This window comes from Callithrix jacchus, chromosome 14, assembly GCF_049354715.1.
Source record: "Callithrix jacchus isolate 240 chromosome 14, calJac240_pri, whole genome shotgun sequence".
Lineage (NCBI taxonomy): Eukaryota > Metazoa > Chordata > Mammalia > Primates > Cebidae > Callithrix > Callithrix jacchus.
Genome location: NC_133515.1, coordinates 10,008,946 through 10,080,371, shown reverse-complemented (window position 1 = coordinate 10,080,371; position 71,426 = coordinate 10,008,946). Strand labels below are relative to the sequence as shown.

General features: G+C 43.3%; 2 protein-coding genes across 4 annotated transcripts; both read left to right on the top strand.

Moving 5' to 3' along the window:
* The first annotated feature begins 23,756 nt into the window (after positions 1 to 23,756).
* Positions 23,757 to 31,323, top strand: LOC144579137 (uncharacterized). 2 transcript variants are annotated; one of them, XM_078348392.1, is made up of 5 exons: positions 23,757 to 24,505; positions 25,605 to 25,669; positions 25,844 to 25,889; positions 28,283 to 28,317; positions 31,295 to 31,323. In XM_078348392.1, exons 1-3 carry the CDS (start codon positions 24,184 to 24,186, stop codon positions 25,883 to 25,885), a joined length of 429 nt encoding a protein of 142 aa, XP_078204518.1. In that variant the 5' UTR covers positions 23,757 to 24,183; the 3' UTR covers positions 25,886 to 25,889; positions 28,283 to 28,317; positions 31,295 to 31,323. The 2 variants fall into 2 exon arrangements, with proteins under 2 accessions (XP_078204518.1, XP_078204519.1); XM_078348393.1 differs by lacking the exons at positions 25,605 to 25,669; positions 28,283 to 28,317; positions 31,295 to 31,323 and having other exon boundaries at positions 25,844 to 28,120.
* A 126-nt stretch (positions 31,324 to 31,449) lies between these two features.
* Positions 31,450 to 53,532, top strand: LOC103791320 (cyclin-Y-like protein 1B). 2 transcript variants are annotated; one of them, XM_054244589.2, is made up of 8 exons: positions 31,450 to 32,052; positions 35,861 to 35,961; positions 38,944 to 38,979; positions 41,037 to 41,088; positions 41,646 to 41,765; positions 45,763 to 45,929; positions 50,224 to 50,386; positions 51,904 to 53,532. In XM_054244589.2, the coding sequence occupies exons 1-8, from the start codon at positions 31,684 to 31,686 to the stop codon at positions 52,015 to 52,017; spliced, it is 1,122 nt and encodes a 373-aa protein (XP_054100564.2). In that variant the 5' UTR covers positions 31,450 to 31,683; the 3' UTR covers positions 52,018 to 53,532. The 2 variants fall into 2 exon arrangements, with proteins under 2 accessions (XP_054100564.2, XP_078204517.1); XM_078348391.1 differs by lacking the exon at positions 38,944 to 38,979.
* Positions 53,533 to 71,426: the final 17,894 nt, after the last annotated feature.

The following is a 71,426-nucleotide window of genomic DNA, read 5'->3' as shown; positions in this document are numbered from 1 at the left end:
TGTGTGCAGTGTGTGTGTGTGCGTGTGTGTGTGTGTGTGTTGAGACTGCGTCTTGCTCTGTCACCCAAGCTGGAGTGCAGTGGCAGAATCTTGGCTCACTGCAACCTCCACCTCCCGGGCTCAAGTGATTCTCCTGCCTCAGCCTCCCAAGTAGCTGGGATTTCAGAGGTGCATCACTATGCCTGGCTAATTTTTGTATTTTTAGTAGAGATGGGGTTTCACCATGTTGGCCAGGCAGTCCTCAAACTCCTGACCTCAAATGATCCACCCTCCTGGGCCTCCCAAAGTGCTGGGATTACAAGCGCGAGCCACTGCACCTGGCCTTCATGTGGAGTTCTTTCAGGTGGGCCTATGTGGTGAAACCTTTTATGTACATTTCACATATGGCTTGTCTGCTGTGTGGCATTTTTCAGCTTCCTCCACTGTCTTCATGGGAAACGTCTCCCCAAAGGCCTGGCCAACATCACTCCCTAGGTGACCATGCATCAAACGCTCATACCTCACGACACTGGAGGCTGCTGTCCAGCCTGGTGTCTGCTCATTCCGCACTCATCCCGTAGTTATGTGTAGGCTAGAGGGGTCTGGAACCACTAATCTTTGATCCTGGAGTCTCCATGGTTTCCACTTTCTGGCTGTAGCAATGGACTTTCTGAACTTGCTCTTTCAGAATTGCATTTTTAATCCAAGTGTGGTCGTGGGTGACTCGCCATCCTCCTGCCCCGGGGTGGGGTGCCTTTGCTCTGCCTCACCACAAGTGCCATCATCCTGATCCCGGCTTCTTCCAGATCATCCTCCTGAGGCTCAGCAGCATCTCCGCCAGGGCACATGAGGGCGTCTCCCTCATTTCCCTGGTCCCTGGAGGTGGGGGAGTGCACAAGGTGGTTTGCCTCTCTCCCCAGACAGAAGCTCCACATCCCAGAACCAGGGACAAAAGGGACATGTTTCCTTCTGTAATCAGGCCTCCTGTGTAGGCTGGGGAGGCTCTGAGCACAGGGGGGACCCAGCCCTGCCCATGTCCCTGGCCACTCTGGCTCAGCCCTCCCCACTGTTTATATTTAAGGTGATGAGAAAATAAATCACATTCTGTGAAGTTACATAATGCATCTGAAGAAATGTATCTGTTCTTGTTCTGACTTAAATTCTAAATAAAAATCCAACTTCAAAATCAATTAAGAATTATTTTAATCTGGGAAACCTTGGAATTGTTACACATGTAAAACCTTGTCCCTGAGAACCTTTTCTCCTCTTGTTACCAGTGCACCACTCCACAAATCTTAGCTGGTGTGGCATGGCATTGCCTCAATCACAGGAACCTAACCTCTCAACCCCAAGACCACCACCATCGTGGGTTTGCTCAGCCTTCAGTTTGTGAGACTTCAGCTTCTTGGGTAACAGGGCAACCAAAATGAATGAAGAAACACTTCAAGAAAGTAACTGATTTGTCCACAAAACGGTGAATATATTGATGTAAAATTAACAAATCGAACACCATTCTGCATTTCCAGAACTTGGTTTTATATTTTCCACCTCTTGTATTCTGCCTTTGTTTTCTTTTTATTGCAATATGATTTATACATCATAAAATTCAATCTTTAAAGTGTACAATTCAGTGGTTTTTAATAAATTCTCAAAGTCGTACCACTATCAGTGTGTTATAACCCCAGAACATGTCCCTCACCTCCAAAAGAAATCTGTACCCTTGAGGGATGATCCAAGGTGGCTGAATAGGAACAGCTCTAGAGTGCAGTTCCCAGCAAGAACACAGAGGGTGAGTGATCACTGCATTTCCAAATGATTTTTTACTGCCCACAGACCAAGGAGTTCCCAGTGGAAAGCACCACGAGTCTCCAGCACAGCAGTTTCAGCTGGCAGAGTGGGTCTCTGCACAAAAACTTACACAAATCTGGGAGTCATTTCAACTGGCACCTGGAATGCCTGGGAGACAGAGTCACCCATTCAACTGGAAAAAAAAAGGGGCTGAAACAGGGAGCCAGATGATCTAGTTCAGTCCCACCCCCACAAAGACCAGCAACCTGAAACACTTTGGATTGTGAGTTTCACAGCAAGCACAGCTGGACCTGGGACAGTCCAGCTCTGTAGGGGGAAGGGCATCTGCCATTACCAAGGCAGTCCACCACTACTGAGGCAGTCCGCCATTACAGAGGCAGTCTACCATTACTGAGGCAGTTCTAACTATACCTCTATAAACAAAACCACAAGGAAGTTCACACAGTAGGTAGGCAGAGCCAACAGCAGCTCAGCAATGCCTCTGCTGGCAGACTATGACTAGGCTACCTGCTTGCTGGGCAGGACAACTCTGAAAAAAGGCAGCACTACATCAGGAACTTATAAATAAAGCCCCACCTTCCCAGGACAGAGCACCTTGGAAAAAAAAGCAGGTATGTGTTCTGCTGCAGCAGAATTAAACATACCTGCCCAGCAGCTCTGAAGAGAACAATAAAGCTCACAACTCAGCACTTGAGCTCCTATAAGAAACATACTGTCTCCTCACGCAGCTCCCGGACCCCTGTATATCCAAAGAGACACCTCATAAAGGAGAGCTCAGGCTGACATCTGGCGGGTATCCTTCTGGGACAAAGATAACAGAAGAAGAAACTGGCAGCAACCCTTACTGTTCTGCAGCCACTGCAGGTGATCCCCAGGCAAGCAGTGCCTGGAGTGTACCGCCAGCAGCCCTACAGCAGAGGGGCCAGACTGCTAGAAGGAAAACTAAAAAACAGAAAGAAATAACTTCATCATCAACAAAAAGGACATCCGCTCAGAGACCCCATCCGAAAGTCACCAACTACAAAGACCACAGGTAGATAAATCCACAAAGATGGGAAGAAACGAGCCCAAAAAGGAGGAAAACACCCAAAACCAGAATGCCTCTCCCCATCCAAGGGATTGCAACTCCTCACCAGCAAGGGAACAAGGCTGGATAAAGAATGAGTCTCATGAATTGACAGTAACAGGCTTCAGAAAGTGGGTAATAACAAACTTCTCTGAGCTAAAAAAAAAAAAAAAAAAAGTTCTAATCCAAAGCAAAGAAAATAAGAACCTTGAAAAATGGTTTGATGAAATGCTAATAAGAATAAACAGCTTAGAGAAGAATATAAATGAATTGATGGAGCTGAAAAACACAACATGAGAACTTTGCAAAGTATATACAAGTTTCAATAGCCAAATTGACAAAGCAGAAGAAAGGATATTAGAGATTGAAGATGAACTCAATGAAATAAAATGAGAAGACAAGATTAGAGAAAAAAGAGTAAAAAGAAACAAACAAAGCCTCCAAGAAATATGGGATTATGTGAAAATACCTAATCTACATTTGATAGGTATACCTGAATGTGACGGACAGAATGAATCCAGGCTGGAAGACACTCTTCAGGATATTATCCAGGAGAACCTCCCCAATCTAGCCGGGCAAGCCAACATTCAAGTCCAGGAAATACAGAAAACACCACAAAGGTACTCCTCAAGAAGAGCAACCCCAAGGCACATAATCGTCAGATTCACCAGGGTTGAAATGAAGGAAAAAATGCTAAGGGCAGCCAGAGAGAAAGGTTGGGTTACCCACAAAGGGAAACCCATCAGACTCACAGCTGATCTCTCAGCAGAAACCCTACAAACCAGAAGAGAGTGGGGGCCAATATTCAACATCCTTAAAGAAAAGAACTTTCAACCTAGAATTTCATATCCAGCAAAAGTAAGCTTCATAAGCAAAGGAGAAATAAAATCTTTACAAACAAGCAATTACTCAGAGATTTCATCACCATCAGGCCTGCTTTACAAGAGCTCCTGAAAGAAGCACTAAACATAGAAAGGAACAACCAGTACCAGCCACTCAAAAACATAACAAGGCTATCCAGGGCTTGAACTCAGAACTGGAACAAGCAAACCTACTAGACATTTACAGAACTCTCCACCCCAAATCAACAGAATATACATTCTTCTCAGCACCACATCACACCTACTCTAAAATTGACCACATAGTTGGAAGCAAACCATTCCTCAGCCAATACAAAAGAGTGGAAATCATAACAGTCTGTCAGACCACAGTGCAATCAAGTTAGAACTCAGAATTCAGAAACTAACTGAGAACCACACAGCTTCATGGAAATTGAAAAACTGGCTCTTCAATGTTAAGTAGATAAACAATGAAATGAAGACAGAAATAAAGATGTTCTTCAAAACCAAGGAGAATGAAGACACAGTGTATCAGAATCTCTGGGACACATTTAAAGCAGTGTCTAGAGGAAAATTTATAGCAATAAATACCCACATGAGAAGCAAGGAAATATCTAAAATCGGCACACAACCATCAAAATTGAAAGAGATAGAGGAGCAAGATCAAAAAAAACTCAAAAGCTACCAGAAGGCAAGAAATAACTAATAACAGAGCAGATCTGAAGGAGACTGAGGCACAAAAAAAAACTTTCAAAAAATTAACAAATCCAGGAGCTGGTTTTTTGAAAAGATCAACAAAATAGACAGACCACTAGCCAGATTAATAAAAAAGAAAAGAGAGAAGAATCAAATAGATGCAACAAAAAATGATAAAGGGGATATCACCACTGACTTCACAGAAATACAAACTACCATCAGAGATTACTACAAACAACTCTATGCACATAAACCAGTAAACCTGGAAGAAATGGATAAATTCCTGCACACTTGCACCCTTCCAAGCCTGAACCAGGAAGAAGTGGACACCCTGAATAGACCAATCACAAGGGCTGAAGTTGAGGCAGTGATTTAAAGCCTACCAACCAAAAACAGCCCAGGTCCAGATGGGTTCACAGCCAAATTCTACCAGATGTTCAAAGAGGAGATGGTATCATTCCTTCTGAAACTGTTCCAAACAATCCAAAAAGAGGAAATCTTTCCCAAATTACTTTATGAGACCAGCATCATCCTGATACCAAAACCCAGTAGAGACTCAACAAGAAGAGAAAACTTCAGACCAATGTCCATGATGAATACAGATGCAAAAATCTTCAAAAAAATACTGGCAAATCGATTGCAACAGCACATCAAATAGCTTATCTGTCATAATCAAGTAGACTTTATCCTGGGGATGCAAGACTGGTTCAACATATGCAAGTCTATAAATGTAAGTTACCACATAAACAGAACCAAAGACAAAAACCACATGATTATTCAATAGATGCAGAGATGGCCTTTGGCAAAATTTGACAGCCCTTTATGCTAAAAACTCTCAATAAACTAGGTATTGATGGAATGTATCTCAAAATAATTAAAGCTATTTACGACAAACCCACAGCCAATACCATACTGAAAGGGCAAAAACTGGAAGCATTCCGTTTGAAATCTGGCACTAGACAAGGATGCCCTCTCTCACCACTCCTATTCAATATAGTGTTGGAAGTTCTAGCCAGAGCAATCAGGCAAGAAAAAGAAATAAAGCATATTCAATCAGGAAAAGAGAAAGTCAAATTTTCTCCATTTGCAGACGTCATGATTGTTTATATAGAAGACCCCATCATCTCAGCCCAAAATCTCCTGAAACTGATACGCAACTTCAGTAAAGTCTCAGGATACAAAATCAATGTGCAGAAATCACAAGCACTCCTATATTCCAATATCAGACAAACAAAGAGCCAAATCAAGAGCAAACTCCCATTCACAATTGCTACACAGAGAATAGAATACCTAGGAATACAACTAACAAAGGATGTAAAGGACCTCTTCAAGGAGAACTAGAAACCATCGCTCAACGAAATAAGAGAGGACACAAAGAGATGGAAAAACATTCCATACTCACGGTTAGGAAGAATTAATATCTTGAAAATGGCCATACTGCCCAAAGTAATCCATAGATTAACGCTATCCCCAGCAAGCTACCTAAGATCCTCTTCACAGAACTGGAAAAAACACTTTAAACTTCATATGGAACCAAAAGAGAGCCTGCATAGCCAAGTCAATTCTAAGCAAAAAGAACAAAGCTGGAGCATCATGCTACCTGACTTCACACTATAGTACAAGGCTACAGTAATCAAAACAGCATGGTACTGGAACCAAAACAAAGATATAGACCAATGGAATAGAACAGAGGCCTTGGAGGCAACACCACACATCTACAATCATCTGATCTTTGACAAACCTGACAAAAACAAGCAATGGGGAAAGGACTCCATGTTTAATAAATGGGGTTAGGAAAACTGGGTAGTCATGTGCAGAAAGCGAAAACAGCATCCCTTCCTAACTCCTTACACTAAAATTAACTCCAGATGGATTAAAGACTTAAACATAAGACCTAACACCATAAAAGCCCTAGAAGAAAACCCAGGCAAAACCATTCAGGACATAGGCATAGGCAAGGACTTCATAACTAAAACACCAAAAGCATTGGCAACAAAAGCCAAAATAGACAAATGAGATCCAATTAAACTCCAAAGCTTCTGCACAGCAAAAGAAGCAATCATTAGAGTGAATCAGCAACCAACAGAATGGGAAAAAACTTTTGCATCTGACCTTTGTCAGAATCTCCAAAGAACTAAAACAGATTTACAAGAAAAATACAAACCCATTCAAAAGTAGGCAAAAGATATGAACAGACATTTTTCAAAAGAAGACATATATGAGGCCAAGAAACATATGAAAAAATGCTCATCATCACTGGTCATTAAATGCAAATCAAAACCACATTGAGATACCATCTCATGCCAGTTAGAATGGCAATCATTAAAAAATCTGGAGACAACAGATGCTGGAGAGGATGTGGAGAAATAGGAACACTTTTACACTGCTGGTGGGAGTGTAAATTAGTTCAACCATTGTGGAAGACAGTGTGGTGATTCCTCAAGGATCTAGAAATAGAAATTCCATCTGACCCAGCAATCACATTACTGGGTATATATCCAAAGGATTATAAATCGTTTCATTATAAAGACACATGCACATGTATGCTCATTAAGGCACTGTTTACAATAGCAAAGACTTGGATCCAACCCAAATGTCCATCGATTGTAGACTGGACAGGGAAAATGTGGCACATATACACCATGGAATACTATGCAGCTGTGAAAAATGATGAGTTCATGTCCTTTGTAGGGACATGGATGAACTTGGAAACCATCATTCTCAGCAAACCGACACAAGAACAGAAAATCAAACACTGAGTGTTCTCACTCATAGGCAGGTGCTGAACAATGAGAACACATGGATACAGGGAGGGGAACATCACACACTGGGGTGTGTTGGGAGGAAGTAGGGGAGGGACTGCAGGGGGTAGGGAGTTGGGGAGGGAAAACATCAGGAGTAATGCTAGATATAGGTGATGGGGATGGAGGCAGCAAGCCACATTTCCATGAATGTACCTATGCAACAATCCTGCATGTTCGTCACATATACTCCAGAACCTAAAGTGCAATAATATAGATATTATATAATTATATATATTTTATTGTGTATTATATGTTGTATATTATTGTATATTATATATTGTATAATATATATTCATACATAATATATAATATATACATACATATATATACATGAAATCTGTACCCTGGCTGTTACTCTCTCTCCATCCCTCCTTCCGCTAGCCCTGGCAATGGCTAATATACTTTCTGTGTTTATGGATTTGCCTCTTCTGGACATGTCATAGAAATGGTATCATACAATACATAGTCTTTTGTGTCTTGTTTGCTCTTAGCATAATATTTTCAAAGCTTGTTCATGCTGCAGCATGCAGCAGTGCTTCATTGCTTTTTATATTTGAATATTGCATTGTATGCATTGACCACTTTGTTTATTCATTCATCTGTTGATGGACATTTAGATTATTTTCCCTTTTTGGTTATTGTGAATACAGCTGTTATGGTAATTATCATACAGTAATTCCATTTAGCTTTTTGAGGAACTAGGCCTTCCAATTCCAAAATCACAATAATTTTGCAATAATTTCGTCATTTATATATGACCATGACTTAGAAAAATGTTCACCAATTAAAAGAAGTATAGACAACAATTTCTAATACACATTTCCTAGATTCTGTAATAGCTCAAGTCTCAGTCTGAGTGATGCGCCATTGACACTTCTCTGACTGCCTTCAGAAAAGTGATACATAAAGTCTTACTTCCAAAGCTAGGTAAAAAGTAACCTCCTGAATTAAATCTGCCTTTCGGTGAAGGTAGGTTAGGTAACAAAGGCAATGACACTGAAGAAGTTACTGAAATTTGGAAGATAGCACAGGAAATCTGAGTGGAACACCACTGTAGAATCCCATACACATAACAAGACAGTTAGCTTTTGTACAAATCCAAGAATTTTAAAAAGTTTTCAGCAAAAATGCAACTACACTTATTACCTAATAAGTATTCTCTCTCCCATGTGCATTTCACATACTAATGGCCGTTTTGTGGTGGTGGGGTGCGTTTTCCTAGGGTTTTCTAAAACCCTTTCTAGGGACATTTCCTGCCCCACACTGCAGGTTTTCCAGGATGCAAAGCCAGCTCACTCACTCTTCTCAAAGTGAGGTGCCAGGCCACCGAGCATGGGGTCCTTCAGCAGCTCTCAGGGCATGGGCTCTGGCTTCTTCAAGTACCAGGGACAGCTGCCCTTGGGTCAACAACATCTGAGGCTGGCTTGCATGGTTTGCTCCCCGAGTCTCCTCACTCCATTGTTTCCATTTTCATGGGGGTCCAAGGCTGGGATCTGGTGGCTGATACCTTGAAAGAGCTCTTCAATATTAATAGGATTTTTTTGCCCTTGCCTCAACCACTGATGGCACCTATGAATTCAGCATATTCCTCAGCATCCTTCAGGAAAATCTCCCTAATATCTGAGAGGTGGCACTTGTTTCGGCAATAACCATTTGGATGTTTTCCGGACCATGTTCTTTCAGCTCTTCATCCCACTTCTTCAAGGTATGAAATGAATCCTGTTTGGGTAACATCATGCACTGTTATCGGCTGCAGCTGATAACAGTGCATGATGTTACCCAATCAGGATTGGGGTCTGTTGGGGGGAATAGGGGAGTTGGGGAGAGATAGCATGGGGAGAAATGCCAGATATAGGTGATGGGGAGGAAGGCAGAAAATCACACTGCCACGTGTGTACCTATACAACTATCTTGCATGTTCTTCACATGTACACCAAAACCTAAAATGGAATAAAAAAATAAAAAATAAAAAAGATGCCTCAGGCCAGGGGTGCGGTCGCTCACGCCTGTAATCCCAGCACTTTGGGAGGCAAAGGCGGGCCGATCATGAGGTCAAGAGATCGAGACCATCCTGGTCAACAAGGTGAAACCCTGTCTCTACTAAAAATACAAAAATTAGCTGGGCATGGTGGTGTGCACCTGTAGTCCCAGCTACTCGGGAGGCTGAGGCAGGAGAATTGCTTGAACCCAGAAGGCGGAGGTTGCAGTGAGCAGAGATCATGCCATTGCACTCCAGCCTGGGTAACAACAGCGAAACTCCGTCTCAAAAGTAAGTAAATAAATAAATAAAAATAAAAATACAAAATACAAAAATTAGTTGGGTGTGGTGGCTCACAGCTGCAGTCCCAGCTACTCAGGAGGCTGAGGCAGGAGAATCACTTGATACAGGGAGCCGGAGGTTGCAGTGAGCCGAGATCGCGCCATTGCACTCCAGCCTGGCGACAGAATGAGACTCTGTCTCAAAAAAAAAAAAAAAAAAAAAAGCCTCAATGGTAGGGCTGATGTTGTGGTAAAAGTGATCCTGAGCAAATCGACACACAATGCTCGATTTCCCAATGCCGGTGTCCCTGAGAAGGCACATTTTGAGCTCCCCTATTGCCATCATGTGCTGGTGGTCAGGCCAGCAGAGGCTCAGCAACGTCCTTCTGGGCCCATCAGCATCTCCTGCCTTGGCCCCTCTCTGGTGCCACCCAACTTTTCATCTTAAAAGCCCTTTTCTACTGCAGTTGTTTTTCCCAACTGCTGCCTATTTATACCAGGAAACGACTCTGATAGGGACTAGTTGAAGCATAGGTCCATCCCTGGGCCAATCCCTCTGCCCCAGGTAATAAGATGCAATGATTGGTTAGGTCTTCATCAGATGCTTATTCACCAAAAGGAGAGGTGCTGGGCAGTCCCAAACAATGGGTATTATAATCCACTACAGCCCGGACTGGGAGATCGTGGGAACTTTCCACTTTCATAGTTCCATAGAGAGGACATTTGGTTGGTATCAGGAGACTAAAAAGGAGGTAGGGTTTTCTGTGTTTCTCCTTGTTAATTTAGGACTTGGATTTCTTTGGGAGTTGAAAGTCAGCTTAGGTTCTAGGTAGAGATAGCTGATTCAATGTATGCATCACCTGGCATGTTAGTGAAGCTTTGAGAATAAACAAAAAGTAAGAAGATTAAGAGAATATGTTAAAAAAAAAAAAAAACTAGAAAAAAGAAAGAGAAAGGAAATAAAAACGTGTGAAATTTGGAAGTTGAAAAGCAATGGACAAGTGGGAACTGACTTGGTTCTCCCTACCACCGGCTTAGGAGTCAGTTTTCTCTGTCTGCTGGAAAATGCCTACTTTACACTGAAGAACCCCTAAATGGACAGGAATTGGCACTTTCAGGCACTTCTGGAAGTAGTGGTAAAGGTAAGATTTGAAAAAGCAGAAAATCAGTTGGGTATGGTGGCTCAGACCTGTGTAATTCCAACACTTTGGTAGGCCAAGGTGGGTGGATCACCTGAGGTCAGGAGTTTGAGACCAGTCTGGCCAAGATGATGTAACCCTGTCACTACTAAAAATACAAAAAATTAGCCGGGTGTGTGGTAGACGCCTATAATCCCAGCTGAGGCAGAAGAATCCATTGAATCTGGGAGGCGAAGGTTGCAGTGAGCTGAGATAGCACCATTGCACTCAAGCCAGGGCAACAAAAAGGGAAAATCCGTAAAAAAAAAAAAAAAAAAAAAGTCTCTGGCTTGGTAGACACCATGGATAGTAGGCCACAGGAGTGGCTCCTAGTTTGTCTCTCTCCCTTTTCTTTCTTTTTTCATTTTCTTTCTCTCTCTCTCTTTTTTTTTTTTTTTTTTTTTTGAGACAGGGTCTCGCTCTGTCTCCCAGGCTGGAGTGCAGTGGTGCAACCCTCCGCCTCCCGGGTTCAAACTATTCTCGTGTCTCAGCCTCCTGAGTAGTAGCAGGGACTACAGGTGCCCTCCACCACATCTGGCTAATTTTTGTAGACAGCGTTTTCTCCGTGTTAGCCAGGCTGGTCTCAAACTTCTGAGCTCAGATGATCCACCTGCCTCGGTCTCCCGCAGTGCTGGGAGTACAGGCGTGAGCCACCGTGCCCGGCCCTTAGTTTTCTTCTCATGCTCAGCTTCCAGGATACCGACTGCCAGGGCTGTACTCTATGGGCAGAGGGTTATAGAAAACTTTTTTAGTCTCCCTTCATGGTCGGTTTCCCCAAAGAAAATGTACAAATACTGGATGTTCTTTAAGGGAATGGCCCATGATTGCCGTCCTGTGAAGCTCACAGTTGCTAAGCATCAGGGGATTGTGCCTCCAATCAGTGTGTTAGTGTCTTGCCCTTTTAAATAGAGCAGATGGCGCAGGATCCCCAGACAGCTGAGGAAAGCCTCTAATATGACTTGAGATTAATGCAACCCCTGTCTCCTCAGACCGTCTTTCCTCCAGCCACACGGACCCGGGGTCAGTCTCCGCCGAGGCGGCCAGGCCTGGTTGCGGCGACGGTGGCTGAGTAGTGGTGGAACCGGCAGCTGGGCCCTAAGCAGATGGCGGGACGCTAGGGCCGGCCGGCTCCGCTCTGAGCACAAGCCAGGGGCGCGGGCGCGGGTAGCCGTGCTGGAAGGGCCAGCTGGCCGCGCAGCGGGTGGCGAGTTGCCCAGTCTGAGGTCCTCGGGTCTGAGCTCAGCAGCCCTCGCTCGCGCCCGAGCTGCAGCCGCGATTTGCACGGAGCTCCGCCAGCCGGAGAGTGTCCTCATGGGTGTTTCTCCGGGCAAGGCTTTCAGCATCCCAAGGTTCTCTAGCTGCTCTAGCCTCAGTCCTGTGTTCCCACGTGGGAACGCAGTCTTCACACATGACTGGCGCTAGAGTAGCTGGGACTTCAGGATGCCTTCCTCTCTCAGGGAATGTCCTGAAAATTCTGCCAACTCCCACTGACGTGGGACGGGAACGCAGAACTGGTGACAAGCTGTCATCGATGTTTCTGACACTTGGGCCTTGCACACGCACGCTGAGAACCGCTGGCCACCTGTCGGCTGTGCGCACACGCAGTGACGGAGCTGTCAGAGGTGCGCATGCACGGTTGGGCTTACCTGCTTTGCCTGGCGCGCCTTGGCTGCTTGGCTTCGCTTGTTATTGGCTCTGAGTTTGGAAATATCGGAGTTTCCTGGTTGGAGGTGGTGGCTGCCCAGAGTGGCTTGGTCTTATTGGGCCCCTGAGGCTTTGATAGGTGGAATGGTGCTGAGGTGTCTCTAATAACCTCCGCCATGAAAAGGATCTCTGGTTCCCAGGACCAGAAGGGCCAGGGGCCTAGTGGCTTCTTCACCTGCTGGTGGAGGAGCAGCAGGGGTGATGTTGCTGAGCGCGATGACAGCACCTTCGCCCAGCGTGGATACAACATCCGAGGGAAACATCTCGGCAAGCTCCACAGAGCCGCTAGCCGGGGTGACGTCTTCAGGGTGCAGCTCATCCTTATGCGCGGGAACGTTGACTTGGATGAGAGAGACAAGAAGAAGAGGTGAGAGCAGCTGGACTGGGGGCAGGGGCTAGGTTGAGGTGGGGCGTGGGAGAAGCGCCCGCTTTCCAGAGTGGGGATGCGGCGTGGGGGAGCGAGCCTTCTTGTCCCTGAGGCCCTTGCTTTTCTGCCTCGGCAGGCTCCACAGCACCTGGCATAGGGAAACCTTGGAGAGGTAAATTAAGTCTATATAGCACTTTATCTTGAATGGACACATTTCAAAACATATATTATATATACTTATTTATTTTACTTTAGTTATATACTACATTCAGTATTTCTCCCTGTTATCCTTCCCCACCCTCCCCCATCCCCCCCATATCCCCTAATCCCCCCAACTGCCCCCAGTGTGTGATGCTCTTCTCCCTAAGTCTACGTGTTCTCCTTGTTCAACACCCACTTATGAGTGACAACATGTGGTGTTTGGATTTCTGTTCTTGTGTCAGTTTTCTGAGAATGATGGCTTCCAGATTCATCCAAGTCCCTACAAAGGACATGAACTCATCGTTTTTTATGGCTGCATAGTATTCCATGGTGTATATGTACCACATTGTCTTTGTCCAGTCTATCATTGATGGGCATTTGGGTTGGTTCCAGGTCTTTGCTATTGTACACAGGGCTGCAATGAACATACATGTGCATGTGTATTTATAGTAGAACAATTTGGGTATATAACCAGTAATGGGATTGCTGGGTCAAATGGAATTTCTATTTCTAGATCCTTGAGAAATTGCCACACTGTCTTCCACAATGGTTGAACTAATTTACACTCCCACCAACTACGTAAAAGTGTTCCTATTTCTCCACATCCTCTCCAGCATCTGTTGTCTCCAGATTTTTTAATGATTGCCATTCTAACTGGCATGAGATGGTATCTCAATGTGGTTTTGATTTGCATTTAATGACCAGTGATGATGAGCATTTTTTCATATGTTTCTTAACCTCACATATGTCTTCTTTTGAAAAATGTCTGTTTACATCTTTTGCCTACTTTTGAATGGGTTTGTATTTTTCTTGTAAATCTGTTTTAATTCTTTGGAGATTCTGGATATAAGTCCTTTGTCAGATGCAAAAGTTTTTTCCCATTCTGTTGGTTGCTGATTCACTCTAATGATTGCTTCTTTTGCTGTGCAGAAGCTTTGGAGTTTAGTTGGATCCCATTTGTCTATTTTGGCTTTTGTTGCCAATGCTTTTGGTGTTTTATCATAAAGTCCTTGCCTATGCCTATGTCCTGAATGGTTTTGCCTGGGTTTTCTTCTAGGACTTTTATAGTGTTAGGTCTTATGTTTAAGTCTTTAATCCATCTGGAGTTAATTTTAGTGTAAGGTTTCAGGAAGGGGTGCTGTTTCTGCTTTCTGCACATGACTACCCAGTTTTCCTAACCCCATTTATTAAACATGGAGTCCTTTCCCCATTGCTTGTTTTTGTCAGGTTTGTCAAAGATCAGATGGTTGTAGATGTATGGTGTTGCCTCCAAGGCCTCTGTTCTATTCCATTGGTCTATATCTCTGTTTTGGTTCCAGTACCATGCTGTTTTGATTACTGTAGCCTTGTACTATAGTGTGAAGTCAGGTAGCATGATGCTCCAGCTTTGTTCTTTTTGCTTAGAATTGACTTGGCTAGGCAGGCTCTCTTTTGGTTCCATATGAAGTTTAAAGTGTTTTTTCCAGTTCTGTGAAGAGGATCATAGGTAGCTTGCTGGGGATAGCATTAATCTATGGATTACTTTGGGCAGTATGGCCATTTTCAAGATATTAATTCTTCCTAACCGTGAGCATGGAATGTTTTTCCATCTGTTTGTGTCCTCTCTTATTTCGTTGAGCAATGGTTTCTAGTTCTCCTTGAAGAGGTCCTTTACATCCTTTGTTAGTTGTATTCCTAGGTATTCTATTCTCTTTGTAGCAATTGTAAATGGGAGTTTGTTCTTGATTTGGCTCTCTGTTTGATATTGGAATATAGGAGTGCTTGTGATTTCTGCACATTGATTTTTGTATCCTGAGACTTTACTGAAGTTACTTATCAGTTTGAGAAGATTTTGGGCTGAGACAATGGGGTCGTCTAGATATACAATCATGTCGTCTGCAAATAGAGACAGTTTGACTTCCTCCTTTCCTGATTGAATACGCTTTATTTCTTTTTCTTGCCTGATTGCTCTGGCTAGAACTTCCAACACTATATTGAATAGGAGTGGTGAGAGAGGGCATCCTTGTCTAGTGCCTGATTTCAAAGGGAATTCTTCAAGCTTTTGCCCATTCAGTATGATATTGGCTGTAGGTTTGCCATAAATGGCTTTTTATCCTTTTATATATGTTCCACTGATACCTAGTTTATTGAGAGTTTTTAGTGCTGTTGAATTTTGTCAAAGGCCTTCTCTGCATCTATTGAGATGATCATGTGGTTTTTGTCTTTTGCTCAGTTTATGTGATGGATTACGTTTATGGATTTGCATATGTTGAACTAGCCTTGCATCCCCGGAATGAAGCCTACTTGATTGTGATGGATAAGCTTTTTGATGTTCTGTTGCAATCGGTTTGCCAGTATTTTATTGATGATTTTTGTGTTGATTTTCATCATGGATATTTTCCTGCAGTTTTCTTTTTTAGTTGAGTGTCTGCCTGGTTTTGGTATCAGGATGATGTTGGTCTCATAAAATGAGTTAGGGAGGATTCCCTCCTTTTGTATTGTTTGATACAGTTTTAGAAGGGATTTACAGTTGTACAGCTCCTCTTTGTACATCTGGTAGAATTTGGCTGTGAACCTGTATGGTCCTGGACATTTTTGGCTGGCAGGCTATTGATTGCTGCCTCTACTTCAGCCCTTGTTATTGGTCCACTCAGGGTTTCAACTTCCTCCTGGTTTAGTCTTGATAGAGTACAAGTGTCCAGGAATTTAAGCATTTTTTCCTCGTGTACTTGTTTATGTGCATAGAGTTGTTTGTAGTAATCTCTGATGGTAGTTGTATTTCTGTGGGATCAGTGGTGATGTCCCCTTTACCTTTTTTTATTGCATCTATTTGAGTCTTCTCTCTTTTCTTTTTCATTAGTCTGGCTAGTGGTCTGTCTATTTTGTTGATCTTTTCAAAAGATCAACAATAAATCCTCCTGGATTTATTGATTTTTTGAGGGGGTTTTTAGTGTCTCTATCTCCTTCAGTTCGGCTCTGATCTTAGTTCTTTCTTGTATTCTGCTAGCTTTTGAGTTTTTTTATCTTCCTCCTCCAGCTCATTCAATTTTGATGACAGGGTGTCAATTTTAGCTCTTTCCTTGTTTCTCATGTGGGCATTTACTGCTATAAATTTTCCTCTTGACATTGCTTTAAAGGTGTCCCAGAGATTCTGGTAAGTTGTGTCTTCATACTGATTGGTTTTGAAGAACATCTTTATTTCTGCCTTCACTTCATTGTTTATCCAGTTGACACTCAGAAGCAAGTTGTTCAGTTTTCAAGTGTTGGTGTGGGTTTGAGTGTGTTTCTTAATCCTAAGTTCTAGTCTGATTGCTCTGTGGTCTGATAGACTGTTTGTTATGATTTCCATTCTTCTCCATTTGCTGAGGAGTGATTTGCTTCCAATGATGTGGTCAATTTTAGAGGAAGTGCAATGTGCTGAGAAAAACGTACTTTCTTTGGATTTCGGGTGGAGCGTTTTGTATATGTCTATTAAGTCTACTTGGTCCAGCTCTGCATTCAAGTCTTGGATGTACCTGTTAATTTTCTGTCTCATTGATCTGTCTAATATTGATAATGAAGTGTTAAAGTCTCCCACTATTATTGTGTGGGAGTCTAAATCTTGTTTTAGGTTGTTAAGAACTTGCTTTATGTATCTGGGTGCTCCTGTATTGGGGGCATATATATTTAGGATAGTTAGCTTTTCTTGTTGGATTAATTCTTTTACCATTATGTAGTGTCCTTCTTTGTCTCTTTTGACCTTTGTTGATTTGAAGTCCATTTTATCAGAGATTAAGATTGCAACTCCTGCTTTTTTTTGCTCTCCATTTGCTTGGTAAATCTTTTTCCATCCCTTTATTTTTTAGTCTATATGTGTCTTTGTATGTGAGATGGGTTTCCTGAATACAGCACACCAATGGATCTTCAATTTTTGTCCGGTTTGCCAGTCTGTGTGTTTTGATTGGGGCGTTTAGGCCATTTACATTCAATGTTACTATTGTTATATGTGAATTTGATCCTGCCATTTTGTTACTGGCTGGTTTTCTTTTCCATTAGTTGACTCATTTTCTTCATTGCATTTTTGGTCTTTCCCAACTCGTTTGCTTTTGCAGTGACTGGTACTTGCTCCTTTCCATGCTTAGTGTTTCAGGAGCTCTTGTAGGGCAGGTCTGGTGGTGTCAAAATCTCTCAGTGATTGCTTCTCCATAAAGGATTTTATTTCTCCTTCATTTATGAAGCTTAGTTTGGCTGGATAAGAAATTCTGGGTTGAAAGTTCTTTTCTTTAAGGATGTTGAATATTGGCCCCCACTCTCTTCTGGCTGTGAGTCTGATGGGCTTCCCTTTGTGGGTGACCTGAGCTTTCCCTCTGGCTGCCCTTAGCATTTCTTCCTTCATTTCAACCCTGGTGAATCTGACGATTATGTGCCTTGGAGTTGCCCTTCTTGAGGAATATCTTTGTGGAGTTCTCTGTATTTCTTGAATTTGGATGTTGGACTGCCTTGCGAGGCTTGGGAAGTTCTCCTGGAGAATATCCTGGAGGGTGTTTTCCAGCTTGGACTCATTCTTCCCATCATATTCAGGTACACCAATCAAGTGTAGATTAGATCTTTTCACATAATTGTTGCACTGGAGTAAGCAGAAAATCAACACCAAGACAAAAGTATGCCAAATTGCAGGGTCTTTATTGACCGTGGCCACAGAGGACTCATGTCTCTCCAACCCATGGCCCCGAGCTCAGGGGCAGTAAGGCACTTAAGCTGCAAAACCACATCCTTGTTTAGGGGGGCCCAGGTGTGTGCAAGGCAAGCTGTCTGTACAGAAGCTAAAGTTAGCAGTTTATTGCAAGGGGAGTGGGGTAGCAGTGGAAATTTTTACCCTTAACACTTCTGAGAATTGCAGTACAGTAACAGTTCCGAGAATTACACCTCTGCCCAGGGCCCACGAGGCTTCTCTACAAGATGGCAGTGCTTAGGCTTCTGTTTTTGCCCCTATCTCATTCCCTCCTGTTGTTTGTACATGAATCAAATCATTAATTCCCTGATTAAGACTGGTTGGTCAGTCTGGCTCAACAGTTCATATTGGGATCTTAGGACCATTAATTTTTACAGAATTTCTTGTTGAAAAGCACAGGTCATGTTACACATTATTATACCAATAAGGTCTCACTTATTGACCTCGTTCTTCCTAATTTGAAATTGAATGAGATATATTTACTTCATTAAAACAAGATCCACTAGTTAATTGTCACAATAGCAGTAATTTTGTTAGAACGAAATAGTCTGTTACCAGTAGCCCAAAGGTTATTGTAATGAATACCCAATAGCCAAACTCTAGGCTCAACAAATTATAACAAAAGTGCTTCACAATAACAAAAATGCTACTATGCTACCTAGATGTGACACCTAATACATTGTACAGTCTGAACTGTATGAGGACACTTTTAATTTAGTCCATATTAATCAAATAACTTTTATAAGTTAGATTTTGCAACCCACGGGTGACAAACACATACTCTTGGTCTCTTTTTTTTTTTTCTTTTTGAGATAAAGGCTTACTCTGTCGCCCAGGCTGGAGTGCAGTGGTGCAATCTCGGCTCATCCCAACCTCCACCTCCTGGGTCCAGGTGATTCTCCTGCCTCAGCCTCCCAAGTAGCTGGGACCACAGGCATGTGCCACTACCCCTGGCTACTTTTTTTGTATTTTTAGTAGAGGCAGGGTTTCACAGTGTTAGCCAGGATGGTCTCGATCTCCTGACCTGGTGATCTGCCCACCTTGGCCTCCCAAAGTGCTGGGATTACAGGCATGAGCCACTGCACCTGGCCAGTCTTGGTCTTTATGGTGCTCATAATAGACTACAGCAGTCCTTATTTCATATCTGTGTTTTTTTCAAGATTATTATTTTTATGTTTTTGAGATGGAATCTCACTCTATTATCCAGGCTGGAGTGCAGTGGTGTGATCTTGGCTCACTGCCACCTCCACCTTCCAGATTCAAGCAATTCTCCCTGCATCAGCCTCCCGAGTAGTTGGGCTGTTGGCCAGGCTTGTCTTGAGCTCCTGAGCTCAGGTAATCCACCTGCTTTGGCCTCTTACAGTGCTGAGATTACAGGCATGAGCCCCTGTACCTGGCTGACAATTTTCAAAGAAAATATTTTTATTCATTTATATACTTGGTCCATTTAACAAACTATCAAGTGTCTTTTAGATAGTAAGCTTCTTTTTTTCCATGTTACAGAATACAAACACTTAAAAATACAATTGGACTATGTGTGGTGGCTCAGGCCTGTAATCCCAGCATTTTGGGAGCCCGAGGCAGGTGAATCACCTGAGGTCAGGGGTTTGAGACCATCCTTGCCAACATGGCGAAACCCTGTCTCTACTAAAAATATAAAAATTAGTCAGAAATGGTGGTACATGCCTGTAATGCCAGCTACTTGGGAAGCCGAGGCAGGAGAATTGCATGAATACTGGAGATGGAGATTGCAGTGAGCTGAGATTGCACCACCGCATTCCAGCTTGGGCAACAGAGAGAGACTTCATCTCAAAAAAAATAGTCAGGGCTGGGCATAGTCTCTACAATCCCAGCACTTTGGGAGGCTGAAGCAAAAGGATTGCTTGAGCCTAGGAGTTTGAGACCAGCCTGGGTAACACAGTGAGACCTCAACTCTACTAAAAATAAAAATAAATGAAAAACTTAGCTGGGCATAGTAGCATGCAACTGTAGTCCCAGGGACTTGGAGGCTGCACTCCAGCCTGGGCAATGGAGTAAGACCATCTCAACAAACAAACAAACAAAAAACAGTCAGGAGCTTGTTATGATCATTTTCATTTATGGTAATTGCTACTTCATTCAGTGCCTTCTACTGTGTGCTAGATGCCATCTGGAAGCGTCTAATGATCATTTATTATGTTAAATATGTGCCAGACACTTTAAGTATGTGGTGAGGAATGAAAGCTATTAAAAAGTGGGGTAGGATTTCAGGTAAGCATGCAGAAGGGGTAGACCTTTTCTTGGTAAAGAGGCAGAAGGATGATGTGGGCAGAAGGAACATCTAACAAGTTTGTGTTTTTGGCAGAAGGAGCATCAAACAAAATGGCATGCTTGGGAGGAGAAGCAGCAGGTGCAAAAGGTAAGAAGCTTGACTGAACTTTGCAGCGTTTATGAGCAGCCCTATATTACTGTTGCAGAAACTGAGATAAGAGTGGTTGGGAATGAGGGAAAACTTAGGTAAGGCAAGCTCATGACGGGCTTTTTAATACTATAAAACTCAGTGGATCTTATCCTGCAGGCAATGGGAAATTTACCAGGTGGAGTGCTTTGGGCTGCAAATACCAAAGGACCTGACTAACAGTGACTAAAAGAGTAGGAAGCAGAGTTGCTTTGGTGGCCGGTTCAGTGACAACACTGGGTCCCATTTGGTCTTCCTATTTCAGCTGTGTGTTTGGCAGTGTTTTGTTCATGTCTCCTTTCATGGCTGGCTAATTAGCAGTAGCTCCAAACATCATGTTCTCACAATACAAGTTCTGAAGGCTGGAAGGGCTGCTTTTCTTTCCATGTTTCTTTGAAATAGAGAGAAAAGTCAGAAGCTTGCAGTGGGCTTTCTTTCACATTTTATTGGCTTGGTTACACCACATACTCATTCCTTAACCAGGCACTGGGAAAACATATGTAATGACTGTGATTAGATTAGGATAGTCATTTCTCTTGTTGAGGATGGGGAGTGATATTAGGATGATAAATACTCAAATAGACTTGTGGTTCCCCAGCAAGAAAAAAATAAGAAATGGTCATTAGGTAGGGAGACAGCAAATGTTTTCTATAGGAATTCATTATAGAATTGTGAGAACAAAAGTCACAAGATTAGATTTGGGTATTAGGACATTCTGATTATGGTATTCACAAGCTTTTTATTTAAAGGACCAGGTGGGAATTATTTTAGGCCATGTGGTCTCTGCCATATCTACTCAACCCTGCCATTGCAGTGTAAAAGCAGTCACAAAACTTTATTTACAAAACCATTAGGCAGGCCGGGCCTGGTCTGTGGCCTGTAGTGGATGACTCCTCATATGGAGGCTAGATGGAAGGTACCACATAAAGAGACTGGAAGATAAAGGAAGCTTTTGCAGTAGCCATAGCTATAACTTCCTTGTCGCCAACCCTTAGACTGGTATCAATCCATTATGAGGTTTTCACCCATCCATGGTGGACTAAATGATGTCAGAAAGCTACTTAGTGACTTTTAAATGTTGGTCTTTCTCTTGATTTTTGCATTTTTCATTTGTTTTGCTTGTTTTTTAATTTAAGAAATAGTATTAATAGTTGGTAGCCTATAAAAGCCAGTAGTTAAGAACCAGTGGCAGTGGAAAAATATAAAGCAGAGGCAGAAAAGAGATAGAGATAATAGGAGTTAGTGATTATTAGATGTACAAATTTAGGGCACAGAGAGAAATCTCAGATGATTCATGGGTTTCCAGGTTGTGAACTAGCGTTTAACCTGGACATGAGGAAGAAGTGGGAGATTTGCAGGTGAATGGAGAAGAACAACAGATCAGCAGGAATGACTAACCTCTTTCTGTGCACGTTGAGTTGAATGGAATATTCATGTAGGGCATTTTCAGTACGTAATTGAATTTTAGGCATTTCTAGCTGGAGGTAGAACTGAGGTTGGAGATGCATACTTGGAATAATGTAGGCAAAAATCATATATCTAAATGAGCTTGTCTCTGGTGGGAAAGACATGGAATAAACAGAAGGCAGTGACAAGACCTTGGGAATATCAACATTTCCCAGAGGAAAAGAAGTTAGTAAAGAAGCCTGAACAGTGGCTAGAGAAAAGTAGGAGAGTTTATCAGAGGAATGGATGCTGTAAAACTTTCAAAAATGTGAGAATTTCAAGGAGGGAGAATATAAATTCTTACAAGTAAGATTACTAAAAAGTAAGTTAAATTAATATTTTCAGAGCTCTTTGATGGTCCCTCTTCAAAAGAACACTTTTAGAGTTGTAAGTTCTACTATTTAGGTACATGGTACTTCTAGTGTTCAAGTATGAGAGGAAGAATACACCTATCAAAATCCTACCTAATATTTTTATAACTGCGGCAGTTACCTACACAGAGTCAGGCCTAGACTGGTGAGTTCCTGTGCCAACATTTTCCAAGAATTGCCAGAACCTAAGGGTCCACATGAGGAAAAGTGTAGTCTTTCTTACTGGTTTTTGTGGAAATGCTTGTTTTGTACTCAAACCCTTGATAAGCAGTTCTGGATATATTCCCAAACAAAAATCTGACAGCAAAACTGGAAGTCACTATCAGATACTCATTTCCTTTCTCTGACATGGAATCAAAATGCAGCCATGGCTGGGTGCAGTGGCTCACGCCTGTAATCCCAGCATGTAGGGAAGCTGAAGCAGGTGGATCACAAGGTCAGGAGATCGAGACCATCCTGGCTAACATGGTGAAACCCCATTTCTACTAAAAATACAAAAATTATCTTGGTGTGGTTGCACATGGCTGTAGTGTCAGCCACTCAGGAGGGTGAGGCAGGAGACTCACTTGAACCGGTAAGTGGAGGTTGCAGTGAGCCGAGATTGCACCACTGTACTCCAGCCTGGGCAACAGAGTGAGAATCCATCTAAAAAAAAAAAAAAAGCCAAGTTTGACAAAATTTTAAGTTTTGAACAGAAATAGTTTACAGATCAGCAGTTTGGAAAAACTGATATCTTTAAAATATTTTCTTGCAGAACATTAATATAATATCACAGAAAAATATGACATGATATGCTGTACATAGTAGTTCTTCTGTGAAGAAGGTTACTGGTAGCTTGATGGGGATAGTGTTGAATCTATACATTACTTTGGGCAGTATGGCCATTTTCAAGATATTGATTGTTCCTAGCCATGAGCATGGAATGTTTCTCCATCTGTTTCTGTCCTCTCTTATTTCGTTGAGCAGTGGTTTGTAGTTCTTGAAGAGGTCCTTTACATCCTTTGATAGTTGTATTCCTAGGTATTTTATTCTCTTTGTAGCAATTGTGAATGGGAGTTTGTTCTTGATTTGGCTCTCTGTAAGTCTGTTATTGGTGTATAGGAATGCTTGCGATTTCTGCACATTGATTTTGTATTTTGAGACTTTGCTGAAGTTGCTTATCAGTTTCAGGAGATTTTGGGTGGAGACGATAGGGTCTTATAAATATGCAATCATAACATCTGCAAATAGAGACAATTCGCAAGAATCAGTATCATCAAAACTGTTATACTGCCCAAGGAAATCTACAGATTCAACACTATTCCTATCAAGCTACCAACATCTTTTTTTCACAGTGTTAGGAAAAATGACTCATTAGTCGGTAATTAGAAATATGTGATGTACTTATTGTATAAATGTTAGGAAATTTCCCTCACTACTCTTGTTAGTTTGATTGAATATGTGTGTAATTTTAAAAAATGTAAACTGAATAAATATGTATTGAATCTATGTATGTATTGAAAATGTAAGTTGACATCACAGAGTACACTTAGTTCATGGGAATGGTTTCTCTGAAAGCAATTGCAGAAATTTGCTCTCTCTTCTTTCTAGTTTGTAAGAACTCAGAGGCCACAGGGGAAATGGAGTTCTTTGGATACCAGATAAGGCATGAAGCAGATGTGGTTACAGTAATTTTAGTATTATTCTTTGTAAGGTGATGATCTCTAGGAACGTCATCACAGCGGAGAAACCTGAAAGCTCCCAGCAGCCAGCAATGAATGAAAGGTGGGGGCGGGGCTGCCAACAGGGTGGGGCCTGGTGGGCCACCTGCCTGGGCTCCCGCATCACAATGGGGGTGGGGCCGCCTCTGTGTCTGATTGGTTCCTGGGCACCAGGTTGGAACTCTGGTGGTTGGTAGGGCAACCTTCTTCAGTTTGTAGAAAGCAGTGGAAGGAGGAACTCCCTCTGTGCTGTCTTCTCCACAATCTCAGCTCTCAGGCTTGTTGTATCTAGACCCATTTTAAATCAAGCAGGTTCCCTTCAGACCAGTCATCTCAGGGGAGGCAGCTGAGGCGGGGAGTGAGCTGTTAGTGGGGTGCAGCCCCATAGGGGCTGGCCCTGCCAGCGTGTCTGTGTTTGAAAGAGGTGAAGTGCTGAACTCTGAAGACTGGGAGGCAAGGGAAGGTCCAAGTTGCTGGAGAGGAGCTAAGGCGTCCCATGGGGAACACGCTGAGTTGTTGTTTTTGCCCCAAAGTCAGCCGCAGGTGAGGTCTGCGTAGGCTGTCTGAGGATCTGTCCTTCAGCTCTGACATTAATGAGGCGGTGGCAAGCAAAGGTGTGGGCCAAGACAGAAGGAACATGTCCAACACCAGTGCCAGACCCATTTGGGGCCCGAGCTGGCTGTGTGGGGTGGTGTCTGGCAGCTGCGATGACATCTATGAGGCAGTGTCAAGCGTAAGTGCAGACCAAGGCAGAGAGGAGCAGAGGCCGGGCAGCGGGATCATTGTGCTCCCCAATGTGAGATCCAAGCAGAGCCAGCACAGGGTGCATGGGGCAGAACCGATCGAGGGGGAGGTGGTGGAAGCCCCATACCCTACTGCCGTGGAGCCTGCCTGGTGGGATGTGGGAGCTGGTGACAGCCAGGACCTGCAGCACATGAGCGACCAGGAGATGCCCAAAGGTAAGGCAATGAATGATACTGTTTGCCCTCAGGCACAACTCTTGCTGACACTGATACCAGTTCCCACCCCACCCCCCACCCCAGAGGCATCCACAGCCTCTGGCTTCTCCCTCCTGCCCCTAGCCAGCTTTCCCAGGTCCATGCACCAGGCAGGAGGACTGGCCCTGCCTCCTGCCTGCCCTCACCCTTCGTTCTTTTTCCCTGCTGCATCTGGTGGTTTCTTTCCTCCTCCCTACCCCAATGCCCAGTTCTGGCCCCTTTCTCAACCCCAGGCTGGCTGAAAGCTAAGTTTTCCAAATAAAAAATATATGCTACAGATTTCATTGCTGTAGAGGAAGTGTCTTACAGCTCTTCTGTTTACTTTGGTTGGCCTCTCAATTTATTTAAATGTTAGGATAATTAAGCTTGATGATGAATGTGACTTTATAGCTGAAAGGTGTTGTTCTCTTAGAATATTCAAAAATGGGGAAAGAATGAACAAAGATAGTATGTGAATGAATTGTGCCTTAATACACAAAAACATGCAAATACTTGTGAAAGCTTTTCCTTTTTTTTTTTTTTTTTTTTTGTTTGGGGTGTAAAGTAAGCTTCTGAGTGCTTTCACACACCAGGTAGCAGATGGGTAGAGTTGGATGATGGCCCAAAATAGACTCTTCATATCATTTTTGGGGATTTATAACACATTTACAGGATGTCTCATTTGACCCTGTCTCTACAAAAAAATGGTAAAAAATTAGCCAGGTATGGTGGCTTGCACCCACAGTCCCAGCTGCAAGAGAATCTCTTAAGCCCAGGAGTTTGAGCCTTCAATTAGTTATGCTGGCTCCGTCTCATCATTGCACCACTCCAGCCTGGGCAACAGAGTGAGACTTTGTCTGTCTAAAAAGTTGTTTTTGCCCAAAACAGCTCTTTGTTTTAAGACATTTGAAATATTGAGCCAGTGTCTGACCACAGTAATTGACCACAGCATCTCTTACTGCTTAAGACTTTCCCTGAAATGTGCTGGTAAGAGCAGCCTAGATGAAGGTGGTTATATTTGATAAGTAGAGGGAGGAGGGCATATATGTGATTCATCTAAAAGTTGCATCCGTTTATTTAGGTGCAACTTTGAAAAAGAAGTTACAGCCCCAGCCTGGTTTTATTCCACATGCGTGGAGAGATTCTGTGAGTTTTGCATTCTCCAGTAGAATTGGGATATTGGTGCCTTTATTTTCTTGACATTTATTACTAAAAGCTTTTCTCAAGACTGTTAAAAGTGATTCAAATGGTTATGTAGCTTTAAACAGAATCTTTTTTACTGCCTTACTTATGACATTGTTTCCTCTTCTTCCTCTACAGATATTGCTTCTGACAGTCCAAGGGCAAGCACACTCTTCCTGAGAAGGTATCAAATGAGCGATGAGACAATATTGTTTCTGCCTTCAAGGAAAACCTAAAAATTTTCTGTCTTGTATATTACAGAAAGTATTTAGAGAAACTCAGATATTAGTTAAAAAGTTCAACTTTTCGTAGCTTTCCTTGTCTTATTTTCATATGTGATATAATTTCCTTTAGTTGTCACTGTTTATGGAAACATACAGACTTTGTGTTCACACATTTGGTGATGTTTTTACCCACACAATTAATTGGCCACATGATTTAGTGTCATAGTCACGGATTTATGCCTTTTTCTTCATATGTCTTTGCCATTTTTCCCGTGCTCTAAAGAGTACATTTTAATAACGAGTGATAGGATTTAGGCCACAGCTTGAATTTCACTCAAGCAAATCAAAAGAATCCATTGTTCTAGATTGGATCTGTGATGTTGGCTCCTTGTTCACAGTGCTCTAACTTCTGTCACATCCAAGTCGATGCTAGAACTTTTTCATTGGAATGTAATAGAAATGTAACATGCCCTGTGCTGTTTTCCATATTAGCCTTAGTGTGTGAAACTAGTGTAACATTTCCATATCCTGCCTGTTTTAGGATGAGAATTAGAATTGTAGGATTTTTCTGTACTGTTGCTTGTGTTTCATAATGTTCTGTTATCTTACTTTATTAAAAAAAAGCCATACACCATGTTTTTCAGTTAATTTTAACAACAAGAATACACGAACTGGGGGTTCTAGAATAACATCTGAAGTAATGCAGCACAATAAAAAAGGGGTTGTTCACCTGCATTTTCATAGTTTTGTGTGGAATTTGTCTGACTTGAGCTAGTAATTTCTGGTTAGGATTGTTATATTTCTCAGTTTCTTCCAAGAGCCATGGGCTTCTCACACATAGAGTATATGGAAGTAGAAGAAAACTGATCCTCTGCCCCTGTTATTTCAGTGGTGAGAAATGTGTGTCAATGAGACCAGTTCAACTTCAAAGGAGGAGGCATTGTAGGGAACAAAGCATGGCCCAAATCCCTCTTTGGAGCTTTTATTCTTTGGACCTTTGTTAGAACAAAATGATTGTGTGTGCTGAGGATACCCTGTTCAGTTAGGTTGGCACACTCATTTTGACATTTAAGTTTAAGATAGGCTACCTTTCAGTTAAGACCCATTTATTTTTTCAGTAATGTAGGAATAGATGACCGAGAAATCATTTGGGATGCTTCCAGATATTCTAGTGCATCTCGAGATTGACTCCTGGCCAGAAACTGGTTCTGAGAGCTGTCAGCTATTAGATCCTGGTAATGAAAGTAAGCTACGTGTAAATGTAGAATCAGGAAACAAAACACTGCTGCATAGGGGTTCAGAAATACAATAGGTAAACGTTTTTATTAGCTAAATTTCTCATCTGTCCCACATTTTGGCATTTTTATGAAGGAACACTTGAGATGGAATAATTTATAAAGAAAAGAGGCTTTATTGGCTCACAGTTTCTACAGGCTGTACAGGAGGTGTGGTGCTAGTATGTGCTTCTGGCAAGGGCCTCAAGAAGCTAAGGATCAGGGTGGAAGGTGAAGAAGTCATCTTTCACATGGTGAGAGAAGGAGCAAGAGAGAGTGGGAGGTGCTGCAGGATTTTAAATAAGCAGATCAGGCCACGTGCAGTGGCTCACACTTGCAATTACAGCACTTTGGGATGCTGAGATGGACAGATCACTTGAGCCTGGAGTTTGAGATCACCTTGGGCCAACATAGTGAGACCCTGTCTCTACAAAATATTTAAAAATTAGCCAGATGTGGTGGTGCATGCCTGCAGCCCCAGCTACTCTAGAGGGGAAGGTGGGAGGATCATCTGAGCCCAGGAGGTCAAGGCTGCGGTGAACCATAATCAGTCCGCTGTACTCCAGCTTGAGCATCAGAGTGAGACCCTGTCTCAGAACAACAGCAGTAACAACAAAACCCCAAGAAGATCTTGTATGAACTCAGAGCAGGAACTCGCTCATCACCAAGGGGATGGCGCTAAGGCATTCATGAGGGATCTGCCCCTGTGATCCAAAGACTTCCCCACCTCCAACGCTGGGGATTACATTTCAACATGAGATTGGGAGGGCACACACATTTCCTAATTTGTTTTGCCTTTCCTTAGGTACATGGGGATTCTATCATTTGTACATAATAGAATATGTGTTAGGTCAAAAAGTAAAACTGCGTTTTTTAATTTTAAATTTTGACATTCATCATGCCCGATTATATAAATGGTAAATTTTGTTTACATTAAAAAAAATTTTTAGTGGAATTTTTTATATAGTGATAATCAGATTTATCTTGTTTTATATAGTGATGATCAGATAATTAGCAACTACTTTTATTCTATGGTATTTTATTATACCAGAATTGATTAGTTGTATTTTTATTTTTAGTGCAAGGAAAGAGGAGAAGCTTTCACCTATATTCTGTAAGTAAGCTTTTGAAAAGTTAAGAAATTAATTGTTTAAATTAGAAGTCTATCTGTCATGATTCCTTGGAATTCCTTAGTGCTGTTAGCATGATCCTTTTTTGGTGAGTTTTCTAACTCTTTTCTATTTTCCTAAGTGTCAGATTTATGCAGGAAAGTCTTGAACTTACCGTGCCCATTTTTAAGGCTGTCTAACATTTAAGTTAAATTTAAATAATTTGGTTGTGATATAAAGATCTACCTTAATATTTAATCTTTTAAAATCAAATAAAATTGAAAATAGCTAAGTCCATTTTCTTCAACACTTTCTGCTGACTCCCTGTCATAGCAGCTGAAAGCGCAGCATCCTCACTCCACTGCAACCTTATTTCCCTTCCAGTTTCTTCCACCTGTAACACATTTTTAATTAAATCATGAATTGATATTTACATGATTATGACTATGCACATATTATTCACTGCTGAGTCACATAATGTTCTGAGTGTGCCTCCTCCTTGTACATCCTTCATTCTTTCTCTTAAATATTTCTGAAACCTGAACACTTCTGCACTTCTCCCAGATAACCTCCCTTTTCCTAGCCCATGATAGCTCATAAAGCCAACTGTGACCATTAGCCTCCGGCTGGTCTCTTTGTTTTCACATCCTTCATTTGTGTGTGTGTGTGGAATTGATTTTCTGACTATATTCCTTTGGTTCTCTAACAACTATTCTTCCCCAAGACTTGTAACATTTGTCACATGCCTGTCAAAAATATGTTTTATCTACTAAAAAATTCATTCCAAGTTTTTCTCTTGAAGCAAGTTTCCTTGGCCTTTCGTTATCCTCCTCAGGATAGACTGTGTTTTCCTAGGCTGCCCTGCACCTGTTGGCCTGGGAGCTATCTCTGAAATCTTCTGGGACCACTCATGTTGGGTCCCTGAGTCCTAGACTGTGCATTGCCCTCTGCCTTGTGTTACTCCCCGGTGGTGCTGGAGCGCAGTTTCTGAGGAAAGGTTCATGTACACACATGTTTAGAGATCTGGGCTTTCTTAAAACCCCTCCTTTGCTATAGAGTATAAAATTTTAGAGTGAAAACTAAATGTCATGGCTTGAAGACATTTTTCTATTGCATTTTTATTATACTGTTTTTGAAAGTATTGCCATTGTGCGATACGTCATATATAATCAATGTTTGTATCTATCAAGTTTTTAGGACCTTCTCTATCCCTGAGATTCTGAAATTGTATCACAGAGCTCGGTAGGGACCTTTTATTTTATTGTGGCCCTTAAGTCTACAATAAAATTTAGAGAATTTTTCTGTGTGCTCTGTTTTATTATTATTATTTTCGTCTAATGATTCAGATGTTGGACATCTTAGACCAGTATTTCTGCATTGATCTGTACGTCCTTCACCTCTGATTTTCCAGTTTGTCTTTTGTTCTGTTTCTTAGAGGTTCTTTGACTGTCCATGCTAACTGTTCTATTAAATTTTTAAAAATCTCCTTAGGTATGATTTAAGATTTGTAAACAAGTTTTGCTCCTGAATTTTTACTGGTCCCAGGAATTCCTTTTTCCTGTTGTTTTGATCTCCCATTGGAGGCTTTGCTCAAATGTGTGGTGGTCTTTGGCTTTCTCTCATTGAAAGCAGGACCTTGTTTTCACTGAGGGGTCTCACTGTAGGGATTTGGATGTCGAGGCAGCTTTTCCTTTGAGGGACATCAGTGTATTATATGAGGGAATGAGGGTATTTTCTTTGCCATGGTTCAGTTTTCTTCATTATCCTCCTCAGGATAGACTGTGTTTTCCTAGGCTGCCCTGCACCTGTTGGCCTGGGAGCTATCTCTGAAATCTTCTGGGACCTTCTTCCAAGAAGGGTCTCCCAATTTTCTGCCTGGGCAGTGCAAGCATGGCTGCTGGCTTTCCAGAAGCAGGGTCGGGAAGCAAGGTGGAGTTTCACTTTGTGCGTGCCATTTACTCCCATTTCCCAGGTTTCAGCCCTGGTAGGTCTGAACTCAGAAACCTTAAGGTATAATATATCCAGAGAACACACATCCACATTCCTTATAAGATGGGAGGAGAGAGGGACCTGGGGTTCTAACCACAGATTTACTATTGACCTTGCTGGCCCTGTTGTATGTTTCACCCTACCTTCCCAGGTACCATGTGCTCTGATTTTGGAGACTGTGTTGGGTTCTTCAAAATACACAGGATTACTTGTTTCTGTTCAGGTCACTCCCTGTGGGCACCAGGGTTGTGCTTTCATGTCAGTTACCACTCCTCTATCTGCTTGTCACCTTGCAACATTGATTCAGAATCTGCTGTCAATCCTGTCTCCTGGTCCTGTGTATAATGTTTATTTTATGACTAATTCTCATGAGGTTTCAGAAAAAAGAGAAAATAAATTTGTGGTCAGTCCATCATATTTAACCCAAATTTAGAACCTATATGTAAGTGTAAATCTAAGTTTAAATTGAACATAATTCTGACATTAATTCAGACAATTTTCTAGGTATACCTGTAATAAGCATATTACACTTTTCCACTCAGGCCTTGTGTAATAATTCTATTCAAACTCCATACCTGCCATGTGGTCCCATTGCTGTGCAACATAGATGGAGCTGATTTTGTTAGCACACAAAGTATTGGAAATTTTCAAGTTAGCTAAAACTCATTAATTATTTTAAAAACCTTTTTTAAAATTCTTAGTTTCTTTACATTGGGTTAGAACAAGTTCTTTTAATTCCCAGAAGTTTCTTATCATCCACCTTCTGAAGCCTACTTCAGATAATGGAACACAGTCCTTTTCCATCAGGGCTTGTTCTGTTGCTGATGAGGAACTGCAATCCCCTGTAGAGGGAGAGGGGTTCTGATTTTGGATATGCTCGGCCTTCTTAGCCTGGTTTTCTCCCTTTATTATAAATTTATCCATCTGTTGTCTTTACAATTACCGCCTTTCTAATTAGGTTTCTGAGTTGATGTCCAATTTATTGGTTCACAGTGCTGGGATTCAAGCAACCCACTGCGCCAGCCAAAATAGCAGCGATAAGACTGATGGTGCTCTTCTGCCTGGGAATCTCTGGTCTGGCTTCCTTCTTGAGTCTGCAACAAGTGGCTCTGCCTTCCCGGAGCTCCAAATACCGGTCAGTAGGGGAATCAGTCCCGTTTACTCTGCATGAAGAGCTGCCGTGCCAAGGCACCAGCAAAACTGCTGCGCTGGCCACAAGAGTCACGCTGGCAACCCGTGGGGCTCCTCCACTAGAAATCTGCTGGTCTGTGAGCAACGAAAATTCATCTGAAAGTGTGGCATTTTCTCGTTCTCTGAGCTTTCACTGGGAGCTACAATCCTGAGCTGTTAGTGATCAGCCATCTTGGATCTCTCACGACGAAATGCTGAAAAGAATAGACAATATAGAGAGGAATATAAATGAACTAACAGAGTTTAAAAATACAACAGGAGAACTTAGTGAAATATGTACAAGTTTAAATGGCAGAATGGATCAAGCAGAAGAAAGGATATCAGAGGTCAAAGACCAACTTAATGAAATAAAACGACAAGACAAGAATAGAGAAAAAAGGATGAAAAGGAATGAGCAAAGTCTCCAAGAAATATGGGACTATGTGAAAAGACCCAATCTACGTTTGATTGGTGTACCTGAATGTGATGGAGAGAATGAATCCAAGCTGGAAAATACTTTTCAGGATATTATCCAGGAAAATTTTCCCAATCTAGCAAAGCAGGACACTATTCAACCCCAGGTAATACAGAGAACACCACAAAGATATTCCTCAAGAAGAGCAACCCCAAGGCACATAATCATTAGATTCACCAGGATTGAAACGAAGGAGAAAATACTAAGGGCAGCCAGAGAGAAAGGCCAGGTTACCCATAAAGGGAAGCCTATTAGACTTACAGCAGATCTCTCAGCGGAAACCCTACAAGCCAGAAGAGAGTGGGGGCCAATATTCAACATATTTAAAGAACAGAACTTTCAGCCTAGAATCTCATATCCTGCCAAATTAAGCTTCACAATTGAAGGAAAAATAAAATCTTTTATGAACAAGCAAGTACTCAGAGATTTTATTACCACCAGGCTTGCTTTACAAGAACTTCTGAAAGAAGCATTATACATAGAAAGGAACAACCAGTATAAGCCCTTCTAAAAATATACCAAAAAGTAACGAGCATCAACATAAAGAATAATTTACATCAATGAATGGATAAAATAGCCAGTTAACATCAAATGGCAGTAACCCTAAATTTAAATCGACTAAATCCCCCAATCAAAAATACAGCCAAAACCTAACGATATATCCAAAGATACACAAAGACTCAAAACAAAGGGTTGGAGAAAAATTTACCAACCAAATGGAGAGCAAAAATAAATAAATAAACAAAAAGCAGGAGTTGCAATTCTCACATTTGATAAAATAGATTTCAAAGCAACAAAGATACAGTGGTAAAAGGATCAATGCAACAATAAGAGATCTTAATACCCAGATACATAAGACCCATAACGAGATTTAGACTCAATGAGACAGAAAATTAATAAGGATATCCAGGACTTCAACTCAGATCCAGAACAAGTAAACTCAATAAATATTTATAGAGTTCTCCATTTTAAATACACAAAATATTGATCGGCCATTATTAATACCCATTTTTAGAATGAAGCAATATTCCTGTTCTCTCTCCCTCTTTTTCTTCCTCTTTCTTCCTCTCCTTCTCTCCTTTTTTTACTTTTTAACATCCTAGTTCCTCACCTCTACTCAATACATTCCTCTGAACACCTGATTCCTTGTGATTCTCCCGTCCCACTGAAACCTCCAAAAAAAAAAAATTATTTTAAAAACATCTAAAACATGTCTTATAAAAAAGTGGGGAGAAAAAAATTATCTTGAGGGCCATGTATGGTGGCTTATGCCTGTAATCCCAGCACTTTGGGAGGCTGAGGCAGATGGATCTCTTGAGGCCAGGAGTTTGAGACCAGCCTGGCCAACATGGTGAAACCTCGTCTCTACTAAAAATACAAAAACTTGCTAGGCATGGTGGCACACGCCTGTAGTCCCAGCTACATGGGAGGCTGAGCCAGGAGACTTGCTTGAACTTGGAGGTGGAGGTCACAGTGAGTAATAGGAAATTTTAAATTAAAAAAATGGGGACAGATATCACCTAAAGCTGTACCAACTAGTCTGTGTTTTGGTGCATTTTTCCTGTTATTTTTATTCTTGTATATGGAATTTTCCTCAGAATTGACTTTAGTTATGTTAAAGTATCACGCTGCATTACCCCTTATAGTAGTGACCTTAAGGGATAGCTTCTTTCCCTTTGAATGAAAGTATCTGAATGAGTCCATTTTTATTTTTTATGCCATATTTGTTTTAGAGACGATTGACACACACACATTGTTAATGTAAACTATAACAGAATAGCTTAAGAAGCATAAGAGTTTAGCTAGAGTTAAAACATTTCTATCTTAAAGGGTAATTCGGTTCTTCAAATAGTAATATTGTTCAAAAACATCTTGGATTTTGGTTAAGAAATAAGTGAATTTGCAGTAAAAAGCATCTGAAGCAGCAAAATGCTGTTGGACTCTATGGATATTTCTGATTAGTGGCTACTGGCAATGTTTAAATGCAGTGTAGTTTTATGAACAACCCTACCCGGCCTTTTTTATTTTATATTAGCTCATTATTAGTAGATCCAAACCTGTTCTGTCTTTAATGTGTTTGTGAAAGACCCTGATGGAAGAGTGTGATAACATGATGCAAACAAGCATATTAAGAGGAGGAAGGAAGGCTCATCTGAGTTAGTTTTTTTTTCCAGTTACAATAATGGGTATTTTGTGGTTTTAAATAATACTGTTGATCTTTTCAACTATTTGGTGACTGGCATTTGGCTACTGGGATTATTTTTAAGGAAGAGCACTTCCTTTCTCTCTCTCTGTCTCTCTCTCTCTCTCCCTTTTTTTAAAATTTGAGCTGGAGTCCTGCTCTGTCACCCAGGCTGGAGTGCAGTGGCACCGTCTCAGCTCACTGCAACCTCTGCCTCCAGGATTCAAGCAGTTCTCTGCCTTAGCCTCCTGAGTAGCTGGGATTACAGCCATCCAACACCACGCCTGGCTAATTTTTGTATTTTTAGTAGAGATGGGGTTTCATCATCTTGTCCAGACTGGTCTTGAACTCCTGACCATGTGATCCATTCACCTCGGCCTCCCAAAGTGCTGGGATTACAGGAGTAAACCACCTCGCCTGGCCAGGAGGAACATTTACTTAACATAGTTGAGGCAGCTTCCATATTGACTATTGCACTTTCAACAAATGAATAGATACTTTGAAAGTGTTTAAGAGATAGTTTATTTTCTACAGGCTCAAAAGGTTCACTGTCATATCTCTGATAGCACTGTGGATGAATATTCACTGATTGGTATCTGTAGGAAGATTTACTTTCCAAATTGTAACTGATTTAAATATTTGTCAAGCTCTTATTGAACTCCTTAATTTCTCCCACAGTCTGTGCTCAGCAGCTGCAGGTAGGAGAGAAGGGGTCCTCCGTCCCCTGGAGAGGCTCATTTTCTCATGAGGGGGATGCTCTGCAGGCAGTTGTATCATGTAACACGCAGTGAATTAGAATGATGAGTACACAAAACAAGAAATGTTTTGTGGTGTGGCTGCAAGCAAAGGGATCCCAGAAAGTGGATGAGGTCAAGCTTGCTGGGACAAGGGGGAAAGGAATAAATATTCCAAACAGAGAGCAGCATGAGTGAGGCAGGAATGTGCCATAATGTGCATCAAATAACTTAAAGAATGAAATCAATTAACTTTTGAAATGAATGCAGAGTATTCTCAGAAGTTCTCATTTGAGTAGTGTAATAGCAGTCTTATGGAAACATGAAGTGAAAGTTAAATTCCCAAAGTTGTTTTCATCATCTGATTTTTGGATGTGAGAGAGTCTTAAAGCAGTACTTTTTCCATCCTCCCACAAGGAAACAGGCCCAGGGAGACCGATGGCCCCTCACTTGTTTGGTGACTGAGCAGCTCTGGCACACACAGCCTCTGACTCTAACACACTGGTTCCATCGCACTCTCTCTTGAATGCACACACTTAGGATTAGTAACTTAGTAAAAGTTGTATTAGGTCTTCATTTACTGCAATCAAATGCTCTTGTGTCAATATTATTTATGTATGACATTTTGTTGTAGTTAATGAATAACAGAAATAGAAAATCTCAGTGCTTTTTACTGCATAAGAAAAAACATGAAATCCCATTTTAAATGTTTCCCATTATTTATAAAGGGAATTTATAATAGAGGCTTGCTAGGTTTGATGATCGGTGTCATATCAAGGGCAGCATTTTATAACCCATTTTTCAAACATCATCTGTGAAAGTTAAGAGCCTCCAATGAGTTTCCCATAGAGCTGCACATGATACCACACTCAGGCAGGTCATGGGTATAAAAAATACCTTGATGCTTTATTGTTTGACATTTTGACAAAAGGAAAAAACCCACACTTTTGTAAGTTCAGCCTACTGTGATATTTTTCTCTGTCTTCCTTCCTCTTTAGTTACCTCCGAGGCATCTTGATGAAAAATACAGCTCGTGTTCCGCCATATTGCTAGATAACAGCACAGTCAGCAAGCCTGATCTCAGCCACATATTAGAAAGGTGAGTACAACGGGGCTGCCAAGGGCTGAGTGACAGACCCCCATATGCTAAAAGCATCCTGGCCATCTGCTGTTATTTCAGCCATTTGGTTGCCCTTTTCAGCAAGCAGCTGAAGAAGTTGATGTCAATGATATATGGATTTTTCAGGAACTAAGTATGGATTTTCTGTTTCTCTTTTAATCTTAGACACTGCGTGGTAAAAGGGAAAGCCAGTTAGCAAATAAGCAATACCAGAAAAAGCATGGCTATTTATTTGATGCATTTATGTTATGACAGTATTGAACCTAATGGACAGGAGAGGTGCTTTTTATTGGATGTTTCTAGGAAAAATTATTAGTTCTTTATGGGCCATAGGTCTAAGACGATGGGCACTACTTTGGAAACTATTATTGGAAGAAGGAACAGCTTGTCCTCCAGTGGCACCATAGTGTATCTGCATTTAAATTTTCCCATCATGCACCAGCACTTCTTAGGCCACAATCAGAGATGCCCTTTCAAAACACCCTTGAAAGATGGGTTCAAGTTGGTAAACCAAGCCGGCTCCAATGGAGATGTCCAGGAAACATTATTAACATCTCCTTCGATTATGAGTGTTGATTTTCAGAAAATAGTTTGACAAGTGGTACCTCAGAATGTTAATCTCCTTATCCCTAACTTGGCTTTCCAGTCTATAAACATGACTAAGTTACAAGCTTAATTTTGTCTCTAATGTACTCATTTTTAAACTATTTTGTCAGTAACTTCTACTTTAATCAAAACTGACGGTTTATACTCATAATAATGTGACTTTCCTCTCTCATGTGTAACAATAGTTGAGATCCAATTGTGTTTCAGCAAGAACTGGGCTCCACCTGTGTCTAAAACCCTGCGCTTTGACCTCTGTGCTGTCATCACTCAATGTTTGTATTCAGTCCTAAGTAAAAAGCCACCCTTTTTCGGCTAGAGTCCCTGGCTTCTGATTTCAAAAGATTCTAATGTTTCAATGTGCAATTCAAAAGTGGTTTTTAAGCTTCCCTTGTTCAAACAAGTAAAAGTCCCACTTTTTCTTCCAGTGTAGTCTAAATTTTACAAGTTTTTTAAAAAAATGGAATACATATATTTTCTTTTTTGGAGAAGGGGTTTTGCTGTGTTGGCCAGGCTGGATTCAAACTCCTGGGCTCAAGCAATACACCCAAGTCGGCCTCCCAAAATGCTGTGATTACAGGCATAAGCTACCATGCCTGGACTAAAAGTCTATTTTTGAAGCAGAGTAAGTTTAATTTACTCTCCAGTTTTAGAAGGGATTATTTGGTATATTTGCTTTTGATGAAATAAAGGTTTACAACATAACATAGCAACATAACATAGCAAATTGGCTTTTAGGAAAGATTTTGAGAAATGTATTTCACGGTTAGTAGAGCGTTGTTCTCAATGGAAGAAGTGAGCCATAGTAGAATCATTTATACTATTTCTTCAAAATATATGTCTGCAAACACATGCACCTTCCCAGCTCCACCTTCCCTCCATCTCTGGGCACTCACAAGCCTATTAGGAAAATGGGGAAGTATGTGAGACATCATTATATGGGTAAAAGCATCCCAGATGATTCTGATCTTAGCCCTAATTCAGTCATTCCCAAACTTTGCTGCACATTGGAATCACCTGGGGAACTTTACCAACAACCCTGATGCCTAAAGCACACCCAACACCAATTAAATCAGAATGTTTCCAGTTGACATTGAGGCCCTGTTTAAAGCTCCCCGGGTGATCCAGTGTGCAGCAAATGTGGAAGCTGCTGCTTCCTTTTTGTGAAAAAGTGATGGTTCTAATATAAAAATTACGTGTTTTCCCTGTTATTTGCTCTTCTTTCTACCCATAAAGCCTTTCATCTGTGCTAGTCATTTCTATCTATGTGTGCATATGCTTCAATTTATACCACACCATAGTGTTTTATGAACACCTGCAGTTCACAGGAACACTGATCAGGGACCTTGGGCAAATCAGTTTTAAGCCTTGGTTCTCTTAATTGTAAAATGGGTGGTGCATGGAGTGTCACGTGAGGTTCCGTTGTCCTTTTCAGCATGTAACTTCAAATTCTGTGATCTTAAAATTTGGAGATGAAACTGTTGGAAGCACTATAGAAATATCTATCTTAGATGCTAATAATGTTGTAAGGCCTACTTTTTCCAACTCCAATTTGCCTTCTCAAATTTTTCTGAGCCTCATTTTAAATGTTGAGGGTGAATGGAAGGACAGAACTTATCAAAGAGAAGCCGCTGTTTCCTGACACACAACATCTGTGGATGACTTTGGAACACAGTAACATACATCTGAAGAGTTGTATTTGTTCATTCATATTTTGTTTAAACTAATGTGGAAGTACATGTCATTAATATTGTATGATGTGGTGTTACACTGTGTGTTTAGTACTGTTTATTTTAGGAGAGCTACAAGTGTCATCGATTTGGGGATGCATTATAATGTTTACTAATAAATTTTCTGCTAATCATGCATAGGTGATTTTAAATTAGTTTATTTGGTATAAAGCACATTTAGCCTGTGCTTTTAGGGAAATAATGACAAATGGGTGAGTAGGTGATGGTAAACTAAATCAGCCGAAATGCAGGGCCTAGCAACTTAAAAGGCAAAACACTACTGTCTGGCCTAAATGTAAGCATATGTACACATAGATATAAGTAACTTGCACAGAATGAAAGGTTCTATGGGCAGAAGAGCAAATGACAGGGAAAATATGTCATTATTTACACATAATAACCATCTGCAGACACAAGTCTTCTAACAGCATATTGCCTAGCATTTTGGATCTCCTATTTTTGCTGTAAGGCCAGAGGACTAAACAAGAGGAAAGTGCTCATATGGTGCTATTTTGAATAGAGGATTTCAGGGCCACTGAGAGGATACCCTCCCACCGCCTGTAGAAATATATCTTCACCCCTAACAAATGATAAAATCAGTTCTTACAATTTTTTTTTCCCTCCACAGTGTGACTTTGGCAATATATTACAACATAAAGCACAGGTGAGCTCTTTGAAACCTGTCTTGTTATTCCAGCTCATCACTTTGTGTCATACGAAACATGCTGTCAGGTCATAACTCTAGACATTATAAGCTGTAGAGTGCTTATTTTGCAGTGTTACAGTGAATCATTTGTGGGTTTTTTGGTCCATAAGACTCTTTTAAATTATTAAGGGTTCCAAAGTATATTTGTTTATGTCTTTGTTTGCAATTTATTTCTAAAGAAGCAGTAAAAAGATGCCCTAGCCTCACACAAATATATAGTAGGAAAAAGGCATATTTTTAAAGCTTTCAGGTAACTGTGGGTATTCTTTAACCCCACCAAAACTCCAGAAGTGCTAACTGATTAAAATAGTTATAGCGGGATTGTACATATCAATGAATTCATTCACTAATAGTCACTGATCTTTCTTGTACAATAAATAGATCTTTCCCCTTACTGGCTTTTACAATATTATGCATTGGCTGCTTGGTTTATTTATAGTGTCAAAAACTCACTTTCATTAGCATCACCACCATTATAAAAATGTCTTCAAATATGGAGATGCTGTCAAGCTCATAGTAGTAGGCATGAGTTTTCAAAGTCCTGATTTTTAGCTTGAAAGTTTCAGCTTTATTACAGACAAATACTTGTTATTTTCCTTGAAATGACAGACTCACTTGACTTAATTTTATGGATAATAGTCAGTCATACTTTCAGATAAAAATGGTGTTCGGTGAAAAATTGGCTTGTTCAGCTCACAATTGAATCATAAGTGCGTTTCTTTAACATGACCATACTTCAGTATGCAGAAGCGCTTTATGTGAGCTTTCTACTTAGAATACTAAGATGAGAGGTTAAGGTTTAATACCACCATTAATTTTTACTGTTTCATCAAGGACATTCTTCTGTGAAACATGCTACTTTAATAAAAACTGCAAGGGGCAGTGACGAGTGGAATGAATACTCGTATAATTTGGTACCACTGCCCTTATTCATACTGAGAAGCCATCAGTTTTACCCACTTTTGCTTTTAAACAGTCATTACAAGTGTTGAACAGGGAGAAAGCAATCAATGTCTTAATACTTTAAAAAAGTAATAAATTATTTGTGTGTTTTATTTCCAATCAGCTTCTCAGGTTGAATTAGTATTTTTGTGAGAACAGTTTGGGCCATACATGGTGGTTGACACCTGTAATCCCAGCACTTTGGGAGGCCAAGTTGGGAGAATTACTTTGAATCAGGTGTTTGAGACCAGCCTGGGCAATGTAGCAAGACCCCATCTATCAAAAAAAAAAGGTCATCTGGGCATGGTGGTGTGGACATTTTGTCCCAGCTACTTGGGAGGCTGAGGCAGGAGGATTGCTTGAGCCCACAGAGTCAACCCTGCAGTGAGTCAGGTTGGTACCACTGTGCCCCATCCTGGGTGAAAGAGCAATACCCTATAACAACAACAACAACAACAACAACAACCAGTTTTGACATCATGGGTCTCCTAGAGAATCTCAGGGGTCCACAAACCACATTGGGAGAACCACTGGTTTCCTAAATGATCACATAATGTGTTAGTTTTTAAAGTTCATTAAAGACTGGCCTCTTTTAAAATAAAAAGGCAATTAAGTCTGTAACTCAAACTACTTCAGCAAACATGAAGTATAATAAAGAAAGATTTGGGAAATCTTAATTGATTCTAAAAAGTTCTAAAATCTTTATTGCCAACAACTACTGCTTTCTCAAATGTTCTTGTGTTCCACCATGAGGTTAGAGGAGTAAAACTAGATATAGCTTATTACCATTGCCTGTCAGCGGGGGTCAGTATATAAAGGCAAGTCTGACTCATCAATGTAGAAAAGACTTCCCAGTTCAGAACGTGATGTGCTGACGAAAAAGAGGTCAAGAAACCCTCTGAAGGCCAGGATCCAGGAGAAAAATTGGCAACAACTGTTTTGGTGAACAAATTTCACCAAAGCAAACAAGAAGTATTTCCCTCCACCCTCCATGCCCTACTCCCAGCAGATACTTTACTAAGATATTAACAATTTCTGAATTAATTTCTTAAATGTACATTCTTCTTTTATAGATATGCAAATAGATCCCTGGCTATTTTTGATGAGCCAATACATCCACTTTCAGTAAGTGTCACTTTCTCTGAGGTTCTGTTTATGTCTTACAGAGTTGTGTTTATTTCACGATGAAGTCAAAATCATCCACCATTAAGTCTTCGCTAAGTTGTGTCTAATCATCTTATGTAAGGAGTGTTGTAAATTGGACACACTGTAGTAAGAGCTGACTTACAGCTTTGTTTAATTTGTGCACTAAGGAGAATAAACATACCATCCAAATAACAAAATGTGTCATTTTAAAAGATAATTTTTATAGCAGCAAACAATATAAATATTTGTAAGTAGTCCTAACACAACTCTGTGAATAGAATTAGAAAACAATTTAAATTTAAATCAATACTTAAAAACTTCCTTCTTCATAGCCACAGGGCTACCTTAGCACCTATGTTTACAGAAAACAAAAAATATTTTAAGATCCTACTGTTTATATTTTTAGAACTAAAAGACATTTTATCCCAGCAAAATTATTGCAAGGGACACGTGGGCACAAATTTGAACATTCCCATCTTGAGTACTTAGGAAGTTTTCTTGAATGAATATTTATATTGCCTTTTTTCTTCTTTCAGCAAGAAAAGATTCCAGGGAAATCCTTTGAGGACGATCCCACACACAACTGCATTTTCAGTTATTTCTGGAATATTTTTGCAGTCGCAGAACTAACAGCTCCATGTGCGATCGTAGCATTGGTAAGCTATTTCTTATCTATAAAGCATCTTTAATAACTGGTCTCCTACACAGCGTATGGCCATGTTTCTAAATAAAAGTCAGTTCCTAAATTTATCATCAGATCTTTTAAGAGAAACCTATGCAAGCAAAGTAAATACACATATTAGAGTTTAATCATTGTCGTGTTTTAAAATGATGCCATTGCTTTTCTTATCACAGAATAATTGCTACTAAAAGCAGCGGGAGAGACTTCTGCTTTCTCCCTCAACAGATTCCCATGTAGGTCTAAGCTGAGTTCCAGGCTGTATTTCCCCACAGTTCTGACCTGGAGCTGCTCCTCTGAATGCTTTGTTGTTCCTGGTGACCTCTTGTGCCTGCTCAGGAAATTGCCCAGGAATGTGGAACCAGTAAGACTTGGACATGGGCTTTGCTAGTTAGCCTGCCAAGCCACAGCTGTGTCCTTACTGCTACATGGTTCTCACAGAATTCCTGTGGTGAGACTCATTCTGAATATAAAGTCCTGTTCAGATGGCTGGGATTGTTTGAGCCCTCCCCACACTAACCTGTAGAGGAATGTCAACCACACGGCCTGGAGAGAAAGGACACTTAGAGCAGTACCCTCTCCTTTAGCATCCAGCTAGAGCTTAGAGGCGAAGGCTTCTGCTGGGTACCTGCATAGATACCTCTCCGTGAGCACTGGATTAGATGCAGGCCATTTCCTGGAGCTGCAGCTATTGGGAATGCTCAGCACATGCTGGAGGGAAGCAGGAGTGGTACTTCCCGATGTAGAGAGAGAGAGCTGATGCAGGAGGGAAAGCTGGATTGGAAGAAGGGGGAGTTCACTGTATACAGGCTAAATTTGGTGTGCCTGTGAGATAGCAGAATGACGTGTGCAGTCATTATTTGAATCTATGGAACTGGAGCATGAATCTGAACAGCACAGTCATCATTTTGATCTATGGGACTGAAACATGAGTCAGAGCTGGAGGTGAGGAATGAAGAGTAGGAGTAGCTGCTCAAGGCGAGGCACAATGGCTCATGCCTGTAATCCCAGCTCTTTGGGAGACCAAGTCAGGTAAATCACCTGAGGTCAGGAGTTCAAGGTCAGCCTGGCAAACATGGTGAAACCTTGTCTCTTCTAAAAAATACAAAAAGTTACCTGGGCATGGTGGTAGACACCTGTAATCCCAGCTACTTGGGAGGCTGAGGCAAGAGAATCTTTGGAACCTGGGAGGCAGAGGTTGCACTGAGCCAAGATTGCACCACTGCCCTCCAGCCTGCACAACAATAGCAAAACTCTGGAAAAGAAAAACGAGTAGCTGCTCAAATGCAAAGAAAGTGTTTAAATGAAAGTGGACAAGCCAGACATGGTGGGACACACCTATAGTCCCAGCTACTCAGGAAAAGGAAAAAAAAGAGAAGATGGACAAAAGACAGCTCTGTAAAGACTACCAGCATATAAGTGACAAACCCCCAGTAAAGTGGCCAGAGTGGGAAGAGGAAGAGCAGGAAAAAATGATAAGAACAAAGGGTTCACAATAGGAAAGGCTGTGGTCACAGTGCTACATGCTGCCAAGAAGGTGCCCATTCCATAAACACTACTGGGATGCCAACCCTGTGCCACTCTTCTAAGTGCTGTGGTAGAGAAGAGGACAGGTCGAGCACAGTCCTTGTCTTTATGAGGCATTTGTTTTAAAGAGGAAAGCATTTCTTTTTTTAGGTAATGGCAAATAGCAAAATGACAAAGCAGAATACAGAGAGAGTGACGGGAGGGGCTCGCTGTTTCTGATAGAATGATCAGGAAGAGCCTTTCTAGAGAGGTCGCATCTGAGCAGTGACCTGACTATAAAGTGAGGATGATAAGGAGAGCTGGCATACAGGCAGTGGGATGAGTGCCAACACTGAGACAGGAACACATTTCACATGTGTTCAAGGAACAAACAGCAGGGAGCCCGCCTGTGAGAGAAATGAAGGAAAGAATGGAAAAGATGAGGCCGCACAGGTGGTGCCAGAGCTCACAGAGCCCTTTGGCTTGCAGACCAGGGGACAAAGTTAAGGTCTTATTCCAGTTTGAAGCGGGGAGTAATGGTAGATCTTGAGCAGGGGAGTGCAATGTTCTTAATTTAGAGGTTATCCCAACTGCTTTAGGGAGAGTAGACCATAGTTGGGAGGAGCGTTGGGGCAGAGAAGAGGACTAAGAAGCAACTAGGCTGTTACAGGTGAGCTGTGACACATGGCAGCCCAGAATCTGAAGCAGCCTACCAATGAAGGTAGCCAAAGAGGGATTGCACACGGATTGGAGGAGGGTAACTCACATGTAAGTATTAGTTCCCAGGAGCTAGGCCAATGGCAATTTTCTGGACAAGATTTGGGCCAGGTTGGGGAGTGGATCCTTGGGGTGAAGGGCTCTGGTCTGTGGGTGTGAAGGCTCCAGGGACCTTGGCAGGAGGAGTCTCAGGTGAGTGATGGGGGTGGGGGGTGGTTAAGGAGAGATGGGAGGTGAGGAGCTGGCACCAGGGCATGACACTGTGAGCAAATGAGAGGATGTCCTGGGGGAGCTGTGGGGAGCAGGATTGGAACAGGCAACACATTTGTATTGGGGAAAATCTGGCAGAGAGAGAGAAATCTTCAAGAAGAGGTGATTTGGGGAACAGTGTTCTACAAAACTGGGATAGGATCCATCAGGCTGACAGAAGAGTCGGTGTTAAAAGAGGAACTTTCTCACTGACCCAGGAGGGCAAGTGGTATCGATGAGTGTCAGAAGGTCACTGGCTTACCAGTAAAGGTGACAGGAAGTTGAGGGCTTGCCAGTGCTGTGTCAGTGCTTTCTAATGAGTCCTGTGGAGTTGAACCCTGGGAGGGAGGGTTATTCCTTGGATACCCGACAGTGGAGAGTTTTGGAGAAAGGGAGCAGCATCTCTCATAAGAACATGTCATGTTCATGGGCCATGTGATTTGGAAAACACAGTTGACTTTGGAGAACATTGCCAGATCTGAGCTGCCAATCTGATAATGTTTGGACAATAAATGAACTCTCTTAAAATGAACTGTTTTCCTTTCACCTTGATACAAAGACTTCAAGTAGCATAGAGTCATACTCTTCTACAGAGCACCCTCTGAGGAAGCAACACCTCACAGCTTATCTCTGTAACCTTCACTCAGCTGGTCCCTCACCCAGTTCTTTATAGAATAGAGATTGGATAGATAGAGAATACTTTCGGAAATACTTTCTGAGATTATCTCACAAACTGCTTGACAGGTTTAGAGGCACCCCAAGGATTCAGAGGCTGGCAGCTCTCTCTGCCTTCAAACCCACAGAATTGACTGAATGCAGATACTGTAAGACAGGAAATAAGTTTTCATGAAGTGACTGTGGAGACATGGAGAATAGGGGCTGTGAGCAGGACTCTCCATTCATTCACATGCATTCCTCATCAAGGCACTGAATACAGGGACTGTTTCTCAGCAAGAGACCTGCCCTTGTCATGCTCTCTGCCTGGCAGGCACTGGGAGGCACTCTTGACCAGCAGTTCCTAAGCCTGTGTCCCAAGAGCGGGTTAGTTGTTGTGAAAAGGAGAAGACAGCAGTGTTCTCAGTATGACTTGGGTGCTACACATTCGAGCATGGCACATCTGGAAAATTCCTCTCTACCTGCCAGCCAGGTGTGATGCTGCACACGGATGGCACTGTAGTGTTTCCTGAACAACCTCAATCTGCACAAGGCCTCTGTTTGTGCTGCCTTTCATGAGTGTGAAGGTGCTGAAGGTGCCTTTCTTCATGCTCACATCCCTGTGAATGAAATTGGAGTGGAAATTTCTATGGGCAGAGTATGCTGCAGAGGTATCTGACTATGAGTGTGACTTGGCCTCTCACTTTGTCTGAGCAAAGTCTCTGCAGAACATAAGAATAAAATGCACTGACTTTCTGGCCAAAACCAGAAGAATCTTTCGTTCTTAAATGTTCTTATCACCACACTGAAACAGAACTGAAATCAAAGACAAGTGCTCTATTTTGCAGGTGTACATTGAACGCCTTTTAACTAATGCTAACATCGATCTTTGTCCTACTAATTGGAAAAAAATTGTCCACGGAGCCATCCTTCTGGCCTCCAAGGTTTGGGGAAATCTTCATCACTGGAGTGTGGATAACAGCCAGAATCCCAAGGATGTTGCAGTTGAGACAATGTGAGTTTCTAAGGTTTTGGCAAACTGTCATCATTTTCCATGCCTCATTTGCTCTCCAAGTTATCACTGTAAGAAATATCTTTATAGGTTTCATTGTGCAGATAAAGGAAATAGGCATAAGACCACAGACTTCAATCTATCCAGCTTTAGTATAACAGTTTGTATTTTCCAGCATTTATGGGTAAGTCTTGATGTGTTATTGTTATAATAACTGGCTGATAAACTGAAAAGTGTTTCTCTGATTGTTTTTTGGCAAACCTCTTACAAGTGTGCTGTCAGAATGACACAGTACAGTAAATATCTTTATAGCTTTTTAGAAGCCGCCTGCCAGTTTCAGTCACCTTTTAAGGGGCAAACATCTGGCCTTTGAAATAATTGGCCACTGTTAAGATCTTAAGGCCTCTGGACTACGCAGAAGTTACAGCTTTAACCTAAGTCACCCATTGTGTATTTGCTTTTGCTGGTCCTTGTCTCCCCTTTTAATCTGAAGATCTGTTTTTATAGGAACCTTGAGATATGATATTAAATAGCTACAGATTTCTGTGCCCTGGCTCTTCCCCATTGGGAACATTGCATGTGTTTGGAAATCGGTCTGATGAGTTAGAAGCTTCCGCGTTCACCTCCCGCAGTGTGAGAAACATTTCTGGGGCATCACCCCATGCCCACCACACTCACAGGCTCTCTGGGTACTCAGACATTCACAGAAGCAAGCTGGGGGCCAGTAGTTGTTTATGAGAGTGCAGGGAGCCTTGTGGGGTCATAGGGTTCCTCCCAGATGCACCACATGGCACTGAAACATAGCTTCCCCAGGGTTCCCTTCCAATTTGGCCTTGTGACTGCTGTGAAGTGAAGGGCTCTGAAGCAGGCAGGCAGGGTGAGCAGGGGGGCATTTCCACCAGAGCCGCCCTGGGCGCCTGCTGGACAGTGAGGACAGCTGTGTCAGCTGCATCTGGTGCAAGACAAGGGAGCAGCTCTTGTTTACATTGAGCAGCAGCCGAAAAGATGATGCCAGGCAGTGGCACAAGTTAGTTTTGTGATCTTTGCCCATGATTCCTGATAGGACTATTATTCAGAATCACCTCAGTGTTTGTCTACAATTGAAGATACAGTGTATATTGTAGATATACTGCAGTGTGTATATATCTACATTCAAAAATAACCACTAGGCGCCTGAGCTCAGTGGCTCATACCTGTAATCCCAGCCCTTCAGGAGGCCAAGGTGAGTGGACCACTTGAGCACAGGAGTTCAGACCTGCTGGGTAACACAGTGAAGCCTGTCCATACAAAAAAATTCTTTTTTAAATTAGCCAAGTGTGTTGGCAGGTGCCTGTAGTAGTCCCAGCTACTTGGGAGTCTGACGTGGGAGAATCACCTGAGCCTGGTAAGTTTAGGCTGTAGTGAGCTGTGATCACGTGACTGCACTCCAGTCCTGGGTGATGGAGCCAGACTCTCTCTAAGAAACAAACAAATGAAAAAAACATTTTTGCCACCACTTTGCTAATAGTATAAACCAAGTGATCATTGTGATATTTGTGGTAGCCATTTTAGCAAAGAGTGTGACAGCAAATGAATTTGAAACAAATGGAAGTACTTGGAAAGTTGCAAATGCTAAAGTGACTTTAATCATAGTCATCCATTTGCAAACTGGTCCCTCAAAGGAAGCAAGATTTGTGACTGCCTGACTTCTCCTTGCCTGCTGCCTAGCCAAAGCTGATTTATCAATACAGGATAACTGCAATAGAGAAAGAGTTGAATTCATGCAGAGACAGCTGTACGGGAGATGAGAGTTTTACTATTACTCAAATTATTCCTTCTGAACACTCTGGGATGGTTTTTTAAAAGAAAAATTTGGTGGGTAGGGGGTCAGAAAGTGGGGAGTGCTGATTGGTCAGGTCAGCGATGAAATCATAAGAGTTGAAGCTGTCCTCCTGCATTGAGTTGGCTCCTGGGTGGGGGCCATAAAACCAGATGAGCCACGTTTATTTGTTGGGGTGTTGCCACCTGATCCCAGTACAGGGTGTGCAAAATATCTCAAGCACTGATTTTAGGTTTCACAATAGTGATGTTATTCCCAGGAGCAATATGGGGAGGTTCAAATTCTTGCAGCCTTCAGCCTCACGACTCCTAAGCCACAATTTCTAATCTTGTGGCTAATTTATTAGTTCTGGAAAGGGCATCTATCTAGTCCCCTGGTGGGAAAGGGGTTTGTTTTAGGAAAGGGTTGTTACCATCTTTGTTTCAAAGTTAAACTACAAACTAACTTCCTTCCAAAGTCAGTTCAGTCTCTGCGGAGGAATGAACAAGGACAGCTTGGAGGTTAGAAGTGAGATGAAGTCAGATCAACCCTCTTTCACTGTCATAATTTTCTCAGTTACAATTTTTGCAAAGGTGGTTTCAAATTTGTAATCATGAACACTTAGCTCTGCCATTTCGGCAGCTGAATTGTTCTCAAAACCTGCAGCTAAGTTGGCTGGGGCTCTGATTTCTAGTCACAAGATCAGAGAGCATGCAGGGATATGTGCAGGTTTCCACAGAAGTGAGCTCCAGGAGCAGTGGAGGCAGAGGCCAGCCAGCCCCAAGAAGACCGGCTCCAAACAGAGCTGTGTGTGTGTGAACAGAGAAACACCAGGAGCTATGCTCCGAACAGGATGCTTCTGTGTATGGTCTTGGGAAGCTGAAAGGCGTTACGTCCAAGCGTTTAACAGCCATGTGTCTCACCCCCCTGCTGTTGACTGTTTGCAATGATCCCATTTTGAGTGTCAGTTTAACAGATAAAAAACTGCTGTCCATCAGATTTTTCTTAAAACTTTCCAACACCTAGGTGTTTCCCTAGAATATATTTTCTTTCTAGAGAGTTAAACTGAGTAGCCACTATTCAGAAATGCTGTGTCATAAAGGGTTTGCTATTCAATCATCTAGCTGTTTGAAAAACTGGAAATCCCAGAAGATGCATAGCCTGTGCACAGAATTCTTTTCTTCAGTGATTAAACCTCTATTAATAGATACATTAATTCCTTGAAGTGCCATTAATTCCTGTAGTAAGTCAGGTCCTGATTAGCTGTCTATTTCAATATCGTTTGATTTACATTTCTATAGACTTATGGATATGTGAACAGGAAATTAATTTTGGAAGTAAGTTCAGTTGGGTTTTCAGTTCAGCAAATGAGATCCCCACATCTTGACTTGTAGTCTAGCTGTCCTCCACTTTCAAGCATTTGCTTACTTTGCCAGTGGGTAAAATGTTAAAACTTTCAAATCAAGAAACCAAATGTATTGTTCAGATATTGATCATTTTTAATCAATTAACTCATTACAGGGATTACTCTGAAAGCAGCCAGAATGACTCTAACTGTGTACGTATTAATTTAGCCTTAGTGAGGGCAGATGGATAACCATGAGGCAGAGGACGGCTCCCAGTCCTTTCCTCTCCCATTGCATCCAACTCCCCACATTCTGTTCTGTCCAGGGGTGACAGATGCTGAGTTCTTCAGGGTTGCATTCCCAACTCAAGAGCAACACTGCATGTGTTAAGGCCAGGGCCCTACTATAAATCACATTATAAAATGAGTTTAGTCGAGCCAAAATGTCTGTCCTTGACTCTTCTGCCTTTCAAATTGTAAATGTTATTCCCCAGTCTCTTCATAATATTAAGGTGAGCAGAAACCTGCATTATGTGTCCTTGACATAGCCTTGTGTGCTGGAGAAGAGGGAAGGGGATTCTTCTTGCCATGGAATGTATCTTGCTTATGTATTTATTTGGGATGAATCCTTGTAGCCTTAGAGATTTTCTTCCTCCAAGGTAATAGGGTGGGTCTCCATGGGTCCATTTGTTGCCATGGAGATGTGCCCCATCTTCCCGTTGGTGCTTCTCTACTTCAGTAAGTCCCTTCTTGTTATTGTCCTGGTAAATATGCCGGGAGCTTCTTCAGAGCTAATAAATGGTACCCATCATTCCTGTCATCTGATTGTGATTGTGGGGTTTGTGAATGAGCATGGAGTCTGAGTTGTGCAGCTGCCCTAAGGGAACTGTGAAGAATAAGCCCCAGGTCAGCAGCAGGAGTGCAGAAGAGACTTCTACCTATCCTTCTTCCCAAACTTGGGGTGCTGGGATGCAGAAGAGACCCCAAGCAGCCGTGCCTTGTTTGGACATTAGTGTACGGACCCAAACAGTCAGCCTTTATTTGTTTCAAAACAGAATTTGGAGCTTCCTAGTAGCTCAAAATGATATTTTTAAAGATAACCCAGTTGACTAAAATTGCCCTGTGTTGGCTTTATTGTATTTCTCCTCCCCCAGGAGTAAGATGGAGAAGAGGTTTTTGGAGCTACTTGAGTTTAATATTCGTGTTTCTGCCAGTGTTTATGCGAAATATTACTTTGACCTGCGTGCCTTGGCATATGACCATGACCTGTATTTTCTATTTCGCTTTCTTCACAAAGATAAAGCAGAGAAATTGAAGGTAAGGCTGTGAAGTCACTTAGTGGAGTTTCCCATCAGCCACAAAAGCCAACATCTGTGACAAAACCATATTAAGTAGTGATTAGGAAAATGAAAGCCTTAAAATTAACAGACCAAAGTGCTTATTTCTTTGGCATCATATTTCTTGTCTATACAAGAATTATTATTATTATTATTTTATGAGAAGGAGTTTTGCTCTTGTTGCCCAGGCTGGAGTGCAATGGTGCGATCTCAGCTCATTCCAACCTCCGCATCCTGGGTCCAAGCGATTCCCCTACCTTTGCCTCCTGAGTAGCTGGGATTATGTACATGCACCACCATGCCCAGATATTTTGTATTCTTATTAGAGACAGTATTTCTCCATGTTGGTCATGCTGGTCTTGAACTCCTGACCTCAGATGATCTGCCCACCTTGGCCTCCCAAAGTGCTGGGATTACAGGGATGAGCCACTGCACCCAGCCAAGGATCTATATTTTTAAAAATTATTGATATTCTCACCGCTTTGACCATAATCAGAATATTTTAAATTAAATTTAATCTGTTCTTAATGGGTTTTGTTTTTAGTCTGTACCCGTTCACTTAACATTTGTGAATAAATGCAGATGTATTCCTAATTATATCTAAATAGACAATGTACTTCCCGCTCTTGACTGTCTTTTACTTAAGCAGTTTGCAGTTTTGTGTCCTTGTCTAGTTTATATATCTCAGTGCAGTCCCAGGAGTTAGACAAAGCAGTAGTGGCTGAGAGACTTGTGCTTAGACCGTATAAGGTGCCAGTGTTTCAAGTACTAGGTGTAGGAAGGACGTGGGATTTTAACGAAAATGGCTTCATGGGAAAACATAAGATTTATGACTTATGACTCTTGGTGAGTATACAGGAAAATTCCAACTGAAATAGACACATTTAAAATTGGCACGGTCTCTGGTGTCTTGGTGGTACTTTGGAATAATACATTTATCTACCACAATGTGCAAGTAAAGTAGCACCTTTTGGTGCTTCAATCATTAGACTTCTTGGATGTTCCAAAACAGCCCAGCACGCACCTGCCTCATTAAAATCTGCTTGGAGTGTGTAATAACTACTAAGGATTGGGTAGAATTTGAATCACTGAGTAAGCTGATTGGCACAAGCGTATGTTGATTATGTTGAAGGTACAAGTGCACAGGTTACAGACAATATTGTTACAAACTTGTCACAATACTCAAAATCTTTAGGACCCCTATTTTATTTTTTATGTGACAGTATCATCAAGCAATGAGCCCAATTTTAAAACTATGAAGTAAGTTCCTCTTGGCTCTGGCGGTCTTTTCATAGCTCTTATAGGAGACGACCTTAGTGAATGGGCAGGGAGTTGCATCCTCAGAACCTGGCCTGAGTGTAAACCTCAGCCAAAGCAGCTGCAAGGGAACCCTCTAGAGGAATCTGTATGTGTGGCTTCTCATCAATGATGCCTTTTAAAAAATGTTGGAGCATTTTTAAAAATTGTACCTGTTTTCTCTTTGATTGACTTTCCTAGGCTATGTCACGGCCGTGTGAATACAAAGACTTGCATCAAGATGTCGCTGCTATGAGAAGAAACATCAGCATGGATTTCATCGGTATTTGGCATACTAATGCCATCTTATCTTAAAGAGAGAAATTAGCATTATAAGGTCCGGGACTTGTCAACTATAAGGACTACAAAATATCACTTCTGCTGAGAAAGACCAGTAAAATTAAAATTTTCTTTTTTTATGTTTTTATTAAAATTTTATGGTGGTGGTTGTTGTTGCTGCTGTTGTTGTTGTTGATTAGGATTTTCATAGAGCAGAGATTTCAAATAACCACACTGTGAAGCTGGGTGATGGTGGCATGAACAGTGGGTGCCAGGTGCTACCTGCCCTTTTTGTTCCACTGAGTCCAGATGGCATTCCTAGGGCACCACCTTCTTGAACAACTCTTGGGGAGGAAGACTGTCACATGGACACAGCACATCCCAGTTCAGAGTCCACAGTCCCACAGTCCCAAGCAGGTGACAGTCTGAGCTGAGCTGGAATTCAAAAAACTTTAGAATTGGCTCCAGATTTGTGAGAGTACCTGGGTTTGGATCTCTGTCCACTGAGGCACTGAATGCGTGATGGCCCGAAACAAGTGTGGGAAGAGAGAATGGCATGGGGACAAGGCTGTCATTACTCCGAGTACCATGGGGGCTCAGGCCTGTTCATCTCGTCTTTGGAGGGAATCTGTGCATGTGAAATGAGGCTCCCGCATCATGGTTATAAACGGAGCAATGAAATCAGCTCATCTTCCCCCAGGCCCATAATAGTCATGCCAAAACACAGAATCTTGCTGTGTTGCCAGGCCGGAGTGCAGTGCCAGGATCTCAGCTCTCAGCAACCTCTGCCTCCCAGGTTCAAGTGACTCTCCTGCCTCAGTCTCCCAAGTAGCTGGGACTACAAGCATGAACCACCAACCCAGCTAATTTATATATTCTTAGTAGAGACAGGGTTTCATCATGGTGGCCAGGATAGTCTTGATCTCTTGACCTCGTGATCTGCCTGCCTAAGCCTCCCAAAGTGCTGGGATTACAGGTGAGAGTCACCATGCCCGGCCTCTTGCATTTACATTCACAATAAAGTGCTTTGGAATATCCCACTGTTGATTTGCGATTTCCTCCTCCAAACATAATTGAATATTTTCATGTATTGATATTTTGTGTCTGAAGATGAAATATTAGATGAAACATGTTAAAATATTTCATGCAAAGCCGTCGGTCGTCGTAGAGACTACTCTTTGGTGAATACACAAATCTATTTTAAATATGAAAATTTTTATTAGATGTGATAATGATATTTTCTCTTTTGTCTTCACTTGTTAGATAATAGCTACTTGCATTCTTCCATAATTAATGATATCGTATCTTATATTTGATGTAAAAAACTCCTAGAATATTTGAAATTGATAGTTGAAATTAAACAGCAAAATGGGAATTGCTGAAACCTAGTGATAATGTACTTATGATGGGTTTATTATGTATTATCACTAACATTGTTAATTTTTTTAATTTCCGTGGGAAACTATACCAAGAACTTGAAATTTTCTATAGAACCCTTTGTGTCCTGCACTTTAGTTCCAATGCATAATGAATAAAGGAAAATGGATTCTCCTGCAGGAATTCTGCTGGACTCTTCCTTTCTTTTCCCTTTAACCTGGGGGGAGTGTCTTGAGGTCACCATGGGGTGAGGCGACCATGAGTGGTCGCTAGAGCTGCCACTGGGAGGAGTGTGCATGTGGAGATGGGTTTCGTGGCCACGTTTCTCCCTCAGGTCTTTCTGGTTGTGATGGTGGCTTTGAGAATGGTTTCTGAGGATCCTCTCCAGGGGAGTCCTCCGCCTGTGGTGTCTCCCTTGGGGGAAGGCCCGAGGATATCTGGAGAGGGATTCATAGGGTCACCCCTGTGTGACAGAGGTGCCTTGTGCAGGGTCTCCAGAAAGCAGCGTTTTAGGGGCGGTGGAGCCTCATCTCCCCTGTAGGGTGGGCGGGATGTCTGAGGGAGTGCTAGAGGGAAGCCCTGTAGGGCAGGATGTCTGAGGGAGTGCTGGAGGGAAGCCCTGTGTGTCAGGGTCACTGTGCAGTCTCAGTAAAGCCCTAGACCTGGGGAAGTCACGATGGAGACTCAGAGGTGCTTGGTTCAGGGAAGGGGGCGGCCTAGGCAGTCACCAAGGTGTGACAGCATCACTAATGCCAGGAGGCATTTTTGGGAGGGGTCTTTGGAGGGAAATAATTGTGGAGTCCCCGTGGGCAGGGAAAGTGCGAGGGTGCTCCAAGGCTGGAGGTCAATGCAGAATGGGTGGGAATAACCTACAGGAGCTCTCAGGGGAATAATGGGACCCCCCCCCCCCCAGGGGTCAGGGATGGAAGGAAGGGGCCTTAGCAGGTCCTGTCTTTCAGGGCCGTCCTGTAGGGCATCTGAGAGATGGATTCCTGGGGCTCCTGAGGTCGCAGGTACCCCAGGTGGGGTGTTTTCAAGGGTCAGGACTTCCTGGGTCCTAGAGCAAGGAAATGAAACTGGCTTCTTTCTCACCACTGCCTGGTTGGTGCTTGGCAAACTCCCTTCGGAGAGCCCTGGGGCTCCTGGGCAGGGAGGCTCCTTGAGCTCTTGGGGACAGATGGGCCACCCCTTGAAGGCTGGCAGCAGGAACAAATGGAGCTATGCACCTCTGCATCCTTTTATTGTGGAATTGGAATTGGATTTTCTTGGCAATGTGCAGGTCTGAGGGTAGGTCCGGCACTCCCCCTGCTCCTTCTCTGCCAGATGCAGCATTCATTGCAGATCTGACCCCCTGGGCTGGTGCTGAGGGGATCGCAGCCTGGTGCAGGGCGACATCCAGGCTCCAGGGACTGTCAGGGGCCATCTACACCCTGTGAGCACCAAGTCCGCCCCATAGCTCCTGCACTGGCCAAGGAGGGCACCTGACACCAAACGCAGACCCACAGCCTGAGCTCCTGAGATTCTTTTTACTTTTGACACAGTCTTGTTCCGGAACCAGCCACACCAGGTAGAGATACAAACAGAAATATTGCGGAGGGCTGGGGAAAAAAGAAAAGAAAAGAAAAAAAGGCAAATTATTGAATGTGGTAGTCGTGAAATATGGGGTTTCATATTGGATTTCATTGTTTCTTTGCGTTTAGAATGAGTAACTGAAGGTAGTTTTAGGACTGGGACAGGCAACTGTAAAGCTATGGGCAACTGGGCCAAAGAGGGTCTTGCTGACCTTTTTATGAGATGGCTCTTTTGAGCTGTGTTTGATAAGGGATATACCCAACGCTGTGAGTACAGCGTCACATTCCTAACACTCTGTGAGCCACAGCAGTCTCCAACAAATTAACATCATTTCCTTTGCTTTCCTGACCTGGTTAAATGAATCACATGGTTTCTGCCCATTAATACCCCTACGTCAGTAACCAAACACGTGCCTGTTAGCTTGCTGCCTCCCTTTTCCTTATTATGCTTTGAACTGGACAAGAAATATATTTCATTTTTACAGTCTGTGAGTTGGGTTTCTGAAAGTCGAAAGTACCTTAGTGTATGTTGATATGTCTATTTTATAAAATGCTTTACTGGGGTCTACTTTGCATTCACTCTCCTTTGCCATGTCAGATCTAGACAACAATCAATTTTATGTCTCTATACATGAGCCTATTATCAAAATGTCTAATACCCAGGATCATGAATTATGTTGTCTTTTGGGTCTGGTTCTTTCATTCAGCCTAATGATGTTGGGTTTCACTTCTGTGGTAGCGTGTATCATTACATCATTCCTCTTGGATGGCAAGTAGTGTTCTATTGCATGGACAAGACCACGTGTTATGAGCATTCATATAAGAGTCTTTATAATTATAGGAATTTTATTTCTTCTGCATACTGACTTTGGGTTAGAGTTTCTGTGTCCTCTAGTGATTTTATGTGCAACATTTTGAGGGATAGCCTCATTTTTGTTTAGTTTAGTTTTGTTTTGTTTTCAAGGTGGCTACAACATTTACACTCCCATTTGCAGCATACGTGAGTTCCATATTCCTCACTTCTTTTCTAACATTTGTCATTGTATCTTTGCTATATCCATTTAAGTGGGTGTCAATTAATATTAATTGCGGTTTGACTTGTATTTTCTTACCAACGAACGAAATTGAGCCAATTGGCAAATTGTGTATCTTCTATGGAAAATGTCTATTCACTGATCATAGAACCTCTCTCCTCCCCCTAAATGTCTGCCATTCAAAATCTCATGAAACATACGGAGGGGCAGTGTTCAAGTTGGGGACCCTGGGAAATCCTCAGGCCACCCCTGCATGAGGGCTGCCCCAGGAGAGCAGGGCGAGCTTGTGAAGGCCCTGAAGCTCTGACGGCCCTGTCCACCTGAGACAGGGGCTCACTCAGAGGAGGTGGTCTTGCCGGCCCCCCCAATACCTGGGTGTCCTCTAGAGACGTTTGGGAGACAGTTCTTTGCTAACCAGGATCCCTGCTAGCCAGCAGGCAGGTGTGTGTGTGTGTGTGTGTGTGTGTGTGTGTGTGTGTGTACCAGAATTCTAGTGTTCATTCATAGTGGAATTTGAAAATGAAAGTGTAAAGCTGAAAATTTAATCACACAGGATAACACAACTGCAAAATTAAACCACTGCATAACACTCTGCTCTGTGCTAGGTGGGTTGTTCCAGAATGCAGGGCCCTGGGAACCTGCCCCCGACAGAGCCCTATACAGTGTGTGAGGCCAAATACATGTGAACCAGAGTGGAAACCTGCGCAAGAGCACGGCCCCAGACCCATCAGATGCCTCCAACAGGGCCGAGGGTAGCCCCTTGTCCTTCCTGAGCATTTTCACTGGGGCTGACCTGGGAGGTGCATGAGGCACTGGGGCTGGGAATTGTGCAGAAGTGCAGAGAGCATGGGTGTCAGGAACTGGTTGGGGTGGGTGAGAAATAGGCCTTCCCACTGGAGGGGTTTGGGGAGGCACCCAGACCAGGACCACATCTGGGAAGAGAGACAACTTGCCCTGGACTTCCTTTCCTTGTGCTGACCAGCGGCTGTGGGGCCCTCAGAAGGGCTTGAAGATGAACCCCCTCAAGAGGCACACCACCTGAGCACATCCTTCCAGGGAGCCAGGAGCAGCCATGGTGTCCCCTGCAGTCCTAGATCTATGACTGGAAGGTGGGACTCCCTGGAGGAGCAAGGAAGAGGCTCTTTGGTGGGGCAGAGGGCCACACTCCAGGAGGCACAGTGCATTCACACGTGGCCATTCCTGCATACCTTGCAGTGTCTGAAAGTGCTCACCATAAGCAGCCGGAACCTACCTTCTGGGGACCACAAGAGGCATGGGGACCTCATGTGCTTCTTTGTGATCATGGCTGAGGACTGGCAAGCCTGAATCATCAAACACACACAGGGCTTTCACCTGAATCAGTGGGTCCCTGCCAGCCTTCCATGACCCTCTGACATGTAATCAGTTCTGGGTCTGTGGGAAGACACTCAGCCACCCACTCAGTGACCACCCCCTCTTTGTAGATCCATGACCTCTCATCACAACCCCAAACCTACCAGCAGCTCTTCTGAAGCCCTTCCCTAGCAGAGCTGCTCAACCGGATCAGCTGGGCCTGCAGAATCCACTTTGCAGGAATGCAGAAGAAAAGGTGGTGCGTGTGCCTCTTCTGCCCTGCCTGTCTCATGCACACAGGGGAAGGGGATGAACTGGCCACGGAACTCTAGCGCTTCCGCCTGAAAAAACTGTCCCCAGCCCCTGCTGCCTCAGTTCCTCTCTAGGGAGTCATCAGCCCACATGGGAGAGAGCAACCCTGGGAGAGGAACCCATCTGCTTCTGTCTGACTTCAGGGTAGTGTCACAGGGTACAGAGAACCAAGGGCAAGAGGGCCTCAGAGTAGAAGGAGCCCATGGCAGGGCACTGAGCCTGGGGAGGCTACCCCATCTCCTGCCTGAAACAAGGTCCAGAAGAATGGCCACCTTGTTCCAGGTGTGTAGCTGGATGGTCCCCAGGGAGAGCACACTGTGTGTGCACAGAGGACACCTCCACCTCAGGCTGGACTGCAAAGAGCACATTTCCGGACAGGGACCTGGGGCCTGGCCCTGCACTCACCCAGCACCCACTTCCCTCCTGGGCACTGGACGGTTCTGTACACTCTCCTGTAGGCTCCATGCTGGGCTGTTCATTAGGGCATCTGGGCCTGTCCATAGGGAGGTGGAAGAAGGAACATCCTAGAGGAGGTCTCAGGCATAGGGGAGCTCGTGTCTCCTTCCCTGGCTCCTCTGCAGACCTGGGCCTGGAATGAGGAGCTGCAGACAATGAGGAAGCTGCCCCCAAGGATCTGCTTGAACCACTGCTTTAAAAGGGGCCATATTGAAGGTGCCCACAGCCTCTGGTGAGTGACTGGCAGCCTCAGACCCACCTGCCACGTGCTGCTGGGTCGTCCTGTGAAGAGGAGGAAGGTGAGGGAAGCTGGCACAGGCCAGCCCTGTCAGGTGCCCTGAAAGCTGTTCAGGGTCCCCTGCGAGGCCTCCTAGCCTTCTACTTCCTGGAAGGCCACCTCAGTGCCTTTTTCTGGCCTCTCTGATTCTCTGGGATGAGAGAGCCCAGCTTCCCACTGGGCTGAGTGGCCATGGCCATCCAGCCTCCTGCCCTTCACTGACCACAGTGGGGCCCATGCAGCTCAGCCGTGGTCTTTGAAGGGCAGGATTTCATTTGCATAGCATGTTTGGCTTCCTGGGGTTTAAAAGTCCTAGTGCTGTTGCTAAGAGAAATGAGGAAAAATTGTGGCTTAGTAAAACTCTCATAATCTTACAGCCTAGAGATGATGATGGAAGAAGTAGGAGCTGGAATTTCTTTGGTACTGACTTGACCAGGGATGGTGCAGCTGCTTTCTACACATTATTTTCTATAGACTTTGGGAAACCTTGTAAATGTCAATACCTCAAATGTTACTGTTTTTCTGTTACTCAGGGATGAGAAAACTGAGTCTGGGAGGTTCTTGCCCAAGCCTGCCTGGCACACAGCTGCTGGACCCCAATCCTGCTCCAGCCCTCACACTCCTCATTTATCACTAAGTGCTGCCATCTCCTTGTGTTTAGATTTTTCAAAAGAAATGGTTTTCTTGCCCTTTTCTAACTATGAAGAGACTGAGGCTAAGGTCCCTGCGCTCCCAAGGCAGGCCTGGTTGCCTCCAACATCTAGGTGAGCTTGGCCAGTAGATACAGATTGAGGCTCCTGTGAATGGGGCCTGTGCTCTCCCAATCTTGGTCCTCCCAGGTACACAGTGACTTCATGGCAGTGGCCACACAGGGGCCATGGTGGCCATCGACAGCAGTGTGACAGCCATCAGCCCCAGAGAGGAGACCAAGATGCAGATGTTCATGGGGAAAGACATCTTCTTCAACCTGGGCTTTCACATTCAGTACTATTACAAGGACTTTGGTGGACATGTGGCGGCCTCCGTAGCACCCACCACCGACCTGAATGGTGGGCTCAAACATAAGGCGGTGGACACGGAGGGGCTGTGCACACTGGGCAAGATGATGAATGACCATGGCTACCAGCTCATGGCCCAGTCCATTATCCCTAGCATCCCAGCTTGGGAGCAGGAGCAGAGCTTCATCTTTGGTATGGCTCCACTGACGTTGGCGAGACAGTGGTGTCACAGCCACGTACCTTGAGCTGCTCGATGACCACAATGAGGAGGTGGAGCTCTGCACCCTGGTGCATGCAAGGACATCATTGGCAAGGCATTCACCACCTCACCCTCCACCTGCTCTGCATCTCCTTCCAGCCACAGCTTCCTCCCTGTGCCAGTGCCCAGATGCCATGCCAGCTTCCCCCTTGGCCAGTGGTACAAACTCTGCTCTCTATGCCAGAAGCTGGTGGATGCCTTCATGGACAAAGGGGAGGAGCAGCCCTGGGAGGCTGTGGCAGGGACGGGCATGGGCACCCTGGGTTGTTCTGGGACTGGGTCTTTGAAGAGACCAATTCTGGAAAGTGAAGAAGCCATACTCATTAGATCTCCCTTCCCATCTCCCATCCACCCTGTGGTCAGTCTCCCAAATGCAGAGATCAGAGGCTTTGCACTGACTGCAAACTAGAGAGCAGCCAAACCAGTGACCCGTTGGGGGCAGTGCTGATCTTTTAAGGAGTATGTGGAAATCTGCTGGGTGGCTGTGAATGTCACAACGCTGGGCTGGGCAGGTGAGGCACTGGGTGTCGGTGCTGCTGGTGTTTTGTGCTTAGGAGTTGGCCTCATCAAATATCCCAAAGCATGAAGAACTCTCTTTCTCAAAATGCCAGTGGCATTCCTGTTACTATAGAGAGCTCTGGCCTGAATGGAGAGCCCCTTCCTTCTCCCCTCGTTCTATGGCTGTCTTCCTGCCTTGGGAGATGCTGGTGCTTCCTGTGACCCTCTGCTGTTGGGTGTGTGCATGCACACACGGACACCTGCATACCAGACAGGATATGTCGCGATGCCTGCAGGCTGTGCAGCCTCAACTTTCCTCAACCACAGCCAGCCAGGAAGCTGCCAGGCTGGCAAAGCTTTTGAATACCCCATCCTATCTCCTGCTCCACCATGTCTGCCATGCTGCAGGTACCCTCTTTTATAAAGCCTGCTGCCCTTCAGCTGATGTAGCTGAAAATCAACAAGACGGAGGCCCCTACCTCCCTGGAAAATAGCAGTCTGCTTTCCATGGAGTCTTAGCTTGAAGACCCTCTGGGGCCCAAGGCAGAAAATGAGCAAAAGGGCAGCATGCTGGCATCTTGGTCAAGGGGAAGGAGCTGCCTGAGACCATTGCAATAGAGGACAGCCCAGTGGGGATTGCCATGGATGCCAGGGGAAAGCCCCCAGCCTGGTCCTGGCAGCTGGTCCTTGACAGGCAGAGCTCATACCCAGCCTCTGAGAGAGGCAGGTGGACATCTCCACAAGGAGCTGTCGGGCAAGGCTCAGGCAGCCTACCCCACCAATGGTGGTGGGAGGTCATCAGGTCCTGTCTCCACAGTAGACCCTTGGCGCCAGGAGGTGATCCTTGACATGTGCAAGGGAGTCAGCTTTATCAGCAGCATGGCCTTCCACATTCTGTCAACCAGACATCTTCTCACCAGGCAAGGTGGGGGCTGGTCAGCACAGGAGCCCTGCAGGACAGGACAGAGCCTGTTGGGGGTGAGAAGGGAACTGGGGCCCTCCATGCTGGTGGGGCTGTCCAGCTAACTGAGCCCTGCTCCTTGCAGCTCTGGGTGGCTTCTGTCTTGCCACCCACATCTCCCTTCTGCCTGGCCCAAGCTTCTCCGTGCCTCCTCCAGGGGTTCACTTCCCCAAGTCCAAATGGAGTTCAGAACGAGGAGCAGCTGATGAAAGATGTGGCTGCGTTCTTGCTCTCCTGCCAGATCCCTGCTTGGAGAGGGAGGGGCCGCAGGGGTAGGTGGGGGCTTTTGAGGCTTTATCACCCTAGTTGAAAGGCTTTTCCCTCTAGCCAGTATAAGATCAACTTGGTTTCTTGAGCTGTTGTAAATGGGGACCAAGGGTGGCCTAGGGAATGAGTAGGGTCCACATCTCCTGGGTGCTCTTCTGGAGAGATGTGGTTTCTGGAACTTTGCTAGAGTGACACAAAAAGACCTCCATGGTCAGTGAAAAGTTAGTTCTTGGAATCAGCTTGTGGTTTTTAATCTGCCATCTCACCCAGTGGTGGATTGGGCTGGGTGCTTCCTGCTCTAAGAGGTGGAATCGGGCTCTGCAAAGCAACAGGGAGGTCTCTAGCCCACAGGCTCAGCTGCTCCTAACTTCCCCAGCTTCGGGAACACATCCCTCTCTCTCTTTCTCTCCCTCTCCACCTTCCCCTTCTCCACCCCCACCCCTGGCTCTGCCCTATGGCTGCCAGGATTGCAGGGTGAACTCAAGGACAGTCCTGGGTGCACCCTGTCACCTTCACAGCTCACACTGCACAGGCTCATTATCCCTATGGCCATTTTCATTACGGAGACCCCTGGATGATCCAAGAATGGTACGCCAGGAACACAGGCAGCTCAAGGCCTGGCTCAAGGGACACCCCAAGAACCCCTGTCCCACCTCACACTCGTCACCAGCAGCTTCACCAGTGTGCGCTGGCACCACCAGACCAAGGTGATTCTCTCTTGAGGGGTGCACAGCAAGGACCAGGAGGATGGAGGGCGGAGCCCGCCCCAGTAGTAACACTGAGGGCAACCCAGAGAACGCAGAGGACAACGAGGGGATCCACCTGGAGAGAATTCATCTCAAGACCAACAAGCACAATGGTGACGAGAGCAAGAAGGACAAGGAGGACAGGGCTGAGGCACCACAGATTTTTTTTTTTTTTTTTTTTTTTTTTTGCTGAAACAGATTCTGGCTCTATCCCCCAGGCCAGAGTGCAGTGGTATGATCTCAGCTTACTGCAACCTCTGCCTCCCAGGTTCAAGCAATTTTCATGCCTCAGCCTCCTGAGTAGTTGGGATTACAGCTCCCCACCACCATGCCCAGCTAATTTTTTGTATTTTTAGTAGAGACGAGTGGTTTACCATGTTGGCCAGGCTGGTCTTGAACACCTGATCTCAGGTGATCCACGCACCTCAGCCTCCCAAAGTGCTGGGATTACAGGCATGAGGCATCATACCCAGCCCTCATTCATTTTTAGGAGGAGATTTAAGGAATTTTAGGAGGGGATTTAAGGGAAGGTTAGAAAACTGTGACACTATCATGATTTTGCCCCTACTGGACATTCTGCCTTGCATTTTTCCCCAGACCATTCTGAATTCAGCCTTGAGTGAGAGTTCTTGACTCTAAGGTTCGAATCTTGCCCCTAGGTTTGGTCTTCCAGGTGTATGTTCCTATTGGCCTTTCTAGTGCCTGATGGTGGCCTTCTCCACATGGATTGGCTTGATTTTCCCCTCGTTCTGGGAACCTCACTTACCCCTGGAACCCAGCTATGACAATGACCATCTCACCTTAGTGCAGTATACTTTCAGCCTTCCTCCAGCCACCTTCAAGCCAGTTGAAGAGCATTTAACCCTTAGGGATAAATTTTCTCTACCTTCATTGTTTTATAGACGGGGAAACTTAGGCTTTAGTAAATTGGTGAAAATATCTAGTGCCCCACAGTTTTTTCATAGCAACATAAATATGATAACTTACAGGTTTATGTAATAGACACCAGGAGCCTCTGGCAGAGAACACTCCTGCCCTCTTTCCCACTGAGCCTTGACAGAACTGCAGAATCCTCATGAACACAATGTGCATGGCAGTCACTTCTAGCAGTTTCTAACCCCAGTCCAGAGCTCTTTCTAAACACACTCTATTTCTGCTCCTTATCATGGCAACAAATATATTTACCTTTTTATCTAAGTACACCGCAATGCTGACTTGAGTTTTGTTTGTGGTTCACTATGATCCTTGGATCCTTTTCTCTTGTCACAAATAGAAGGAAAGTCCCAACTGTATTTTACAATTTTACCTTTGTCCTCCTCCTCCTCCTCTTCCTCCTCTTTTCTGAGCATTTCTTCCACAATCATTTGTGTATGTATGTGTTTATGTTTTTGAGATGGGGTCTTGCTCTGTTGCTCAGGCTAGAGTGCAGTGGTGCTGTCCTGGCTCACTGCAGCCTCTGCCTCCTGTGTTCCAGCAATTCTCCTGCCTCAGCCTCCTGGGTAGCTGGAATTAAAGACACGTGCCACCACACCCAGCTAATTTTTGTATTTTTAATAGAGATGAGGTTTCACCATTTTGGCAAGGAGGGTCTCAAACACTTGACCTCAGGTGATCTGTCCACCTTGGCCTCCCAAAGTGCTAAGATTATAGGCGAGAGCCACTGTGCCCAGCCCACAATATTTTTTTTAATAAAGTGAAGGATTTGGTGGAGGAAAAGGAATTTACAATTATAAATGATATAAAATTGGCCCTGTGTTCTGTGAAAGATCAGCGCGGTATTTTCCAGGCACTTCATGACATCTTTTATCAGTATCTTCAGCGTTATTTCAATGGCTTTGGCTGCCTTTGCCACCTATTGTTTGGCCGTGGTATGTATTAACTTGCACATCTTTATGCTTTAGCACCTCTCATACTGGTGCTCCAGTGAGGGGAGGTTTTAGTGTTTTATGAATGCCTCTTCCATTTGTGGCCCATGCCTTCCCCGCTGTCACTGCTGTTATGCTATATTTCATGACTGAATATTCATTTGACTCAGCCTGCATGTTTATAGAATCCGCCATTTAAAAGGCTTCTTTTGTCATCGAAGCCCCTCGCAATCATTTTCTTCACCTCTTTTCTTTCAGTTTCTTTTCCTTTCCATTCAACACTGAAAAACACAAATTTCCTATCTACCTCATATCCCTGATTTTTTCTTCTTTTCTTCTCTGATTTTCTGCTGGATCTTGCTATATATATTACGACACCCTGACTTCCTTTTATAGGCACAGGTTAGCTGTTAAATACAACTGAGAGGAGAATCTCTCAGCCTTGCTGGACTGGGCAAAAGAAAGATCTGCATATTAAGCAAAATTGTATAAAATGTATAAAAAATGGAGAAAACTGAGGAAATTTCATGCCTTTTAAAATTAATCAGGAGAGAGGATTCTCATTTTTGCCTTGAATCTTTTTGGCTGATAGAGGGCTGGGACAGGTTCCAAGTCTTGGGCCCATGCACTAGAATTTTATCCACTCCAAAATGACTCCTCTCTGGAAGACAATGTTTGATTCCAGCAGAGAGGGCACTTTGTCCTTTAACTTTCTTTTACCTGGGATTCTCCTTATTCCAAGGTGCAGCCCAGTCCCAGCCCTGCTAAACCTAGCATCACCTTGGGCTGAGGAATGAAGAAGAGAAGAATACACCATAAGCTGACTCAGGTGCCAAGCAGGTAGGCATTTTCCAGCCATCCTGGCTGATTCCCATGACACTCCCTTGAGACATATTATGAGCTTTATTTATTTATTTTTATTTATTATTTTTGAAGCAGAGTTTCGCTCTGTCACCCAGGCTGGAGTGCAGTGGCGGGATCTTGGCTCACTGGAAACTCTACCTTCTGTGTTCAAGTGATTCTTGTGCCTTAGCCTCCTGAGTAGCTGGGATTACAGGCGCACACCACTAAGCCCAGCTAATTTTTTGTATTTTTACGAGAGACAGGGTTTCCCATGTTGGCTAGGCTGGTCTTGAACTCCTGACCTCAGGTGATCTGCCCACCTCAGCCTCCCAAAGTGCTGGGATTACAGGCATTAGCCACCATGCCCAGCCTTATGAGCTTTATTTTATCAATGATTGTCAAAAAGGTAAAGGTTTGAAACTGTCACAGGAGTGGAACCAAGATTGAAACTTAGGTCCTTTAATTTCTCATCTCAAACTCTATTGCTGATTTATCTGTGATGGCCTCTTCTTGCCTTTCTCACTGATACCAAGAGGGCAAATTCTTAATCACATAGTATATATGTCATTTATTTTAATTTGTTTAAAGGATTTGCACCTGGATTTTGGCTGGGTGTTTTGCTTTGTTTTTTGTTAGTTTTTGTATAAATCTTTTGTTCATTCTGACCCCATTCATTTTGACCTTGTTTAGATATGCTCAGAGGAATGTTGTTTTTTGAAATTGGAATTAACCAGAGACTGGGCTTAAGCCTGTTTAATATATTTTTACAGTTTTTGGGGGTTAGGTGAGCTGCGTTGACTGAATGGTGCCCACTCAAATTGCCTGTTCCCACTGTTGATAAGAGAGATCTGCCCAGCAGGGAATCATAAACCTCAGGCCTCAAGAGCCACCCAGCTCCTTCCCCTCCATGCAGGGGGTAACTATGTTCCCTTTATTCCTCCAGTTGGCTCACTGCCCCTTTGGTTTGCTCTATACAGCAGAGTAAACAGCATCCAAACTGTCTTTGGATGCTCCCTGGTGCCTCTGGCAATGCTCCACTACTGTGCAAGTCATACCTTGGTCTGGGGCAGTGCTTCTCAACCTCAAACCACCTGTGGCTCTGTTTAAAATGAACATTCTGCTTCAGTAGTTCTGAAACAGGCTCTCAGATGGTTCATTTTGAAGAAGCTCCAGGTGTTGCCAATGCTACTGGCTGGCAGACACCCTTAACAGCTGGCTTCAGGGAAACTTTCTTCCTGTGCCTTGGCCTGCCCTGCAGCACAGGCTATTCCCAATTATCCAGGGGACTGAGTGGGAGCCAACTTACAGATAACCAAACACCTGGTTAAAACAAGACTTCAGTCCTGATTCTCTAGAACAAATTAACCATGATAGCTATGGCAGGAACCTGGAACGGAGGGGCCGATCTCCCCAGCAGGTGCCCTTAATTAGGCTGATAAGTAGGCAGCAGTTGATGAGAATGGATCTCTGACTCTGAGTACAGAAGACAGAAGCCAGCTGGCTGGATGGAAGGTGCATTAAATGGCGCTTCCCTGGAGGATAATGGGGACAAGTGGGGTCCTCAGGTCCAGCTCACCCAGGCTGCTCTGGAGGGTGCTGGGACTGGTCATGAGCATGAGCCAGGGAGGACAGAACTTGCCCAGTCCTGCCAAGCCTCAACAATAGTTAATCTGCACCATGGGATCCCAGTGGCACAGAGGTGATAGCACTCAGTAGAATGATTCTATTTGTCCGTTCTTGCATCAATATAAAAAACTACCTGAAATTGGGTAATTCATAGAGAAAGAGGTTTACTTGACTCAAGGTTCCACAGGCTATACAGGAAGCATGGTGGAGGGGCCTCAGGAAACTTACAATCATGGTGGAAGGGAAAGGGGAAGCAGGCACACCTTACATGGCCAGAGAAGGAGGAAGAGAGAGAAGTGGAGGTGCCACGCACTTTTAAACAATCAGATCTCATGAGAACCCACTCACTATCAAAAAACAGCAAGGGGGAAACCTGCTCCCATAATCCAACCACCTCCTACCAGGGCCCTCCTCCTACATTGGGAATTACAATTTGACATGAGATTTGGGCGGGTACACAAATCCAAACTGTATCAGTGATCCCTGAAGGTGGACTTCTCAGGGCCCTCTCATGACAAAATGTGGTCTCCTGCAAAGTGCTTTGGCATGCTCCTCACTACTCTGCCTGGAGAGTGTGTGGAGAGTCAAGCCCACTCACCCGTGCTGTGTTCTTGATGTGCAATCCGACTTGCCTCTCTGAATTGAGAACATCCACTATAAAGACCTTAAGTTACTCCCAGACACAATGTACTTGTCATGAGTCTAATCATAATTATCCTCCTATCCAGCCCTTTTTTCCTTATGTAGCACTTCCATGTCCATGTCCACTAGCTTTTATATATATATATATATATATATTTTTTTTTTTTTTGAGATGGAGCTTCGCTTATGTTACCCAGACCAATGGCATGATCTCGGCTCACCGCAACCTCTGCCTCCTGGGTTCAAGCAATTCTCCTGCCTCAGCTTCCTGAGTAGCTGGGATTACATGCACGCACCGCCATGCCCAGCTAATTTCTTTTTTGTATTTTTAGTAGAGATGGGGTTTCACCATGTTGACCAGGATGGTCTTGATCTCTTGACCTCGTGATTCACCCGCCTCGGCCTCCCAAAGTGCTGGGATTACAGGCGTGAGCCACCGCGCGCCTGGCCGCTTTTTTCTTTTGAAACAGAATTTCACTTTTGTACCCCAGGCTAGAGTGCAATTGTGCAATCTTGGCTCACTGCAACCCCTGCCTCCTGGGTTCAAGCAATTCTCCTGCTTCAGCTTTCTGAGTAGCTAAGACTACAGGCACCTGCAACCATGCCAACTAATTTTTGTATTTTTGGTAGAGATGGGGTTTTGCCATATTGGCCAGGTTGGTCTCAAACTCCTGACCTCAAATGATCCACCTGCCTCAGCCTCCCAAAGTGCTGGGATTACAGGTGTGAGCCACTGCACCCAGCCTCCACTAGCTCTTTTGATTCTGAAAGCAACTCAGCTCTGGGGGTTGGGTAGAGCAGTCATCATTGCCTCCTTTGTAGTTGAGGAAATTAGTCTGAAACCACACAGTTATACCATCAAGACCGGAATCCATGGTTCCCTGTTCTCAGGCCAGTCACCTTTTCATCATATGTGGGTTGTCCATTGCCCCACTGGAGTGCACTGGAATTGATTGAAATTAATCTTGCTGAGTAAAGATCCTGCAGGAAACTGAAGATTTCTTTTGAAATGCCTGGGAGAAAAAAAACCTGTTTGCTTTAGTAGTTTTCTTTCATGTGTTCAGTTTTGTATTAACCATATTAAGTTTAAATTGATTCTAAGATAGTGGAAGTGTTGTTTTTACTTCAGTAATAAATACTGTGCATATGGGATAGTTTACTCTCTATTATTCCATGCATTCAAAAAAATTCTATATATACTCTGACTTTCTTTCTAGAGGCTCATTCTGGTCCATGGAGTAGAAAGGGAATCCTAAGAGTGAATAGAATTCTCCCTGGGTTTAGGAGAGAGGTTAGAGTTCAGGCAACTGGAAGTTGTGGGGACAGCGTACAAGAATGGAATGACAGAATAAAAGGGAGAAAGAAAGAACTACAGAAACTTACCTAGGTGTCGCCTTGAGACTTTCCTGAATTATAAAGTGTGCACGTGTAGGATGAAGCTCCATGAGATAGAGCAAAGAGAGGTCAGAGTTATGAGCTGAATGGTTCTCAGGGCTCACACACTCCTAGAAATTATGCAAGGTTGCCATTAGCCAGAGTAAAGAGTCCTCCTTCACCACTCAGGGCACCCAAAAGAAACCCCCAAGTGGGCCACATCTTAGAAGCAGGGCTAAACTATCCTTAATATAAAGGCAACTCTAGATCCACCATAATAAAGCTTCAAAAGAAGCCTCAAAACGAACAGAAAGTAGCATTACCAGAACAATGCCCTATATTTGTGGGGGTCTGAGGGAGTCATGCTCTGTCACCCAAGCTGGCGTGTACTGGCACAATCATGGCTCACTGCAGCCTTGACCTCCTGGACTCAAGTGATCCTCCCACCTCAGTCTCCCAAGTAGCTGGGACCACAGGTACACACTAATTGTTTGTTGTTGTTTTGTTTTGTTTTATTTTGTTTCTGGAAAGATGGGATCTCACTTTGTTGCCCAGGTTGATCTCAAACTCCTGGCCTCAAGCAGTCCACCCTCCTTAGCCTCTCAAAATGCCGGGATTATAGGTGTGAGTCACCACAGCCAGCCTTGCCTTATACTTAAAAAGAAAAAAAAAAAATCCAGATACTCATTAAATAAAAGCACAATTTGGCTGGGTGCTGTGGCTCACGCCTGTAATCCCAGCACTTTGGGAGGCCGAGGTGGGTGGATCCTGAGGTCAAGAGATCGAGACCATCCTGGTCAACATGGTGAAAACCCATCTCTACTAAAAATACAAAAAATTAGCTGGGCATGGTGGCGCGTGCCTGTAATCCCAGCTACTCAGGAGGCTGAGGCAGGAGAATTGCCTGAACCCAGGAGGTGGAGGTTGCGGTGAGCGGAGGTTGCAGTGAGCCAAGATTGCACCATTGCACTCCAGCCTGGGTAACAAGAGCGAAACTCCATCTCAAAAAAAAAAAAAAGCACAATTTTCAGCATTCAATTCAGTATTATTAGACTTTCCAAGAAATAGAAAAATGTGACCCACAACTTAGGAAAAAAATTAGTCAATATAAACAGACATAGAAAGTGAAAGGACATGAAGACAGTTATAATTATGTTTAAGTGCTTAAAGGAAAACATGGTGTAGTAAGGAGAGAAGTGGGAGATATGTCAAGGAAGCACATGGAGGTTCCTAGAGATGAAAAATACAATCTGGGGGAAAAATTCACATATTAGACCATGCAGAAGAAAAGATTAATGAACTAGAATACATAGCAATAGACAGCACAGAAACTAAGCAAAATAAGACAGAGACAACAGAAAATGAATCAACAGGATCTTATTGACCTCTGGGACAATGTAAAGCAGTCTGGCACACATGTATTGGGAGTACCAGAAGAAGAAAATGGAAAACAGAAAAATATATTTGAAAAAATAATGGCCCCCCAAATTTCCAAATCTGATTAAATCTATATACCCACAAGTTTAACAAGCTCAGTAAACCCCAAGACAGTTAAATGCAAAGAAAACCACCCCAAGGCATGTCGAATTCCTGAAAAGCAGTGGTATAGGAAAAAATCAGGAGGAATCAGAAGAAAAAAAATGACATATTACACAGGAGAACAAATATAAATCAGTCACAAACTTCTCACTAGAAACTATGAAAGACAGAACAATGAAATGACATCTTTAACGTGCTGAAAGAAAGTAGCTTTGAACTTCTAATTCTTTTTTTTTTTTTTTTTTGAGATGGAGTCTCACTCTGTTGTCAGGCTGGAGTGCAGTGGTGTGATCTCAGTTCACTGCAAACTCTGCCTCCTGGATTCAAATAATTCTCCTACCTCAGCCTCCCAAGTAGCTGGGACTACAGGCGCATGCCACCACACCCAGCTAATTTTTGTATTTTTAGTAGAGACAGGGTTTCAAATCATGTTGGCCAGAATGGTCTTCATCTCTTGACCTTGTGATCCACCCACCTCGGCCTCCCAAAGTTCTGGGATTACAGGCATGAGCCACCACACCCAGCCTCAAATTCTATGTTCATCAAAAATAGCTTGCAAAAATAAAGGCAAAGACAAAACTTTCATCAGGAAAAATATATATGACATATAGCACAAAAGATAGGTAGGGAGTGGAAGTATACTGTTGTAAAATTTGCATCATTATTGAGGAGGTGCTAGGTAAACAGAGCAGCCAATGTGAACACTTTCAGATGTCAATCACCTCACATCAAGCCTATGCTCAAAGCCCTCCAACAGTGTCCCACCTCAGAGTAAAGCCAAAGTCCCTACCATAGCCTGTGAGGTTGGGTATAATCTGATCCTCACATATCAAATTCTCACCACCACTGTGACCTCAATTATGAGTAGATTAGCAAAAATACATATTTATGAGTCTTTTTAAAATATTATTTCACCAAGAATTTCTCTGGAAATTATGAAATATGTTTTCTTAAAATGTAAGGCCCCTGAGACAATTCCAACATCTTCTCCCTTGTCTAGAATTCACTCCAACATGGCAGGAAATTTCTCCCAAGTTCCTGTCATTTCTGCTTGTCCACATAGTCATTTCTCCAATATTAGAATTGAGACCAGAGCAGAAGTTCCCGCTCTTGTTGCTTTAATTTTCAGAATGATTTTTTAAATGGTAGCAAAAAGCCTTTTCATGAGCCACAATCTGTGCTAAGAAGTTTTGACCAAGGGAAGCATATGGGTTACACTGTAGCTTTAATTGTTTCTAATGGATGAATAAAATCCTTACTGTTCTTTTTCTGAGTCCCTGCATTCCCCACTGCTCCATGTCCTCCACTGTATTAGGTTTCAGACCAGGGACTCTTCAGCTTGTCCCTAGGGCCCTTTTCCCTTCAGCAACTTATTTTCTAAGGCTTGCCTCCCTTTCCTTGCACACCAGCTAAATGGAACTAATGACTAAGCCTGGAACAAAGCCTACTAGTCCTCATCCATACCTCT

Bases quoted from the DNA above. Each gene is read 5' to 3' on its own strand.
- LOC144579137 (XM_078348392.1), top strand. From the start codon at position 24,184: ATGTCCAACACCAGTGCCAGACCCATTTGGGGCCCGAGCTGGCTGTGT. The intron at 24,506-25,604 runs GTAAGGCAATGA...CCGTTTATTTAG, and splicing joins CGACCAGGAGATGCCCAAAG to GTGCAACTTTGAAAAAGAAG. The intron at 25,670-25,843 runs GTGAGTTTTGCA...CTTCCTCTACAG, and splicing joins CACATGCGTGGAGAGATTCT to ATATTGCTTCTGACAGTCCA.
- LOC103791320 (XM_054244589.2), top strand. From the start codon at position 31,684: ATGCTGAAAAGAATAGACAATATAGAGAGGAATATAAATGAACTAACA. The intron at 32,053-35,860 runs GTAATACAGAGA...CTTCCTCTTTAG, and splicing joins AGGACACTATTCAACCCCAG to TTACCTCCGAGGCATCTTGA. The intron at 41,766-45,762 runs GTAAGCTATTTC...TCTATTTTGCAG, and splicing joins CATGTGCGATCGTAGCATTG to GTGTACATTGAACGCCTTTT.